Source organism: Gorilla gorilla, chromosome 7 (assembly GCF_029281585.2).
Source record: "Gorilla gorilla gorilla isolate KB3781 chromosome 7, NHGRI_mGorGor1-v2.1_pri, whole genome shotgun sequence".
Classification (NCBI taxonomy): domain Eukaryota; kingdom Metazoa; phylum Chordata; class Mammalia; order Primates; family Hominidae; genus Gorilla; species Gorilla gorilla.
In genome coordinates this window covers 11293970-11365584 of record NC_073231.2, presented here as the reverse complement: position 1 = coordinate 11365584, position 71615 = coordinate 11293970, and the positions used below count along the sequence as shown (strand labels likewise).

General features: G+C 46.4%; 3 protein-coding genes across 3 annotated transcripts; all 3 read left to right on the top strand.

Annotated features, from left to right (window-relative positions):
- The first annotated feature begins 9335 nt into the window (after nt 1-9335).
- Nucleotides 9336-11771, top strand: LOC101151457 (neutrophil defensin 1). Its single transcript, XM_004046592.3, has 3 exons — nt 9336-9415; nt 10774-10960; nt 11541-11771. The coding sequence occupies exons 2-3, from the start codon at nt 10786-10788 to the stop codon at nt 11648-11650; spliced, it is 285 nt and encodes a 94-aa protein (XP_004046640.1). The 5' UTR covers nt 9336-9415; nt 10774-10785; the 3' UTR covers nt 11651-11771.
- Nucleotides 11772-42967: 31196 nt separating this feature from the next.
- Nucleotides 42968-45450, top strand: DEFA4 (defensin alpha 4). Its single transcript, XM_019032022.3, has 3 exons — nt 42968-43048; nt 44363-44546; nt 45130-45450. The coding sequence occupies exons 2-3, from the start codon at nt 44375-44377 to the stop codon at nt 45249-45251; spliced, it is 294 nt and encodes a 97-aa protein (XP_018887567.2). The 5' UTR covers nt 42968-43048; nt 44363-44374; the 3' UTR covers nt 45252-45450.
- A 9303-nt stretch (nt 45451-54753) lies between these two features.
- DEFA6 (defensin alpha 6) lies at nt 54754-56269 on the top strand. The gene is made up of 2 exons (XM_004046590.5): nt 54754-55130; nt 56039-56269. The coding sequence occupies exons 1-2, from the start codon at nt 54938-54940 to the stop codon at nt 56146-56148; spliced, it is 303 nt and encodes a 100-aa protein (XP_004046638.1). The 5' UTR covers nt 54754-54937; the 3' UTR covers nt 56149-56269.
- Nucleotides 56270-71615: the final 15346 nt, after the last annotated feature.

The following is a 71615-nucleotide window of genomic DNA, read 5'->3' as shown; positions in this document are numbered from 1 at the left end:
GTCCAATACAGACAACAACAGCTCCTTAGAACATTCTTTTATTTGGAGAGAAGCCTATCCTGCTCCTTGGCCTGTTTTTCAAACAGGTTACTTGTTATTTGCTTTTGAGTTGTTTGACTTCCTTATGTATTTAGATATTTGCCCCTTCTACCACCTAGGGTTTGCAATTATTGTCTTTCATTTTCTGGGTGGCTTTTTCACTCAGTTGATTATTTGTCTGTTGGTTTGTTTTTTATGTGCAGATGCTTTAGAGGTCAGTGCGGCCCCACCTGTCTATTTTCCCGTTTATTGCCTGTGTCTTTGGTGTCATAGCAAAGATATCGTTGCCAACACCAATGACAAAGCATTATCTTCATATGTTCCTCTCGTCATTTTATGGTTTCAGGTCTATGTTTGGGTCTTCGATCATTGTGAGTTGATTCGTATATATAGTATATGATAAAAAACCACATGTACATGAACATCAAATCCTGAGGTGGTATACAGGAGATATATACCATTTTAAATTCTTATTCATATCTCAATAGAGCCAGAAACAAATTTTTGGCTGTAGACGAACTTTTTACCTTAATATCACTGTGTTCATTTCACCTATCGCCTGATAGGGTCATTGTCCTCTTCACACTGGCCCCTACAGGAGGCTACTCACCCCATGCCTTCATGAGAGTGGTCACGCCCTTGATGCCTGCAACAAATGACTCTTCACTTGACAGGAATTCATGCCTGCTGCCAGAGTGTAGACCTACAGAGAGTAGTGGGGCCATGTGCAGGAAAAGAGACATTTGTATCCTGAACTTATTGAACAAAAGCACTGCTGTTATCCTTTGGTAGAAGAGTAAAAAGTCAATATATAATGAAGTGAGAAACAAGAAAAACATGCCAGGATCCTCATCGTCACCATCCTCTCCAACCCAGCACAAACACTACACGTAGAGACTCAAACTAGAGCGAAAGCTGGGAGAGCAAAGGAAGAAAACAGGGACATTGAGACCAACGGGATCCCACACAATCTCCAACGAAATGCACACCTCCTTTCTCTGAGAGGGTTCCAGGTTTCTTGTCTCTGAGCCTTCTCTCTGCAGACCTATATATCCAGGCTAACTCCTCTCTCCCGACTCGTCTGCTCCTGCTCTCCCTCCTCCAGGTCACCGCAGCCATGAGGACCTTCGCCCTCCTCACTGCCATGCTTCTCCTGGTGGACCTGTAGGCTCAGGCGGAGCCACTTCAGGCAAGAGCTGATGAAGCTGCAGCCCAGGAGCAGCCTGGAGCAGATGATCAGGAAATGGCTCATGCCTTTACATGGGATGAAAGTGCCGCTCTTCCGCTTTCAGGTGAGACAGGCCGGCATGCAGAACTGCAGGGTCTAGAGGGATGGATGGGACACAGAGTGTGGAATCGAGTCTCAATGGTCCATGTCACTTTGGGGGCTTCATTTAGCATCTCTGGGCCTTGGTTTTCTCATCTACAAATTGAATAGAGAGCCAAATAAATCTTTCTGTCTTTAAAGACTTGAGGCTGCTCTGCCTGGAGACTAACCATTCTTTTATTCCTTTACTTCCTTAACAATCCTTTCACTTTAGAAAATCTATAAAATTGAAAAATAAAACTTGACGTCAAGATATGTCTGTGAAATTCAGTAGGTTTTAGATATGAAGAGACAGTCTGACTCGTTCTTTCTGGATTCACACAAGTAGACTTCATTACAAGGAGAATATTTTACTGTATCTGTAGAATAGTTTTTAAAAAGTAGAGCCAAGCCCAAGAGTGTGTTCAGCTGTGTGTGTGATGGGGCAGAAGCACAAAAATGAGCGCAAATGAGAATGAGTCTCAAATCCTGTGTGACCAGCACTGCTCTGTGTATTTATTCCTATTGACTGAGGTTGTTCATGCTACTGGCCCCAATGCAGCCAACATCACTCATTACCTAGCACATGACTTACCCAAGATTCCCTTTACCATCACTGCTGACCTTCTGATCCATTTATGATGATTTCCCTGTGTCCTCAGACTCAGCGAGAGGCTTGAGGTGCATTTGCGGAAGAGGAATTTGCCGTTTGTTATAACGTCGCTTTGGGTCCTGCGCCTTTCGTGGTACACTCCACCGGATCTGCTGCCGCTGAGCTTGCAGAATCAAGAAAAATAAGCTCAGAATTTACTTTGAGACTTAAAAGAAATTCTTGTTACTCCTGTACCTTGTCCTCCATTTCCTTTTCTCATCCAAAATAAATACCTTGTTGCAAGATTTCTGTCTTTACATCTCTTTCACATTTGATGCGTCTTTGTGTCTCAAGACACTTGGGATGCACTTACCAGAATCCTAAGTTTTTAAACAAAAGAAAATCTGAAATTCTAGGAATTTCAAGCAGGAGTTTGAGCTTCAGACTCAAATGGAAATGAAGGCCCAAATCATACCACCAATCTCCCCATCCACTGCTCTGTCTTTTCACTCTGCCTCATTTTCTCTGGATCCACTCTCAAAGGGCTCCCGTGTGCTGGGCAAATAATCAGTGTCAGCTTAAAGTTCACACAGTCACAAAATCATTCCTCCTCAGGAGAAACCAGCATCATCTGTCCCAAAGAACTGGGGTTTTATTGAACGTGTCCAGGTCACACATTTGCCTTTTAAGCCATTGGGTTACAGGAGATTCACTGAAACAGCTTCAAGGGGGAAATGGGTTGTCAGCAAAGGCGGGATGCATGGAACAGAAAGCACAGCGGCCCACACTGGGATGTCCACATTAAAAGCACCCTCCAGCCAGGTCTACTAAGACCTGGATTTCACACCCATAAAGTTGTCTTCACACCCAGAAAACACACAAGCACAAATGCTCCACTACACTTTGCAAGACGCTCTCTCCTCTGTTGCCTTAAAGCCGCTGAGAATCTGATTCTGCCTGGAAAATACAGCTTCAGAGGGGATAAGGGATGAGGCAGGGAAAGCATTTCACCAGGAAAAGGGTAGCCTTCTTGTTGCTGCAGGGTGCTGAGGCAGCTCAGGGGTCCAGGCACCCCACTGAGACACTGCATGGATGGGGAAGCCCATGCAGATCCCAAGGAGGACAGAGTGGGTGCCAACCTCCAGTGCATTTCCCCTAGCTCACCCAGGCTTTCACCTTTCCTGCCTTTGTCTTCAGGGAAGTTGAGGCCAACGGCTCTCCCTATTGCAACGTTCTGACTCCTATTTCACCAGTCTTCAGTAAGCGCTTCCTTCACATTTCTGCGACGTCTTGGTGAATTTTTTCTTGTACAATAAATGAAATAGGTTTCTTTTGCTATTTCTTTTCTGATTTTCTAAACTCGGCTTACAAGCAAAACCAGAAGGAAAGGGATCTGAAAAGTACTCATTCCATTTTACAAATATCTGAATTTTTTCCTTTTTCACTAAGAAACAAACAACTCATGAAGAACCTAAGGGAAAGAGCCCACTCTCACATTTCCTCTCAGTCACCCTCCCAGCCTCTCAGTGCTGGATCCTCCTGGCTGACAGCGACCCCCACTTTTGTTCCAGCCCACCACCCCATGCTCCTGCCACCACCTGGAATTCCTGGATCTCTGAATATCAAGTATGAAGGTCCCTGTTGCTGACTCACCCGCTGTACTTCCAGCCTCTCCGGTAGCCGTCCCTCCTTCCCTGCTGATCAGCATCGATAAGGCTGTTCTCCCACAGAAATGTGCCTGGGAATCACCCGGGAGTCTGTTCCCCAGGCTGCACCAGGAACACCTGTCATCTACCCTCGTTTCCTGTTCTTATGAACTGTACTGTCTTTAACTCAGATTCTCTGAGCTAGGTAATATTTTTATATCATTGTGAGGCATATTAGCTGAGTTTTGCATTCAAATTTAAGAAACCACAACAAGCTGAGTTAACAATTTGACTGCCACACCTGATACTTAAGAAAGAATTCTGGCTTCATAAAATCCCTGATTGAAGGACCCAAAGCATAAGAGTCCTTGTTGTCTTTACCTTTTATCACCCCCATTTTTCTCTTGATAACTTGGGCTCGCTCCCCAAGTGACAGCCATATGAATTGTGCTTATCTCCCCACAGCCTCCGTTGCTGATCTCCGGGAGAAAACCCCTATTGATTTCTCTATTGTTTCAGTCAACTCCCGAGTCCCATGCCCTCCTCTGAGTCTGTCACTCAGTGGAGAGACTGAGACTCCACCTGGATCCCACATTACCCCTCCTCCACACAGGAAAAATTCAAACTAAGAATGGATGAGACAGGGTTCCTCAGTCACTCCATAGAGTCCACAGTTTCATCCCCCACCATGATGGGCTCTTTGTGACACTTTGGGAAGAAGTTGAGAAAATTCCTTCCTATTTTAGCAATATTTCAGAGAAGTTGGGATTTACACACACAAAATATGTACAAATCCAATTCCTCAGCAATACTGTGAAAATGCCCTCTGTTCATCTAGGGCTGTGTGAAAAGACACCACAAAACTTAGGGAATTAAAACAGCACGATCAGGTCGTCATTCACACGTTTGCAATTGGGACATAGCCCCCTCCATGGGCAACAGAGGAGAGGTTCTGCTGGGAGCTGAAAACCTCAGGGCCAAGACGCTTGCGCACAGGTAGCGGGGAGTGCTGGGCTGGCTCAGTGGGAGCTCTGACAGGCTGAGGGATGAGACACTGTGATGCACTGAGGCCAAGTCATGCCAGCTCATGAGAGAAAAGATAGGTGTGACACTTTTTATCCCACTTATAGCTAGGAGGATTTGAACCGGAGAGATTTACAAACACTGCATATCAGAGTTTTGTTTTTCCTAGAAAGCTGGTTGCTCTGGGTTCTCTAGCTCTTCCTTGCAGGTGGGTTCAGTTCCTTTTTTTGCAATGCTTAGACTTCCTCCAAGCATTGTAGCTGGGCTTCAAAGGCACTAGCACTCTTAGTATATGTGGGATGCTGGGGGAAAGAAAATCATACACCAAGTGACTTATAAACAACAAAAATACATTTCTCAGTGTTCTCGAGGCTGAGATGTCCAAATCAAGGTGCCAACAGATTGGGTGTCTGGTGAGGACCAGCCTTTTGGTTCATAGATGGTACCTTGTCACTGCTTCCTCACCTGAGGGAATGAATGAAGCAGCTCTCTGGGGCTTCTTCCTCAGGGGCACTAATGCAACTCATGAGGACTCCATCCTCCTGAACATATCACTTCCCAGAAAGCCCCACCTTTTCATGCTATCACCAGGGGAGGGATTTCAACATAGGAATTTCAGAGGGCCAAAAACATTCAGGCTGCAGCACCATCCAATACACAGGAAGTGAAAGATACCAACTTCTTATGACCTTAGCGCAACAAACGGCATGGTGCTAAGTCAGGTGTGTTCAACTGGTCAAGATGTCACCCAATCTAGATTCAACAGGAGACATTTTCACCTCCATTTTTATGTGAAAAGACTCAGGGATTTAGGGCCATATTTTAAAACAGCTCAAGGAAGTTATTTCCTTATGGTTTATTGTAAAATAATCCTGCTGCAATCCTCAACACCAGACACACAGACAGCTTGTGAGAGGCGGCTGGGAAAGGCAGACAAAGGGCAGGGACTTGGAGCTTCTACCTGTCCCAGCTGGATCTGCAGGCCCGGGAGTGGCTGTGTGGCACAGGCAGCACCAGGACCCTCCCTGCAGGGCAGTGGACAAAGGGCTGAGGGGAGGGACAGGGCAATGCACTCTGAGGAGCTGGGAGGTGGAGGGTCCCCCTCAGAGCTCACCTCTGCGTAGCCCCCGCTGTGCCCCATGGTAACACGCATGCTGTGTTCCATGACTACCCTTTCCTATGGGGTCAAAACCATAACCCCAGGGCCCCGCCCAAGGTCCACACACACTGTGTGTGCTGGGGCCACCAGACACCATAAACGTGTGTGAGAATATATGTGCTGCTCCTGGAAGCTTCTCTCCTCTCACACCTGCAACCCCACCCACAGCTTCTCCAGAATGTTTACCCCAGCCTAATGAAGTCAAGGTTTTATTGAGTCTAGACTCGCTTCAATATTCCCTAAAATTCAAATGTGTGTGTCTGAAAAAAACAGCTTTGGCTGCATCTACATATAGTGTCTACATGTGGACACTGATTGTCTACACTGGCTGCAATCAGTGGAAAAAATCAGGCTGGGGTTGGGGACTATGGATCAACATGGAAGTGAAAGTACTGTAAAAAATTTGTAGACATAACACCTTTTTTGTTTAAACCACGAAATTCTGCCAAGGTTCTAGTGCAGCCCAAAGAGAAAAGTGAAAAGGACCATAAAGAAGAATCTTTCTGTTCTAATTTGAGTTTTGGAGTTTGAGAATCACCTGCGGAAGGATGGCAACAATGCCTAGGTGTGACCTCAGCACACACTGAGACCCTGCTGGGGCTCTGGGCTGCCGAGTCCTGACCGCAGTCTATGGAGGAGGCAAGGATGGGAGCATGGCCATGAGGCAGACACAGAGCAACGTCCCAGCAGATGGTTCCCAGTCCTGCAGCCAAGAATGGGAGGGAAGGAGAGCACAAGACTGGGTTGGGGCAGAGAAGGCCACCCCTCCAGGGACAGGAGCCACACATCACTCTGAGCCAGCTGGAGGGTCTCTGTTCTCCCTGAGCTCCCCAAATCGCTCTGGGTGCTGCATGTAAAGCCACTGACTGGGCCAGGCCACATGGGCAGGGCTGCTGCACCTGCTCTTCCTCTTCCTGGACAGTGGCCAAGTTTCTGCAGGACACACTCATGGCCCCTCCAGCACTGTTGTAAAGATTCTGGGCATCAATTTGTCGTCAGTGGGCTGACAAAGTCCCCTTGCAGTTAAAAACCAAATCCTCACCACTAGTGTCCCAGCCACTTTGCAGCAGGCCCTCCATGTACTGGGACATCATGTCTTTGGAGACAGCTATACCCCACTTGTCCATTCTGCTGAGGCCCACAAATGCCATCACCCAGAAGCCCTTCACATCCATTGGGGCCACAGCAGGATACAGTCTGTTGCTGGTCCAGCAGGTGATCTCTCGAGGCCATGCCCGGGTCCCGGGTTCTGAGTTTCATGGGGAGGCCCTCACTACCACCCATCACAACTCTCAGAGCCTCTGGACAAAGCACACCTCTCCTGGCTATGGGCTGCTGCCCATGTAGTCTTCCAGGGACCGTAGCTCCTTATGCCCTGGGTGGAGCAGGTGTTCTCTTTTCGTGGCCTTTCTTCACTTTCTCCTTTAGAGCCACACCTATCATTGATTCAGATGGAGGCTCCCACCTCAGGACATCACAACACAAGGGTGGGTTAAGGGAGTCTCATTTAGTCCATCGTCCCCAAGCCACCAGCCTCCTCAAGCAGCACGGTGGCCTCCTAAAGTCATGGTTATTAATGTCTCTGGATGTGCTATGGACACCCAAGGCACCAAGGTCCTTCCAAGGGCCGTCACTTTTTTAACTCTCAACCCCATGGCCACCACCGCCTCATCACAATTGGGCTAGACCCACTTTGGTGCCTATCTTGGTGATCACAGAAGAGTTAGCTTCTTTTTTGCCTTACACATAACATCATTTACATGTTCTCCAATAATGAGACCTCCCCATATCATCACAGGACATCCACCATCTCAACATCAAACATATACTGAACAATGGACTGTGGATGGATAGTAAACTACGATCTTCTGCGGATGACACCCCAGGCCCACTGGCACCCAGCAGGACCACGAGGCTTTTGCTAGACCACACCTCTCCATTTCACATGCAGCTTCTGGCAAAAGCTCCCTTTTTTACCGGTTTTAAAGGTTAGCTAATATTTCCCACTTACTCCTCCTGGCAGGAAGTAAGGATTATTGCTCCAGAACCCACCGAGGGTGCAGTCAGAGGCAGTAAATGAGGAGAAGAAGGCTTCAAACTAGAGACACCAACTACATCAGGCAAAGACTATATGGAAGCGCCATCACCAAACGTGGCCACGGGGGAGAAAGGCTCCAAGGAAAAGTGGGTGCCAGCCAACCCCATCATCAGTGTCAATATAGAAGCACTGGGAAGAAAGCCCTGAGTGACAAGATGTCAGTGTTCTCTATCACCGGCCTTGCTTGGTATCTTATGTACAAATGGCTTGTGGGGTAGCTGTTTAACCCAGGCCTGGCAGCCTAGAGGGCTGCTGGAACAGGACAGCCCTAGTCAGAATTTGTACCCCAGACTGGAAAACTGGGGAATTCCCTGTAAGCCCTGTTAGAGGGGCTGCACCCCAAATACAACCTGGCCTGTGTCCAAGATGGGCAACTCAACCCTTCGATATTGAATGGGTCCCATGGCACCAATGCTTAAACCCCAGCAGCCCTCACAATCGCAGATCGTGTTTTAAGGATGAGGAGGTAGTTCTCTGGATGCACAGGCTTCAATCCAAATGGGCTCACGACGCCGCAGCACACACCCAGACTGCAGCCTGAAGAGTTGGAGCGTTGCATTCACAGAAAGCATCCAGACATGATCATGGGCTCAGGGATACACCTGTTCTCTGATGTGTACGAGTTAAGGATGGAAACTCCTATGCCTCCCAGAAAGCACCACTCAAGCTTTTGCTGAATGCTTCTCTGAAGACCCACAAGGCCTGAGAGGCTGTGCAACACCAGCAGTAAAGTGAATGCCCAGACTCCCACCTCCTTTCTTGGGTGGCCATCTGGAAAGGCCACTCCCACCCTGATGGCTAATGCCTCAGACCAGTTCTTGGCCCAGATGATCCTAGACAATTGTTTAACCTTAAACTGTTCATTGGCCAAGCAAACAGGTGATAGTCACCTCTGGGGAACCACATGCCGCATGTACATCCAGTACTCAGGAGAACCCAGAAATGTCTGTTCCACATAGCAACAGAAGCCCAGGTAGCACTCAGTCTCACCTGGGTGTTCTCCAACATCCCAGCTCAGCCAAATGGCTTTGACTGGTTTTTATGGTTAGACCCCAGGTCCTCGGGACACTGCTTTAGAAACACATTCCAAATCCTCGTCTGTGTGCAGGTGGCATTCCTATCCTAGTCTCTTTGCAGGGCGTATACTACGATACGCAGCCAGGCTGTCCCAGAGGCTTTAACTATTCCCTTGGTGCAGGTAGTTCAGCTTAGCCACAGCCAATGCATCACAGGGTCAACTGTGTTAGGAGCCATTGAGAATCCATAGTTGGTTGCTGCCTGGGCCTGGCCAGGGCTGACCAAGGTAGATGAGAGGTTCCTCTGTGGAGTTCTACTTTAACCTCACCTTCCCACCAAATTTCTCAACTGTCCTTGCCACCACAATTATTTAATGGACCCAACAGAAAGTAACCCCGGAAATTAGGACACCTCATCCCAAAAGACCTTTAAATAGGGGAAGTCCACTTGTGCACGGCTGCTCCTTGCTATAGAAGACCTGGGACAGAGGACTGCTGTCTGCCCTCTCTGGTCACCCTGCCTAGCTAGAGGATCTGTAAGTACTACAAAACTTAAACTTTACACTGAGTTTTCATCATTGAAGCTATGCCTCCAATCTGACCTCTGACTGTGGGGCCAACCCAGAGGGACCCAGCAGGTGAATGCCTGCTGGGAACATCTGTCTGGACCTCTGATGGCTGCTGGGGCAATGGCTTCCAGCTAAGTTAATAGAGAAACTCAAGCAGTTTCCTTCTAAACACACATGTCCTAGTTGACATGTCCACTAGAGACAATCACAGGTCTTTGGAACATTCTTTTGAGAGAAACCTATTTAGGTCCTTGGTCTGTTTTTCAATCAGGTTGTTTGATTTTTGCTATCGAGTTGTTTGAATTCCTTATGTATTCAGATATTTGCCCCTTCTGCCACGTAGGTTTTGCAAATATTTTCTCTCATTTTCTGGGTTATCTTTTCACTCGGTTGATTGTTTCCTTTGCTGTGCAGATGCTTTAGCGTTAAATGAAGCCACACTTGTCTATTTCCCCTTTTATTGCCTGTGCCTTTGGTGTCATAGCCAAGAAATCATTACCTACATCAATGTCAAAAGCTTTATCCTTCTATACACTTCTAGCAGTTTATGGTTTCAGTTGTTACATTTAGGTTTTCAATTCATTCTGAGTTGATGTTTCTACACGGTGTGAGATAAAGATTTAAATACATACATATATAAAATCATGAGGTAGTGTACACTATAATTATACAATTGTTAATTGTTACTCAAGTCTAAATAGAGGTGGAAATTATAAACTTTCTTTTTGTTACTTAAACAACTCTATGTCACTGAGCTGATTTCACCTTTAGCCTGATAAAATCATTGTCCTCTCCACCCTGATTCCTACAGGAGACTACTCACCCCATAACCTCAAATACCTCTTCATGAGGATGGTAAGTCACCTGAATCCTGAAGTGAATTACTCTCTATTCCATTGGAACTCATATAGGACACCAGAATCTAGACCTCCAGAGAACAGCAGGACCCATCTTCAGAAAATAAGAAGCATTTGTTCCCTGAGCCTGTTGAATCAAAGTGCAATTTCTATTCTTTTTGGAATGTTAAAAAGTAAATAATAATATTTAAGCAGGTGAACCCACGAGTAACATAGCAGGGTCTTTCTTGTCATTATTAGCTCCAACCTAGCACAGACATTAAAGGTAGAGATGTATACTAGCATGAAACTGGGAGAAGAGGAGCATTCAGGCAACCTTGAGACCAATGGGCCTCTCTTATAAAATGCACGCCTCCTCTTACTGAGATTGAGCAAGGTTTCTTGTCTCTGAGCCTTCTCCCAGTAGAGCTATAAATCCAGGCTGGCTCCTCCCTCCCCACACATCTGCTCCTGCTCTCCCTCCTCCAGGTGACCCCAGCCATGAGGACCCTCGCCATCCTTGCTGCCATTCTCCTGGTGGCCCTGCAGGCCCAGGCTGAGCCACTCCAGGCAAGAGCTGATGAGGTTGCTGCAGCCCCGGAGCAGATTCCAGCGGACAACCCAGAACTGGTTGTTTCCCTTGCATGGGACGAAAGCTTGGCTCCAAAGCATCCAGGTGAGAGAGGCAGGCATGCAGAGCTGCTAAGTCTAGAGGGAAGGACAGGAGATAGGTTCCAGAGTTGGGCCTGAGCAGTCTATGTCACTGAGGTGGCTTCACTTAGAATCTCTGGGCATTGATTTTCTCATCTATAAATTGAACAGAGAGCCAAATAAACCTGAGAAACTTTATTTCTCCAAAGACTTGATTCCAAGAAACGTCTGTGAAATTCACTAAGTTTAAGATATGAAGAGACAGGCTAGTTATTTCTGGATCTAAACAAGTAGACTTAATTGTAAAGAGAACATTTTACTCTATCTACAGAAGAGCTTTTAAAAACTGCAGCCAAGCCTGAGGGTATGTTCAGGTGTGTATGTGATGGGGCAGGAATGCAAAAATGAGAGCAAAGGAGAATGAGTCTCAAATTCTGTGTGACAAGCACTGCTCTGCGTGTTTATTCCTATTGACTGAGGTTGTTCGTGCTACCGGCTGCAATGCAGCCAGCATCACCTGTCAGCTAGCATGTGACTTCCCCAAGATTCTTTTTCTCACCCACTGCTAACCCCATACTCAATTTCTCATGCTCTCCCTGTCCCAGGCTCAAGGAAAAACATGGCCTGCTATTGCAGAATACCAGCGTGCATTGCAGGAGAACGTCGCTATGGAACCTGCATCTACCAGGGAAGACTCTGGGCATTCTGCTGCTGAGCTTGCAGAAAAAGAAAAATGAGCTCAAAATTGGCTTTGAGAGCTATAGGGAATTGCTATTACTCCTGTACCTTCTGCTCAATTTCCTTTCCTCATCCCAAATAAATGCCTTGTTACAAGATGTCTGTGTTTGCACCTCTTTAATGTGTGATATCTGTCCGTGTCAACACACTTGGGATACACGTACCAAAACGCAAAATCAAATTTTTGAACAACATAAAATTCCAAATTCTAGGAATTTCAAGCAGGAGTTTGGGCTTCAGATCCAAATGGAAAAGAAGGCCCAAATGACACCACCGATGTCCCCACCCACTGCTCTGCCTTTTCACCCTGCCTCATTTTCTCTGGATCCACTCTCAAAGAGCTCCCGTGTGCTGGGCAAACAATCGGTGTCAGCTTAAATTTCATGCAGTCACAAAATCATTACTTCTCCGGGAAAAAAAAACCATCCTCTGTGCTAAAGAATTGGAGTTTCATTGAACAATGTCAGATTGTACATTTTCCTTTTAAGACGTAGGGTTACATGAGATCCACGGGAAAAACTTTCATTCAGAGGGAAATGGGTTGTTAGCAAAGGCGGGATACATGGAACAGAAAGCACAGCATCTCACATTGGCACGTCCTCATTAAGAGGACCCTCCAGCCATGTCTACTAAGTCCTGGATTTCACAATCATAAAGTTGTCTTCACACCCAGAAAACACACACACACAAATGCTCCACCGCACTTTGCGACGCGCACTCTCTTGTGTTGCCCTAAAGCTGCTGAGAACCTGATTCTGCCTGGAAAATACAGCTTCAGAGGGGATAAGGGACGAGGGAGGGAAAGCATTTCACCAGGAACACGGTAGTGTTCTTCTTGCTGCAGGGGGCTGAGGCAGCTCAGGGGCCCAGGTACCCACTGAGACACTGCATGGATACGGAAGCCCACCCAGAACCCCGGGAGGACAGAGTGGGTAATGATCCCAGACTTCTTCTTGTTTAGATGATGAAGGACACAAATAGGGAATCACGGTGTGAAGCCCAGGAGCCTTCTTTGGCTTCCTGTGACTGCCACGGACTTGGAATCATGTGGTCCCTGAATTAACTTTCCATAGTATTCTGAACTACGAACTGGATCAAGATGGCTGCATCTTGGGGCATCTGCCAGAGGTCCACCTGACTTTCTCCCAAGCATCTGAGGTCTCAGCTAAAACTTCACTTGGTCACTGAGGTCTTTTCTGATCTCTCAGAAAAGCACTGCTCTGTGTATTTATTCCTATTGACTGAGGTTGTTCATGCTACCGGCCCTAATGCAGACAACATCACTCATCAGCTGGCACGTGACTTCTCCAAGATTCCCTTTACAACCCACTGTTGACCTTGGTGATCCATTTCTGATGCTGTCCCTGTGTCCCCAGGCTCAGGGAGAGGCTTGAGGTGCATTTGCAGATGAGGAATTTGCCATTTCTTTCAACATTCCTTTGGGTCCTGTGCCCTTCCTGGTAGATTATACCGGATCTGCTGCTGCTGAGCTTGCAGAATCAAGAAAAATAAGCTCATTATTTACTTTGAGAGTAAAAGAAATTCTTGTTATTCCTGTACCTTGTCCTTAATTTCATTTTCTCATCCTAAATAAATACCTTATCGCAAGATTTCTGTCTTTACATCTCTTTCACATTTGATGTGTCTTTGTGTCTCAAGACACTTGACATATACCTACCAGAATCCTAGGTTTTTAAACAAAACAAAATTCCAAATTCTAGGAATTTTGAGCAGGAGTTTGGGCTTCAGACTCTAATTGAAAAGAAGGCCCATATGACACCACCAATCTCCCCATCCACTGCTCTGTCTTTTCACTCTGTCTCATTTTCTCTGGATCCACTCAAAGAGCTCCCGTGTACTGGGCAAACAATCGGTGTCAGCTTAAAGTTCATGCAGTCACAAAATCGTTACTTCTCCAGGAAAACCACCATCCTCTGTGCTGAAGAATTGGAGTTTCATTGAACAATGTCAAATTGTACATTTTCCTTTTAAGACATAGCGTTACATGAGATCCACGGAAAAAACTTTCTTTAAGAGGGAAATGTGTTGTTAGCAAAGGTGGGATGCATGGAACAGAAAGCACAGCAGCTTACACTGGCATGTCCTCATTAAGAGCACCCACCAGCCATGTCTACTAAGACCTGGATTTCACACCCATAGACTCTTCTTCACACCCAGAAAACACACAAACACAAATGCTCCACTGCACTTTGCAACAGGCACTCTCTTGTGTTGCCTTAAAGCTTCTGAGAACTGAATCTGCCTGGAAAATACAGCTTCATAGGGGATAAGTGATGAGGGAGGGAAAGCATTTCACCGGGAAAATCGTAGCCTTCTTGCTGTTGCAGGGTGCTGAGGCAGCTCAGAGGTCCAGGCACCCCACTGAGACACTGCATGGATGGGGAAGCCACCTACACCAACCACAAATGCCCAGACCCCAGGAGGAGGGAGGAGGCATTCCCCACGTCCACCTCATGCAGATTCTGAGCAGGTCTCGGCCCCAGACTGAGGCTCTGCCTGTCTGAAGTGGCAGCTCAGGGATCCAGGCACCCCACTGAGATGCTGCATGGCTGGGGAACTCAATACAGATCTTAGGGACTATAGATGAGTCTATGACTGACACATAAATGGTCCCAGCTCTACCTCTTCTTTAGAGAAGGAAGGACACACATTAAGATTGAGAATGCAATGGCCAAACTACATTCCTTGGGTTCCTATAACTGCCACTGACTTGAAGTCACATGGTGCTTGCTTTAACTCTGCATACTGCTCCTAACTCTCCGCTGGGCTGGGCTGACTCCCTCACACGGCTTTTGCACTTTACCCAGAAGTCCACCTTTCTTGCACCCCAGATCCTGGAGTCTCTACTAAAACTTCCCTTTGTCACTGAGGGCTTTGCTGATTTCTCAATTTTAAATTGCAACTAGTTCCCCCTGGAAACCTCAATCCCCTTGTTCTCTTATTTTAAACTGTAGAGTTTCATACCATCTTACATTCTGTACATTTCACCTGCTTTCTGTAATGTTTGCCTCCCTACTCTAGAAGGTGAGCTGCAAGTTTTACTCATTGTTGGGCCACAATACATAGACGACTCCCTAATAAATAGTAGAGGATCAGCAAATTCATTATGATTACATTAATTAGTCATATCTAACATCACATATTATTACAAAATTACATTGTTATTACAAAACTTCATAGAATAAACCTGACACCTATGGGGATAAAGCACCCATGTGCCTAGTCCATGTGACAGCATTGCTTTAAAAATCAATAAAAATCATTTAAAACTAACAGGAGAATATCATGGGTAGAAAATGGCTTTGTGAAGCATCACTACCTTCTAATGAAGAACTAGCCATTTTGGCCTGTAGTGGCAAGACAAGAGTTTATGATATATCTTTAACTGAAACATACAAGATATTAAAAAATTCAATACATTAAAAAGAAGAGGTAGAGCAGTATTCTAGGTAAAGAAAATGGCATTGGGACAAGAAGTATGCAGGGTCAGATAGACCTCCACTGAATTTAGAGGAATTGCTTTTGCAACAGAGAAGAGTAGAGCAGAATTCCGGCCAACGTGCTGAGAAGTATCCATCAATCCAAGGGAAGGGGGCAGATGAGGACGGAGCATCCCATCGTCCTCAACTGGGGGCACCACATGTGGCTTCTGCTACTGCAGTCCAGGGTGGCCAATGAAAGCAGCAAACTCTAGGGATGGAGAATGCAGGGAGAGATGTGAGGGTCTCCAGACAACCAGGGTAATTTTCGCAGCCTCAAATAAGACCCCGAAATGATTATTGAAAACACAAACTCTGTATGTACACTGAAGACCTACTAGGCATTTTAAAGAACCCACTCATGTGATCGAACGATAAAGAATAAGTCAGAGGTGGGCCATGTTTTCACAATGTGATTATCCCAAGACATAGCATCCCTGTCTCATTGTAGGGCTTCCACTGTGAGGCTCTGAATCCCTACAGGGCATGGAAGCACAAAGAAAAGTGTGCTTGGCAGTTTCATTTCCACTCACCCTCTTCTATTCTTAAGCCCTCATCCTTAAGATGTGAAGCTGTGTCTAGAAAATCTCCAGGGATCTTCTCATCCACAATTTCCAGTCTAAACTCACTTGCCATTCCCCATGTTTACAACCTTCCTTCAGTGAGCACAGTCTACACAGCGTCCTACTGAATGTCTTCATACATTTCCTCTACACACTGTTCTCCACACTTGGAACTTAATCTCTCACCTCTCTCCTTGCCCCAGTCCTGTCCTCCTTCAAGAAGGACATGAAGCCTCTACTGGACCACAGTGTCACTTGACTTTAGTTAGGCACTTACTGGGGACACGTTTTTTGGCACCAATGACAGGTGTAAGACAATTTTTCCATGGGTGGGGGGCTGAGGGATTGTTTCTGGATGAAACTATTCTACCTCATATCATCAGGCATTAGTCAGATTCTGATAAGGAGCACACAGCCTAGATCCCTCGAATGCACAGTTCACAATAGGGTCCACATTCCTGTGAGAATCGAATGTCACCGTTAACCTGACAGGAGGTAGAGCTCAGGCGGTAATGTTCACTCACCTCCTGCTGTGTGCCCCGGTTCCTAACAGGCCATGGACCGGTACTGGTCCTCATCACAGGGGTTGGGGACCCATGCCATAAGCAGATGAAGGGATTTGGAAAAAGGGGCCTGGGATTCCAACCTAGCTTTGACAATGCTGGACCTTTACCCTTGGAGGCAACATTTTAATCCTATGGATCAAACTATAGTATTCTGTAAAATGAGAACACTAATGTGTTCTTCCCATTTATGATGGGTTGAAGGCAGCATTGTGTGACATCATAAAAGTGCTATTAATTGGATAACTCCTATAGGCCAGACAGTATTCTCAAAACACCAAAAGATTTAATATACTAATATTAGCTAATATGAATTGATTACTAAGAAATATCCATCCATTATAATAACTAATACTCACATTAATCCTATTAACTCTCAATTACCATTATTTTTTTCAGAAATATACATTAAGGAGAAAATGAACATTAGACAGATTATTTACCTTAATCAAAGTCAAAAATGATCGAGCAACAAGGCTGATGCCAAATTCCGTATACTTCATTCATACCCTATACTCTCTATCCTCTGAATTCTGCAGTGCTGGCTTCTGTAAGCTGCTGGGTTATTTGTGTTCTGAGCCTAGAACCTGACAGCTGCTGATGCTCAAGAGATATTTGCTGACTGAGAGTCTTACATGAGCATCACAGGCTCTCCTCGGCACAAGCCTTTGTAAAGCCCCTCCTTTGGGATTTCATGTGAAGCATCCGGGATCTGATCTTTTGGTCCACATCCTTTAAGTAGCTGAACTCAAGTTTATTACCAGACGCCACCAGTCAGAATTCCCATTAATCACCATTACTGAGTAAAGAGACTTATTGCTCTCAGAAAATGGTGGCTAGGAGTACTGTTGACCTCTCCACAGACTGGAGATAATGATATGGCCAGCAGGATGCATCCATCGGGGTCTATAGGTGCATGAGATTGTAGCAAGAACAGGTCCCCAAGACTGCAATTCATCTTGGGGTCCAGCCCCTCCTGTGCAGAAGCAGGATCTGAATGTCTCTGAGGAGGGAAGAGACATGGGCTTCCTGTGTGTATAAGTCAGTCAGGTGCAAGATCAGAGATAAGGGCCTTCAGAAATGGAATTCTGTGCTTACACTGAAATGTGTGTACTTTGGGGAAGACTGAGGCACAGCACAGTGGGACAGAAGAGGTGAAATAGACCACACAGAGCACCTTTGTTGCTACAATGTCGCTTTGATGTTTCTCTGATCTAGCAGCTTCATCTACAGCCATGTTTCCTACACACTTGTTGGGCCTCTATATGTGCCATTCGTCCAGTTGGTATGGCTCCTCATAGCCCTCCCTGGGACAGCACAGCCTCCTCAGGGAGGGTGGCAGCAGATGGAACGGCAACCCTGACTCATAGCACAGAGCATGAACGAACACATGCAAGACTGAGTTTTACAAGGTTACGTGGGAAAGACACAAAACTCAGAAAGCAACAAATAAATTTTAAATCTACATAAAAATAACTACACATCAAAAGAAACCCTATAGAGAATGACAAACTCTAAAAATATTTCTAATACACATGACAAAGTGTTAATTTCAAACTATATAAACAGATGCTACCAGTCAATAAAAATAAATAGGCCAAGAAGGTTTAAAAAAAAAAAAGCACTTCAGGGAAAATAAATACAAGTGCTTCCTGGGCATTAAATCCTCTTGAGCCTAATTTACATGAAAAATGCAAACCAAGACTCCACTGTGATATCAAATTTTGCTTATCACGTTGGAAAAGATTTAAAAAGCTCTATAATGCAGGTACCAGCTGCTTTCAGCCACAAAGACCAGGAAACCCAAATAAACAGTGGATTTCAAAGTCCAGATCATGTTTCTCCTAAGTCGTCACACAACCAGAGGTGGGCAAACAGGAGTGGGTGCAGTATCTCAACCATGGCCTCAAGAACCAAACAGTCTTGTATCTTTCTGCTCCTCCATCCATATGGAGGAATTGTCTTCTTCATGGTAAAAAGACAGGTGTTTCTACAAGTCCAAGTGCTTCCACGATCCAAGAAGAAAAAAGGAAGACCACATAAAACAATAATGGAAAATTATAACACGAAAACGGAAATTTATTTCATTATTTTAAAGACTACCCCTCTTAGGGATTATCTTTTATTGCTCAGAACAGAGCTGTCACTGAGCTGCAAGAGAGTCTAAGACGTCAAGTATTCCTAGACGAACATACTGCTGCCCTAAACATATGCAGGAAGAAAGGGCAATGACAATTGGTAAAAATTAGGTTGGTGGAAAAGTAATTGCAGTTTTGGACCATGAATTTTAAATCATTATAACTAGGCTCCAACACAGCTTTGTTAATCAAAATAGAAACCATTAAAATCAACACATTTTTGCCAACAAGAAATGTTTGTCTATTCCTGTAGCATAAAAATCCGTGCTTCTGGATTCAATGAACTCTTGGAAAGCATTTTCTGCATCCCGCTGGTTGTGGAAGCATTTTCCTTGCAAAAAAAGTTGTCCAGATGCTGAAAGAAGTGGTAGTCGGTTGGCGAGATGTCAGGTGAATATGGCAGATGAGGTAAAGCTTCGTAGCCCAAATCGTTCAGCTTTTGAAGCATTAGTTGTGTGACATGCTGTCGGGTGTTGCATTCATAAGAATTGGGCCCTTTCTGTTGACCAATGCCGGCTTCAGGCATTGTAGTTTTTGTAGTTTTTGATGCATATCATGGATTTGCTGAGCATATTTCTCAGATGTAATGGTTTCTCGGGGATTCAGAAAGCTGAATCAGTAGCGGATCAGACAGGCAGCAGACCACCAAACAGTGACCATGACCTTTTTATGGCGCAAGTTTGGCTTTGGGAAGTACTTTGGAACTTCTTCTCAGTCCAACCATTGAGCTGGTCTCCGCTGGTTGTCACATAAAATCCACTTTTTGTTGCACATCACAATCTGATCAAGAAATGGTTTGTTGTTGTTTTGTAGAATAAGAGAAGAAGACACTTCAAAGCGACGTTTTTTTTATTTTCTGTCAGCTCGTGAGGCACCCACTTATTTAGCTTTTTCACATTTCCAATTTGCTTCAAATGCTGCACAACTGCAGAATGGTTGATGTCGAATTCTTTGGCAACTTTTTGTGTAGTTGTAAGCAGATCAGCTTCAATGATTGTTCTCAATTGGTTGTCGTCAACTTCCAATGGCCGGCCACTATGCTCCTCATCTTCAAGGATCTCGTCTCCTTTGCAGAACTTCCAGAACCACCACTGCACTGTAAGTTGGTTAGTGCAGTGGGCCAAAATGCAATGTCCTGGGCCAAATGCATTGTTGATGTTGAGAGTTGTCTCCACTGCCTTAACGACCCATTTTGAATTCAACTAAGAAAATTGCTGGAATTTGCTTTTTGTCTAACATCATTTCCATAGTGTAAAATAAATATAAAATAGACAGAAACTAATAAGTCATTAGCAAAAAAAAAATAAAGTGAGCAATGTGCATTAAAATGGTCTATAATATAACCACATTTATTTAAGAACGTATTCCAATATCAAACGGCAAATTTCAACAATGCAAAAACTGGAATTACATTTGCACCAAACAGGGCCTTCTAAAAGAAATTCCACTGGGCACAGCGATGGTTGGAGTGATTTTTGTTTTTAGTGTATTGAACGATCTTTAGTGAGGACAATGCAACAATAAACTCAAAATATTGAAGACATGTTCTTTAACCCAGAATTCTACTTCAAAAGACATATTCAAAAGATATTGTCACTTATGGACAAACTGATGTCTATAAAACGATATTCATTGCTGTTTAAAATTGTCATGGCAAAGCTTAGAAATATACAAATTATGACAATTTGACAATATTTTCCCAGTATAAAAATAGTAAAGTGATGGCATGTGCAAACGCTGGAAAAGTATAGGGTATAATTGTAATGTTGAAGCTCAATGTGTTTTGATATACAAAGTGTACAAGACACAGCATTAGAGGGAAAAAGCAAGTGTGGAAGAATGTGTAAAATTGGGAAGTGGTGGTTTCCAAGAGCAGAGCTGCAGGGCTGGGGGAACAGATGGGAACCTATTACCCTTTCTACCTGTTGTTCCGTCTGCATGATTTAAGATTTTATAATTAAAACAATAACAAAGATTCTAGAAGAGGGCTATAGGCATGTCAATTGTTTTGATATTTCTTAAAGTACAGATATGTTAATGGTACAAATTTTACTTGATCTGTCCAAATGACATTTGTTTCTTAAAATTAACCCACCATTTGGCTTTAGTTTTACTTATTCTTGACCTAGTATCCTAATGAGCTCATTTCACCTGTAGCCTGATTAAGTCGTTTTGTCCTCTTCACACTGGCCCCAGGAGGAGGCTACACACCCTATAACCTCTTCATGAGGGTGGAAATGTCCCTGAGTTCTCCAATGCTTTAATTTTCTATGCCATTGGGTTCAGATCTGGGGCTCCACAGAGTGGCAGGGCCCATCTTCAGAAAATAAGAGGCATTTGTTCCCCAACTTAATGAATGAAATCACGGTTTCTTTACATTTTTCAATATCAAAAAGAAAATATTCAAGTAGATTGTAAACAGAAAAATAAATAAGGGTACTCAGCCTCCCTATCAGCTTGGATCCAGTCCAGACACTAAACATAAAGCCTCAAGCTATGATGAAAGCTGGGAAAACACCAGAACACAAAAGGGACCTGGAGGGCAAGGGTAGCCCTGCCACAACCAATCACAAGCTCCACCTCCTGTCACTGCAGCATCTGTCTCAGGCCTTCTCCCAGTAGAGCTATAAATCCAGGCTTGCTCCTCACTCCCCACACATCCCCTCCTGCTATCCCTCCTCCAGATGACCCCAGCCATGAGGACCCTCACCCTCCTCACTGCCATTCTCCTGGTGCCCCTCCAGGCCCTGTCGGAGCCACTCCAGGCAAGAGCTGACTAGTCTGCAGCCCAGGAACAGCTTGGGGCAGATGACCAGGACTTGGCCATCTCCTTCACTGGGGACACAAGCTCAGGTTTTAGAGCTTCAGGTGAGAGCCACCAGCATTGCAGAGCTAGGAGTCTAGAGAGGAAAACCAGGCACCTCTAGAATCAGACCCAACAGCTGGCTCTTTCTCTTAGGTGATCACCTCCCTAGGCCTCAATTTCCTCATGTGTAGACTAAAAGGAAAGAGCCAGATGATACTCCGGGGATGACTTTTCTCCAAAGATTTTTGATTCTATGACAATTCTGAGAAGCACACTTATTTTCTGCAGAAACATACTGGGCCATCTTCCCTGCATCATTGATGAGAGCCCACTCTTGAAGAAACATGTTTCACTTTGTCTATTAGAAGAGTTTTAGAAACTAGCAACAGGCCTATGAGTGTGATCAGATGCCTCGGTGATGGAGCAGGACTACAAAAAGGTGAGCAAATGAGAATGCGTCTCTAATCCTGCCTGTGAGCAGCACTGCTGTGTACATTGATTCCTACTGATTCGGCTGATCTTGCTGCTGCTCTGATGTGGCCACCGTGATGAACGCAATCAGCCCAGCAGGTAACTGCACGGGGATTCTGTCTACCACCCACATCTGACCCCAGTCCTAATGCCTGATGCTCTCTGTATCCCCAGGCCCAAGGACCCTCTTGAGATGCTCTTGCAGAATAAGAGATTATCATCTTCAAGAACACAGCTATGGAACCTGCACCTCCAGTGAGATTCACTACAAATTCTGCTTCCTCTGAGCTTGTGGAACAGAAGAAAGTAAGTTCATAACTAGCTTTCAGACCTAGAAGATAACTTTCATTACTACTGTACTTGGTCCCCAGCTTCCTTTCCTCATCTCTCGTAAAGTCCTTATAGCAAGTTTTCTCTTTGCACCTCTTTAATGTTTGATATGTGTCTTAGTCAAGACCGTGGGATGCAAGTACCAGAACACTAAATTCTACATGTTAAACAAAAGCCAGTTCCAATTCTAGGAATATTGGAGATGAACAAAGGCTTCAGACACACATTGTTAGGAAAGCTCAAATGATGCTGCTCATCTCCCCATCTACTGCTCTGCCTTTTCACTCTGCCTCATTTTGATTGCATTCATGCAAAGATAATGCTTACGTGTTCCATAAACCATCATTGTCAGCTTCAAGCTTATACAGCCATAACATTGCTACTCCTCAGGAAAAGCCAGCGCTTTCTTTTCAGAAGTGTTTGAGTTTCCCTGAGCAGTTCTGGATCGTACATCTGCTTTTTAGACCTGACGTGGTATCAGCTCCATGGGGAAAAAACAATTCAATTAAAGTGGAACTGGCTGTTACAAAGACGTGATGAGTAGAACAGAAAGCACAGAGGCACCCCTCTGGGATGTCCTCATTAAGAGTATTTTCCAGCCATATCCACCAAAATCTAGATGTCATACACACAAAGGTGCCTGCACACATAGAAAATGCGCACACACAATTAATTGCTCCACTGCACTGGGTGACAGGCACTCTCTTGGGTTACTTTAAAGCTGCAGAAAATCTGGTTCTGCCTGGAAAATACTGCTTCTAAGGCATCGGGAAAAATGAAGAGAGGGACGAAAGTTCTCCAAGTAACCTGAGTCCCTGCTGGTGCTGCAGGGCGCTGAGGTTCTAATTCCCAAAACATCCTGCACTTCAGTGAGTGAGCAAGAAACCAGGTCTGGGGAAAAGGGAATGAACCAGGAGCGCTCTCTGATGCTCAGAGCATTTGCCAGGCAGGCCACAGCGCCCCCTGCTGTCCTGCCTCCAGCTGCAGCCTCCCCACCAGGCACAGCACACGTGGGGTCTACCTTCCTGAGCCTGTCTTCCTCCTTCCTCCAAGAGGACAGGGTCACTGCCTAACCCTGGTGTACCTGAGGCCAGGCTGACATCTTGCTGGGATGAGATGTGACCCTTCCTCCTGTCTGTTCTCTCTTTCACTCCCCTGATTCCCACAGACCCTTGAACCCTTGTCCAATATGTCCTGCAAATGTCCTTTCAGGACATGACCCCCCAGCCCAGAAGGGGAGTCCAGTGTGAGCCCCTCATATTTACTCTGGATCGTGTAGTTGCAGTCAGTGATTTCAAAACACATGTTTGGAAAAAAAAAAAAACTATATTCAAACCATGCCTACTCTTAGCAGGTGGTCACTGTTAAAACGTCCTAAGGAGTTTGACTGGGATAGAAAAATTACAGGCTTCAAAGAAAGGAAGGCATCTCAAGTGGGTTATTCACCATTTCTGACTAAATCGTCTCATGGCCCAGACACTGCCGTGACCACCAACACTAACGACAAATGCCCAGAGCCCAGGAGAAGAATGCAGGTGTTTTCACGCCCACCCCATGCAGATTCTGAGCAGACCGTGGCTCCATACTGAGGCTCTGCCTATCTGAAGAGGCAGCTCAGGAGTCCAGGCACCCCTCTGAGACACCGCATGGATGGGGAACTCAATACAGGTCCCAGGGAAGACACAGTAAGTCTGTGTGTGACAGAGAAATGGTCTGAGCTCTTCCTCTTGTTGAGACAGTGACGGAAACATATTGGGATTCACCGTTTGAAGAGCAGGAGCCTTCCTTAGTTTCTAATAACTGCCACTGATTCAAAATCATGCGATCATAAGTTACTTTCCATATTGTTCCAAACTGTCACGGGGGCCGAGCTGACTCCATCTCGGGGCATCCGCACTGCACCCCGAAGGGCAACAGCTGGTTGCCCAGACCTGGAGTCTCAGCTAAAATTTCACCTTGTCACTGAGGTCTTTCTCCATTTCTCAATTTTAAATTGCAATAAGTTCCCCTAGTGGCCTCCATCCCTCTTGTTCTCTTTATTGCTAACTGTGGAATTGTAACCATCTCACCTTCTGTACATTTCACTTACCATCTGTAACATTTCTCTCCCTACAATAGAAGGTGAGCAGCATGTTTTGCTCATCGTTATACCACAGTGCGTAGATAACTGCCTAATACATAGTAGGGGATCAACAAATTCATTATGGATAAATTAATTATAACCAATATCATGTAATTATATAGAATTCTATTATCATCACTAAACTATATAGGAAAAAACTGAAACCGACTGAGGTAAGGCAGTCCATGTGTCTAGTGCCTGTGATAGCAAACCTTTAAGAAACAAATCAAAAACACTGAAGTCTGAAATGTAGAACAATATCCTGGGTAAAATGTGGCTTCATGAAGCGTTAGGACTTCAGGAGAAAGACAGAGATCATTTTGTCTTAGAGTGGCAATAAAGGATTTCATGGTGAAACATGAGATATTGAAAATGTGAATAGATTAGAAGAAGGGGTAGAGCAGCATCTGCAGTAGAGAGAATGGCATCCTGGCCCTCAAACCAAAGTGGCGCCCCCCAACTTTAGACGCTGGAGGCTGTGGCCACTTTAGAGGGTACCCTAGGCCACTGGTGCCTCTCACCAGATCTCTAGCCAAGCAAGGGAAGCTCAACTGCAGATGCCGTGCCCTGGTTAACACAGGCTGTGGCCGGTACTCCCTTGTTCCTGGGCCATCACCCTTTCAGCACATTGACTTCACTGGGCCCCTTCCACGCAGCCAGCACCTTTGCTGTGCAGAAGCAGACACATAACCCCGCACTTCCATCAACTCTTCCAACCCAACACCCTTGGTGTAGCAGGTGCTCTCTTGCTGTGACATTTGCTCGGTGACATTTCCCTCTTGGAAACTACCTCTGTGACATTTCCCTCTCAGAAACCACCCAATATCATTGATCAAGATCTAGGCTCCCACTTCAAGGCAGCAGTGGTGACATACGAATGTGCATCACAGCATGAGGATTTAGGGGACTCTTACTCGGCCCATTGCCCCCAAGCCACCAGCCTCCCCAAGCAGCACAGTGGCCTCCTAAAGTCATTCTTATTGAAGTTGTGGCATGAAACCCCAAGGGGACCAAGCCCCTTCTGAGACTCCTAACTTTCTTAACGCTCTATCCTGTGGCCGCCAGTGCCTCATTACAATTAGGCCAGGCCCACCATGGTGAACACTTTGGTAATCACAGAAGCGTCAGGTTCATTTTCCCTTAGAGATAACATCATTCGCATTTGCTCCAATAATGATAATTCCTCATACTGTGATAAGAGGTCCATTGTCTCAACATCATACATTCACTGGAAAACAGATTGTGGATGGAGAGTAAGCTGGCGGCCCAGGCCCACTGGCACCCAGCAGGGCCACAATGCTTCTGCTACACCACACCTCCCATCTTGACGTGCAGCTTCCAGCAGAAGCTCCAGTTCTTACTACTTTGAAATGTAGCTAATGTCTCCCACTCACCCCTCCCTGGAGGCAGTAGGGATTATTGCTCCAAGACCCAAAAAGGGCACAGACTGAGTCACTAAACAAAGAGAAGCCTTCAGACTAGTGGACATAGACTACATTAGCTGATGATCACATGGAAGTATCATTCCCAAATGTAGCCTGTGTCAGTGGTGGAGAAAGACTCTGAAGAAACGTTGGTGAAAGCTCACACCATAATCGATGTCAATATCAAAGCCCTGAGTGATAAAATGTCAGTGCTCTTTATGGTTGGTCTTGCTTGGTATCTTATGTTCCCATGGCTTGTGGAGCTACTCTCAGACTCAGGATCCAAAGCCCAAAAGCTGCTAGAACAGGACTGCCCTGGTCAGAACTTGCATCCCACGCTGGAAAGCTGGGAAGTGCTGGAATCCCATGCTAGGGGGGCTGTGCCTCAAATGCCACCTGACCTCCGTCCAAGGCAGGCAACTCAATCCTTAGATATTGAATGGGTCCATTGGCATCGAGCTTAAACACCAGCAGCCTTCACAATCACAAATAACATTTTAAAGACCGGCAGGTGGCTCATGCCTGTATTCCCAGCACTTTGGGAGGCCAAGGTTGGCGGATCACCTGAGGTCAGGAGTTCAAGACCAGCCTGACCAACATGGAGAAACCCAATCTCTACTAAAAATACAAAATTAGCTGGGCATGGTGGTGTAATCTCAGCTACTCAGGATGCTGAAGCAGCAGAATCGCTTGAACCCGGGAGGCAGAGATTGCGGCGACCCAAGATCTCGCCATTGCACTCCAGCCTGGGCAACAAGAGTGAAACTGCATCTAAAAAAAAAAAAAACAAAACCAGCAGGTGGCCCACCCAATACCAGGTATGAATTCAAACCAGCTAACAACGCCACAGCACAAACCCAGACTGCAGCTTGCACATTGGAACCTCACGTGCAAAGACGGCTTCCAAAATGATCACAGGCTCAAGGATATGCATGTGCTCTGATGTATAAGAGTTGTGGATGGAATCGTCCTACACCACTAAGGAAAACACGGCTCAAGCTTTCGCGGAATGCTTCCCTGAAAACCCACAGGGCTAACAGCCTGTGCAACAGCAGCAGTAAAGCGAATGCCCAGACCCCCACTTCCCTTCGTGGGTGGCCACCTGGGAAGGCCATCCCCATGGGAATGGCCATGGCTTCACACAACATCGCCCCTGCCCAAGGGGTCGTCAAGGGAGGCAATGGCCTTGCTGGAATTGGAGACACCAAGGAAACTTGCCTTGACTGTGGGGTCACCAGCAAAGCAGCCTCTCCTTACTAGTATAGGAAACTCCTTACTCTTTACTGCTGCACTCCCTACCCCAGCACATGACGCTGGTTTATGGCACATACCCCGACCCTTGCCATACCGCTTCCTTAGCTCAGGCTTTGTTGAGTACTCTGCAGATGACCCAATGCGATGGTGTTTTGTGAGATCACCATTTGCCTTCAGAGTAACCCCAAGAGCTATATCTCCAACAGCAAAGAAACCAAAGGAACTAGGTCAGATCGTAGAGCTGCCCTACAAGTTAGGCAAAAAATATGGGCTTCTGAGACCTGTGTGTAACAACTCCACACCCAAATCTAACCAGCTCTCCCAATAACAGTTCTCTCATGAGTTACTGAGAAAATGCCTATGGATTGGAGTGTTCTGTGTGCAAGAGGCTGGTCCAGGTTTGACTTCTGCAGGTCACTGGATGTTCCCACAACCACTGGACCTTCCCCACATACACGCCCACCCCTGCAGATTTTCTGTCTATACCCACATCCACTGGGCCCTCACAGGGCACCTACTAATGCCCTAGAACCTAAAACCATCTCCTGGTCCCAGTTCCTCAAAGAGCTCTAATTTGTTCCTCTGCTGGGATGAAACCATGGCCAGTTCCTCAAATGGTGAAATTCCTGGGCCTGCTAGAGATCAGGAACTCACTGCTTCCTCAGAGTGACAGCAACCCCACTGCTCTAGAACAGCAATCACACCTAGAGACCTGAGATGCCTCATCCCACCTTAAGATTACTGAAAACACTTTAACTCTTACTCCTAGACAATTCTTTAGCCTTAAGGCATCTAATTGCCAAGGAAGGAGATAACTGTCTCCTCTAGGGCACCACGTGCTGCGTGTACTTGCTTAACTCAGGAGAGTCCAACAAAACCTGAGCTGCTTAGCAAGACAAGTCGAAGTGGTATTCAGTCTCACCCAGGTGTTCACCAACATCTACGGGCTTGGCTGAATGGCTTTGATGTGTTTTTACGGTTAGACCCCACGGCCTGCAGAGGCTGATTGAGAACAAAATCCCAAACCCTCCTCAGTGTGTAGGTTGGTGCTTTTTTCCTAGTCTCCTTACAGAGTGTATAATACACTATGCAAGCTGGCCTTTCCTGGTGGCTTTAAATATTCCCTCGGTCCAGGTAGTTCAGCCTCAGCCACCAGCATAGGCACTGTGGGCTCAAATGTCTTAGGAGTCATGGAGAATCCATAGGTGGTTGCTGTCTGGGTCTGGCCAGGGCTGACCAAGGTAGATGAGGGGTCCCTCTGTCGATGCCTGTTTGAACCCAAGCTTCACACCAAGTTTTTCAACTGTCCTTGTCACCAGAGTTATTTAATGTACCCAACAGAAAATAACCCTGGAAATTAGGACACCTGATTCCCCAAAGACCTTTAAATAGGGGAAGTCCTCTCTGGGATGTGCACAGCTGCTCTTGCTACATAAGACCTGGAATACAGGACTGCTGTCTGCCCTCTCTGCTCACCCTGCCTAGCTTGAGGATTTGTAAGTAACACAAAATTTAAACTTTCACAGTGAGGTTTCAACATTGAGGCTGTGCCCCCAATCTGAACTGTGACTCCCAGGCCACCCCAGAGGGGCCCAGCAGGTGAATCCCCTGCTGTGAACATCTATCTGAACCTCTGGTGGCTGCTGGGGGCATTGGCTACCAGCTAAGTTAACAGAGAAACTCAAGCAATTTCCTTCTAAACACACATGTCCTAATGGACATGTCCAGTAGAGATGATCATAGCTCTTTAGAATATTCTTTTGAGAGAAGTCTATTCAGGTCATTGGTCTGTTTTCCAATCAGATTATTTGTTTTTGCTATTGAGTTGTTTGATTTCCTTATGTCTTCAGATATTTACCCTTTCTATCATGTAGGGTTTGCAAATATTTTCTCTCATTTTCTGGGTTGCCTTTTCACTCAGTTGATTGTTTGGTTGTTTTCTGATGTGCAGATGCTTTAGCTTTCAGTGCATCTCCACTTGTCTCTTTTCCCATTTATTGCCTGTGTCTTTGGTGTCATAGCCAAGAAATCATTACCCACATCAACGTCAAAGCTTTATCTTCATCTGTTCCTCTCATCATTTTATGGTTTCAGGTCTATGTTTAGGTCTTCTAATCATTTGGACTTGATTTTTCTACATGGTATAAGATAAAGGTCCAAATATATACATATATCAACTCATAAGGTAGTATACGTTACACATATATAATTTTTGTCACTCACACCTAAATAGAGATGGAAATAATACACATTTTTAGCCTTAGACAACTCTTTATGTCACTGAGCTTGTTTTACCTGTAGCCTGATGAGGTCATTGTCCTCTCCACCCTGGCCCCTACAGCAGATTCCTCACCGCGTAACCTCAAAAACCCCTTCATGAGGGTGGTAATGCCTTCAAAGCCTGCAATGAATTAATTCTCTACTCCACTGGGTCCAGGTCTAGACTTCCAGAGAACAGTAGAGCCCATCTCCAGAAAGTAAGAGGCCTTTATTCCCTGAATTCATTGAATGAAAGCACATCATCATGGCAGGGTCCTCATCATCACCATCAGCTCCAACCCAGCTAAGACACTCAACATAGAGATGCATGCTAGAATGAAAGCTGGGAGAGCGGAGAAGGAAAGGAAGAACATTGAAGCCAATGGATATCCACACCCTCTCCAACGAATGTCCACCTCCTCTCACTGAGAAAGTTCAAGAAGGTTTGTCTCTGAGCCTTCTCCCAGCTATAAATCTAGGCAGACTCCTCCCTCCCCACACATCCGCTCCTGCTCTCTCCCCTCCAGGTGACCCCAGCCATAAGGAGCCTTGCCCTCGTTGCTGCCATTCTCCTGGTGGCCCTGCAGGCTCGGGCGGAGCCACTCCAGGTAATTGCTGATGAGGCTACAGCCCAGGAGCAGCCTGGAGGAGATGATCAGGAAGTGGTTGATTCCTTTGCATGGGATGAAAGAGCTGCTCTTCAGGTTTCAGGTAAGAGAAGCTGGCATGCAGAGCTGCAGTGTCTAGAGGGACAGACAGGAGACAGAGTCTGGAATCAAGTCTCAATGGTCCATGTCACTTAGGTGGCTCCACTTAGCATCTCTGAGCCTTGATTTTCTCATCTATAAATTGAGTAGAGAGCCGAAGAAATCTAAGAGATTTTCTTCTCCCAAAACTTCATTCCAAGATATGTCTGTGAAATTCACTATGTTTAAAATACAGAGAGACATACTAACTAGTTCGTTCTGGATCTAAACAGTAGACTTAATTATTAGGAGAATATTTTTCTCTGTCTATAGAGAATCTCTTTTAAAGACTCGGGATGGGCCTAACAGTGTGTTCAGGTGTGTATGTGATGGGGCCGGAGCACAAAAATGAAAGCAAATGAGAGTGAGTCTCAAATCCTGTGAGACCAGCACTCCTCTGTGTATTTATTCCTATTGACTGAGGTTGTTTGTGCCACCGGCCCTAATACAGCCAATGTCGCCTATCACTCAGCATGTGACTTCTCCAAGATTCCATTTACCACCCACTGCTGACCTTGGTGCTCAATTTTGGATGCTGTCTCTGTGTCTGTAGGCTCAAGGAGGGGCTTGACCCGCACCTGCAGATGAGATTCCTGCAGTCCTGGAGAACACCGTAGAGGGACTTGCAGTGCTCCTGGAGTACGCTACCCGTACTGCTTCAGCTGAGCTTCTGGAAGAGAGAAAAAGGAGCTCATAATTTGTCTTCAGAGCTACAGAGAATTGCTGTTACTCCTATACCTTGTCCTCAGTTTCCTTTCCTCATCCCAAATAAATGTCTTCTAACAAGACTTTTGTGTTTACACCTCTTTAACGTGTGGTATGTGTCTGTGTCAACACATTTGGGATACATGTACGTGAAACCTAAATCAAATTTTTGAACAAACTATAATTCAAAATTCTAGGAATTTCAAGCAGGAATTTGAGCTTCAAACCTAAGTTGAAATGAAGATCCAGTGTCACCACCGATCTCACCATTCACTGTTCTGCCTTTTCACTCTGCCTCATTTTCTCCGGATCCATTGTGTGCTGGGCAAACACTCGGTGTCAGCTTAAAGTTTATGCAGTCACAAAATTGTTACTTCTCCAGGAAAATCAGTATCCTCTGTGCTAAAGAATTGGAGTTTCATTGAAAGTGTTCAGGTCACACATTTGCCTTTTAAGACATAGGGTTACAGGAGATCCACTGAAACAACTTTAAGAGAGAAATGGGTTGTTAGCAAAGGCAGGATGCATGGAACAGAAAGCACAGCAGCCCACACCGAGATGTCCTTATTAAGAGCACCCTACAGCCACGTCTACTAAGACCTGGATTTCACACCCATAAAGTCGTCTTCACACCCAGAAAACACACACACACACAAATGTTCCACTGCACTTTGCAACGCACACTCTCTTGGCTGGCCTTAAAGCCACTGAGAACCTGATTCTGCTTGGAAAATACAGCTTCGGAGGGGAAAAGAGAAGAGAGGAAATAAATTTCATCAGGAACTTGGCAGCCCTGTTGTTGTTGCAGGGCACTGAGGCTCTGATACCCAAAACATCCTGCACATCAGTGAGTGAGCAAGAAACCAGGTCTGGGGAAAGGGAATGAACCAGGAGCGCCCTCAGAGATGCTCAGAGCATTTGTCGGGAAGGCCACAGCGCCCCCTGCTGTCCTGCCTCCAACTGCAGCCTCCCCACCAGTTACAGCACACGCGGGGTCTGCGCTTTTCTGATCCTGTCTTCCTCCTCCCCTCCAAGAGGACAGGGTCACTGCCTAACCCCGGTGTCCCTGAGGGCCAGACTGACATCTTGCTGGGGAGTGACATGACCTTTCCTCCTGTCTGTCCTCCCTTTCCCTCCCCTGATTCCCACTGACCCTTGAATCCTAGTCCAATATGTCCTACAAATGGCCTTTCAGGACGTGACCATTTTCAGGAGTCCAGCATGAGCCCCTCGTATTTACTCTGGATCTGGTAGTTGCAGTTGGCCAATTTAAAACACGTTTGAAAAAGAAACTATATTCAAGCCATGGCTACTCATAGCGGGTGGTCACTGGTAAGATGATGCAAGGAGTTTGAGTGGGACAGAGATTACAGGCTTCAAAGAAAGGAAGGTGTCTCTAGTGGGTTATTCACCATTCCAGGCTAAGACCTCTCATGGCCCAGACACTGCTGTGACCACCAACACGAACCACAAATGCCCAGAGCCCAGGAGAAGGGAGCAGGTGTTCCCCACATCCACCCCATGCAGATTCTAAGCAGGTGTCAGCCCCAGACTGAGGCTCTGCCTGTCTGAAGAGGCAGTTCAGGGGTCCCCACACCCCACTGAAATGCTGCACAGCTGGGGAACCCAATACAGATCCCAGGGAGGACACAGTGGGTCTGATAGACACAACGGTCCCAGCTCTCCCCGTTGTTTAGACAGCGACGGTGATGGACCCAGTAGGATTCAGGGTGTGAAGGCTGTGCACCCTTCTTTGGTTTCTGGTTCACTACCACTGATTCAAAGTCCTCTGGTCATGAACTAACTCTGTATATGCTCCTAAACTGTCATGTGGGCCAGGCTGACTCCGTCTCAGGGCATCTGCACTTCACCAAAAATTCTGCCTGGCTTGCTCCCCAGCTCTGGGGTCTTAGCTAAAATTTCAGTTTGTCACTGTGTTCTTCCTCAATTTCTCAATTTTAAATTGCAACAAGTTCCCCCTGGTGACCTCCATCCCACTGGTTCTCTTTATTGCTCCCTCTAGAATTATAACCATCTCACCTTCTGTACACTTCACTGACTCTCTGTAACATTTGCCTTCTTATGCTAGAAGGGAAAATGCATGTTTGGCTCATCGTACCACAGTGCATAGATGATTGCCTACCACATCATAGGGGATCAATACATTCATTATGAATAAACTAATTAATAATCTCTAACATCACGTATCATTACAAAATCACATCGTTAGTACAAAACTGTCGAATAAACCTGAAAACTACAGAGTTAAGACTGTCCTTGTTTCTAGTTCCTGTAATAGCATACCTTTAAGAATCAAATTCAAAACATTAAAGGCAGAAATACAGAAAAATATATTGGGCAATATGTGGCTTCATGAAGCATTAGGACTTTAGAAGAAAAAAGAGATTATTTTGGCTTGCAGTGGCAGTAAAATATTGTATGGTTAAGCATAAAGATATTTAAAACCTGGAGACACTTAACAAAGGAGTAGAGCAGCATGTTCAATGGAGACAATAGCATCAGGGCAAGAGATATGCAAGAGGAGGTCAATCTCCACTGAAATGAGAGAAATTACTGTTGCAGCAGAGAAGGATGGAGTAGAATTCGGGCCTATTTGCTTAGAAGCATCCATCAATCCAAGGGAAAGGGGCAGATGAGGACGGAGCCTCCCTGCTCCTCTGTGTGGATAAAGGCACACTGGGAGCACCACATGTGGCTTCTGCTACTGCAGTCTACGGTGAGCAATGACAGCTGCAAACTCTAGGGACAGAGAATGCAGGGAGAGGTGTGAGGGTCTCCAAACAACCTGAGCAACTCGCTCAGCCTTGGATGAGATCCAGAACTGTTCCCTGGGATGCAGATAGAGTCTAGGTTCACTGATGATGTATAAGAGATTTTTCTACCTTGAGCCACTGGTATGGTAGGACAACAAAAGAGTAAGTCAGATGCCTCATCCCTATAAATGTAATTATGCAAGGGTATAGCAGCCATGTCTCTGTAGGAGGATAAAAGCCTAACTCCAATAAGCACAAATTAGCCAACACAGATGGCCCAATCACACTGGTCAACTTCCCTCCTAACGACCTCCAGAACTATCCCACTAACTCTGAGCAGGGCTTACATTCTTCTGCCTTTGGCTTTAGGAGAGTGTAGGACAACCGTTTTCCCTATTGCAACATTTTGACTTTTTTGCAACAGTCTTCAATAAATGCTTCCTTGCATTTCTGAAACATACGGGTGAAATTGTATTTTACAATAAAAGACATAGGCTATTTTTTCTGTTTCTCTGTTTGATTTTTCTGAACTCTGCTTACAAGAAAAAGCAGAATGTAACGGCTGGGAAAATGATTTGTTCCCCTTTCTGAATATGTGTATTTTTTTTCTTTGCTGCTGAAAGCCAAATAACTCATTAAGAATCCTGGAAAAAGAGTTCACTCTGCTATTACCTGGCAGGTCACCCTCCCAGTCTCTCACTATTTTTACCTTTGAATGACAGTGACCCTCAACAATCTTTTTTCCAACAATCTTTGTTTCACCCACTCGACACCCACTAATTCCTGCCAGCACCTGGAATTCCTCTAGCTCTGAACATCAACCAAGAAGCTCCCCAACCCTGATCTCATCAACTGTCCTTCCAGCCTCTCATGTAGCTGTCCCTCCCTCACTGCTGATAAGCATCAATAAGGCTGTTCTCAGCTGGGCACAATGGCGCCTGCCTGTAATCCCAGCACTTTGGGAGGCCAAGGCGGGTGGATCACCTGAGGTCAGGAGTTCAAGACAAGACTGGCCAACAGGGTGAAACCTCATCTCTACTAAATATACATATATATATATATATATGTATGTATATATATATATACGTGTATATATATACATATATATATATACACATATATATATATATACACACACAAAAATTAGCCAGGCATGGTGGCAGGAGCCTGTAATCCCAGCTACTTGGGAGGTTGAGGTACAAGAATGGCTTGAACCCAGGAGACAGAGGTTGCAGTGAGCCGAGATCACACCATTGCACTTTAGCCTGGGTGACAGAGCAAGACTCAGTCAAAAAAAAAAAAAAAAAAAAAAGGCTGTTCTCCCACGGGGATGTGCATCACATAATTTACCTGGGAGCCTGATGCCTAGGCTGCACCCGGCACACCTGTCCTCTGCTCTCATCTCCTGTCCTTGTGCACTGCACCGTGTTTGCATCAGGTTCTCTGAGTTTGGTAGTTGTGATGTTTTTCAGTCATCTTAGCTGGGTCTTGAATTCAAGTGTCAGAAAGCATGATGAGCTAAGTTAAATTTTGACTACTATATCTTGGAATATTCCCCAGATTACCTCAAGGCCTCTAGTCAACAGTGCAGCCATTGTGGAGAGGACACCAGCCCATGAGCCAGGTGGACAGAGACCCAAGGTAGCCACCGAAACAAGACACAAAGACCTCACGCCCAGCTTAACCCCTGCATGCCTCCCATTTGAAGTCCCCCTTTTTAAACTCTTGTCTTCTCCCCAAAAACTTGAAGTGGTTGCTTTGAAGTGAATCCAGCCATTTCCCTGTCAGTAGTTTTGGTTAATAAAGTCGCTCTCTTTCTACCCCACCTCCGTCCAGTTATCACCGCTGCACGTGGCGAGCAGCAGGACCTGTGTTCAGTGACATGTCCTCACATGGTGGAAGGAATGACGTAGTGCTCTGGGGTCGCCTCTACAAGGGCACAAATCCCATTCATGAGGACCGTGCCCTCCTGATCTCATCACTGGGTAAAAGCCCATACCGCTTGATACTATCACCTTGGGGTTTAAGATGTAAACATATGGATTTCACAGAGACAAAAATATTCAGGCCACAGCACCATCCCATACTGAAGAAGTGAAAGATACCAGTTAATTAGTATCTGATCCCAGAAGAGAACATAGCACTAAGTCAGGATTATTTTACTTGTCAAAATATCACCTAGACTAGATTCAAGAGGAGAGGAGATAAATCTTCCTTTCTTTGGGAAGAGCCACCGATGCAGGATGTAGGGCCCATATTTTTAAAGCTGTTCAACGGACTTATTCTCACATAGTATATTGTAAAATGCAACAACACCAGACACATAGACAGCCTGAGAGGTGCTGGGAAAGACGGACAAAGGGCAGGGACTCAGAGCTCCTGCCTGTCCCAGCTGGATCTACAGGTGCAGGAGTTGCTGTGTGGCACAGGCAGCACCAGGACCCTCCCTGCAGGACAGTGGAAAAAGGGCTGAGGGGAGGGACAGGGTGATGCACTCTGAAGAGCTGGGAGGTGGCCGGTCCTCAGAGCTCACCCCCACACAGCCCCCACCCTGCCCCATGCTAACGTGCACACTGGGTTCCACGACTGCCCTTACCTACCAGGTCAAAATCATGTACCAGAACCCCGCCCAAGGTCCACACACCCTGTGTCTGCTGGGGCCCCTGGACACCCTCAGCATGTGTGGGAACATCCTTGCTGCTCCTGGAGGTCTCTCTCCTCCCACACCCACACGTGCACCCCCACCCACAGCTTCACCAGAACATGGTGTCAAGGTTCTGATGGTGTCCAGGTTGATGGTGTCAAGGCTCTTATTAAGTGTCCAGACTCGCTTCAATATTCCCTGGAAATTCAAGAGCATGTGGATGAGAGAAGAGTTTCAGCCACGTCTACTGTGCCTGGGAGTCGATATTGGTGAAAAGTATGGGAAACTCAGGCTGGGGAGATCATGGATGGACACGGAAGCAAAAGTGTTGCAAAGATTTTTAGACAAAACAGTTTTTTTTTTTGTTTTTTGCTTAAACCTTAGAGTTCTGCCAAGGTTCTGGTGCAGCCCAGAAAGAAAAGTGAAAGAGACCACAAGAGATGAATCCCTCTCTTCTAATTTGGGTTGGAGTTTGAGAGTCACGTGGGCAAGAAGGAGGTAAAGCACAGGTGCAACCTCAGCACAGACCAAGAACCTGATGGGCCCTGGGCTGCTGAGTCCGCCCCTGCCACAGAGTAGCGCCCCCCAGCCTACAGTTACCACCTCTCCAGCCATGCATGGGAGGGAATGACCTCAGGACACTGGGTTGGGGATGGAAAAGACAGAACTAGCAGCCACCATTGACTCGAGCAACCTGCAGGGCATGTGTTCTCTTTGACCTCCTGAAACCACTCTGGGTGCTGCTGGTGAGGCCGCCACATGGGCCAGGCCACATTCCTGCTGCAGGGCTGCTACACCTGCTCTCCCTTTTCCTGGACCCATCCAGGTTTCTGCAGGACTCACCCAGCCCCTCCTGGCCTCTGCTCTGATGTTCTCTCCACAATGAGGCTGCCATGGTGACGCTACTGAGCAGCACCCTGCCCCCAACACCATGTCACCTGGGCACTCCAGGTCACCTCAATGTTATCCTTGTATTCTGTATAATAACCACTGGCTGCATAGTGTATCATACCCATCATAGCTTTGCCTATTGTTTGTCTCCTCCACTAAAATATAAGACGGAAACAGTGCCACTCTCTGGTGCTGGAATCCAAGTAGAGCAGCCACCAGATTGTCCTCCAGGACCATTAAGGCCCTGATCCCAGATACAGTCAAGTTAACAGAGGGCATACAAAGGCCCAGGGCACAACATTTCACAGCAGGAGACTTGGCCAATGCATTCTGCTCATTCCCATCACAGACGGGTCGCAGTCTGTGTTTGCTTTGACTTTGGAAGGGACCCAGGGCACATTTACCAAATTGCACTCAGGCTGTCTCAGTAAGCCAGCTACTGCTCGTAACTCGTGCCCCGGGGACTTCCTGTGATTCAGTGTGAACCCCTGTACCTTGTGGCATTACATTGATAGCATTTTCCTCAGAAGCCCCTAGAAGAAGGAAGTGAAAACCATGCTGGTCATTTTAGTGGCTTCCTCCAAGACCATGGCTGGGCCACAACCCACACAAAGTTCAGGCCCCGCACTGCTGTAAAGATTCTAGAGATAACCTGGTCCTCAGTGGGCCACCAAATTCACCTTGCAGTTAAAACCAAAGTCTTCACCATTAGGGTGCCAGCCACTTTGTGGCAGGCCCTGCGCATACTGGGACATTCCGCCTACACCTACACCTCACTTGTCCATTCTGCAGAGGCCCACAGATGCCGTCACCCAGAAGCCCTCCGTGTCTTAACTGGGGCCACAGCAGGATACAGCATGCAGCTGGCTCAGCAGGTGGTCTCTCAGGCCATGCCCAGGTCCCGGGTTCTGAGTTTCATATAGAGGCCCTCAGTACCACCAATCATGACTCCCAGAGCCTCTGGAGAAAGCATGTCCATCCTGGCTATGGGCTTCTGCAGGCATAAACTTCCTGGCAGCTGCAGCTCATTATCCCCCATTAGAAAGGTGGCTACCACTACACACAATGCCCGTATAGACATAGGCACTACAGGACAGGTTCTGGTGCTGCTGTTTCCCCAGACTCCAGCCATGCCCCATGACTGATTCCTCCTGACAGAGGCTCAGCCATTCATGTCTCCCTGGGAAAATGGTAACAACACTTGCAGGACAAGCCAAACCTGGCACTTAAGTCCTTTCAAGTGACAGGAAGCTGAGGCCATGGTTTCCCTGTTATTCAGCTCCTGCCTACAAGCAGAGAGAAATAGCAGCAGCGACCCTATTGCCCGAACAATTGGTGACCTGATGAGGTCATGGGAAGAGTTGGACATGGGGAGTCCACATACCTCAGGGAAGGCAGCACTGCCCTGCAGGCCGGGAGCCCACTGGCCAGCAACCACCTCCCACATTTATCACAGCAGGGCCTGCATAGGAGGGGAGGGTATGCTGAGCCCAGCCATACAGCTGGTGGTGCCAGTTGCAGGGGAGGTTGCTGTGGCCATAACGCCCACTCAGGGTCATGTTTTTACAGATTCCTGGGCTGTGCCCAATATATTGTGAGTGCCCTGCAGCCAATGCTTCTGGAATGGCCTCTGTGGCGTGGACCTGTTTGGGTCAAATTAGGGGACAATCCAGTCCTCCTACAGGTGATTCACACCTCATGCATTCAGAACAAACATGCCCAGGCTACTTTCCACCACTCGAAGGGTGAGGCATCCACAGTGAGACGACTGCCATCTTTGGCCTCCAGACTGAGCCTGCTGACAGCCCCTGATGTCCTGTCCCCAGGAGGTTAGCGGTCAGACACACCTCCCAGGGCTTGGGTGAGATCCTCTTATTTTTACAGACTCCAGACTCAAGTTCTGTATTCCTCAGGTGCTGACAGAGTGGAGTCCTCCAGCCTCAGATCATGAGAGCTACAGCCACATGAGAGGGCACCCCACACCACAGCTGTCTCCCACCACAGCTTCAGGCAAGCAAAACTGTGACCAGCAATCCCTTGTTCCTGGGCCATCACCCTTTCAGCTGGTGGCAAATGGACTTCACTGGGCCTCTCCCATCACAGCCAGCACCTTCTGCTGTGCAGGAGCAGACACACATCCACCGCACTTCCATCGACTCTTCCAACCCAAGGCTCTTGGTAGAGAAAGGTGCTCTCTTTCTGTGACATTTACTCTATTACCTCTTGTGAACCACCGGATATCACTGATGCAGATCAGGGCTCCCACTTCAGGGTGGTGGTGGGCAACTCAGCATGGGGGTTAGGGGACCCTCACTTAGCCACTGGCCTCCTCAAGCAACACAGTGGCCTCCTAAAGTCATGCTTATTAAAGTTGTGAAATGAGCACTGACTGAGTCAAATTAGGAAAGGCTCCAGTCCCCCTACAAGTGGTTCATCAAGGGAACCAAGCTCCTTTGAGAGCCTTAACTATCTTAATTCTCAACACCATGGCCACCAGCTCTTCTACAATTGGACCAGACCAACCATGGCACCCACCCTGGTGATCACAGAAGAGTTGAGCTCTTTTTCCCTTATGGATACCATCACTCACATTTTCTGCAATAATCAGACCCCCCGGTACCATCACAAGATGTCCACTGTCTCAGCATCAAACATTTACTAAAGACTCGATTGAGGATGGACAGTGATATGGTTTGGCTGTGTTCCCACCCAAATCTCATCTTGAATTCCCATGTGTTGGAGGGACCTGGTGGGAGGTAATTGAATCATGGAGGCAGGTCTTTCCCATGCTGTTCTCATGGTAGTGAATAAGTTTCACAAGATCTGATGGTTTTATGTAGGGAGTTTCCCTGCAGAAGCTCTCTCTTTGCCTGCTGCCACCCACGTAAGACTTGACTTGCTCCTCTTTGTCTTCTACCATGATTGTGAGGCCTCCCCAGCCATGTGGAACTCTGAGTCCATTAAATCTCGTTCCTGCATAAATCACCCAGTCTCGGGTAGGTCTTTACGAGCAGCATGAGAATGGACTAATACAGATAGTGAGCTGTGATCCTCTGGGGACTGACGGTCCAGGCAGCTGCCACAGAACAGGCCTAGGATGCTTCTGCTACACCAGACCTCACCTCTTGACATACAGCCTCCAGCAGAAGCTCCAGTTCTTCCTGCTTTGAAAGGTAGCTAGTATCTCCCACTCACTCCTCCCTGAAGGAAGTGGAGATTGTTTCTCTGCAGCCCAAAGAGGGCACAGTCTCGGTCACTAAATGAGGAGAAAAAGCCATCAAACTAGAGGACGTCAACTACATCAGACAAAGACCACATGGAACTACCATCACCATGTCCTGTGTCGATGGCAGAGAAATGCTCTGAAGAAATGTTGGTGAAAGCCCACCCCATAATCAATATCGACGTAAAAGTACCTTGAGGAAATCCCTGAGTTATAAGCTGTCAGTGCTCTCTATCATTGGCCTTGCTGGGTATCTTATGTATGTAAATGTTGCACAGCTGATCTTAGGCCTGGGGCCTGACATCCCAGAGAGCTGCTGGAACAGGACAGCCACTGTGAGAAATTGAACCCCAGGCTGGAAAACTGGGGCATGTTGAGGCACTGTGCTAGAGGGGCAAAACCCCAAATGCCACCTGACCTGGATCCAAGCCAGGAAACCCGATCCTTAGATACTGAATGGGACCCATGGCACTAAAGCTTAAACACCAGCAACCCCCACAATCAGAGGCAGGTGGCCCTCCCCATAACCAGGCATGAATACAAACCAGCTAATGATGCCTCAGCACAAACTCAGTCTGTGGCCGGAAAGGTTGGAGCCTCACATGCAGAGAAAGCATTCAAACACGTTCATGGGCTTAGGGATACTTCTGTGCTCCAAAGTATATGAGTTGTAGATGGAAATGTCCTATCCCCCCACCAACGAAAGCACCACTCAAGCTTTCACTAAACGCTTCCATGGAGTCCCACAGAGGCCAGCGGCCTGTGCAACACCAGCCCATACCCTCTCTCTTCTTGAGTGACCAGCTGAGAAGGCCACCCCTACCCGAAAGGCCATCACCTCAGAAGACAGTGCTCTGATCCAAGGGTTTGTCGTGGGAAACAGTGGCCTCACCAGAACCAGAGACACCAAGGAATCTCATCTTGACTGTGGGGTCATCCCCAAACCAGACTCACCTTACTCTCCTTCCCGCCGCAAGGTATGGATCTCACCACCCCCAGGACATGGCGTTGGCTCACGTCCAGTACCTGGACCCGTGCTTTCTTAGCTCATGCTTTCCTGAGGACCCTGCAGATGACCCCTTAGAATGGTATTTTGCTGGGATCCCCATTTGTCTTTAGTGTAACCCATTAGTTAAACCGCCTACTGCAAGGAAACCACAAGGCTTGGATCAGATCATGAGGCTGCCCTACAAGTTATGCCAAAAAATATGGACTTGGAAGACCTGTCTGTTACAATATCACACGCAAATCTAACCAGCTCTGCCAATAACAGCTCTCTCCTATGTTACTAGGAAAATGCCTGTGGATTGGAGTGTGTTCTGTGTGCAGGAGGCTGGTCCAGGTTTCACTTCTGCAGGACAATGGACATCCCCACAACCACCAGACCTTCCCCACGTGCACACACACCCCTTCTCATTTTGCCTCTACATCCATATCCACTGGGCCCTTCAGGCACCTGCTAATGCCCTAGAACCTAAAACCATCATCTGGGGCCCAGTTCCCCAAATAGCCCTAATTTCTTCCTCTGCTGGAATGAGTCCAGTGCCCACTTCCTCCAAAGGTGAAATCGCTGGGCCTGCAACAGATCAGGAACTCACTGCTTCCTCAGAGGGGCAGCCGACTTCACTGCTCTGGAACAGCGACCACCCCTAGAGAGTCTTGAGATGCCTCCTCCCTCCTTAAGACTGAGAGCGCCGCTGCCCCCAGTCCTCCACAGCCCAGTGCCTGCTGCCTTCATGCAGAGCTGCAGGGGAGGCCCTGAGCTCCCAGCCTGCTGGAACAGCGCTGTGCACGACCCTCCCATGGCGGCAGGGGCTGCCTGGCCTGCATACTGGGTTCAGCAACCTCACTATAGGTATTCATTCCCTCAGGAACAACTGCATTCTTTTCTCATTTCCAGAAACCTCATCCCGTTTACCTCACTACAAGGAGGAGGATGGTGGAGAGTGTTACATTTTAAAATGTGCACTAGCCTCCCTGGGACTCCCCTTCAAATAACCCAGGAGGGACCACACAAGGGAAAGCTTATACATCCCACCCACCCAGTGACCATCTTCCTAACTCTGGGTGTAGGGAGACTTGTAAGCCTACGGGATTGGTTTGGGAACAGGGTATTTGAGCTCACAACACAAGTTGATGCAAGCTAACACCAATCTCGCTGCAGCTTTGGCCACCATCCTGAGGGACTTCTGAAAGACATTAGGTCTCACGCAATCATTTGATGAGTCCTTGGCCTGGATGACCTAGACAGTCATTTGGCCTTGAACTATCTAAGGCCAAGCAAAAAGGTGACTGTCCCCTCTAGGGAACCACATGCTATATGCACATCCTTTACTCGGGAGCCTGCAACCTGCCCTATCCAGCAACACAAGCCCAGGCGGTATTCAGTCTCACCCAGGTATTCTCCAGACTTACTTGTCTGAATGGCTTGGATTTGTTTTTATGGTTAGACCTCAGGGCCTGCAGAGGTCAGTTCAGACCACATTCCAAATCCTCATCTGTGTGTGGGTGGCATTTTGATCCTAGTCTTCTCACAAGGTGTATACAACAATATGCAGGCCAGGCTCTCCTGGTGGCTTTAAATATTCCCTCGGTCCAGGTAGTTCGGCCTCAGCCACCAGCATAGGTATCATGGGGTCAATTGTCTTAGGAGTCATGAGGAATCCACAGTTGATTGCTTCCTGGGCCTGGCCAGGGCTGACCAAAGTAGACGAGGGGTCGGTCCCTCCGTGGACTCCTGCTTGAACTCCAGCTTTCTGCCAAATTTCTCAACTGCGCTTGTTAACAGTTATTTAAAGTACCCAATAGAAAGTAACCCTGAAAAATTAGGACACCTGATACCAAAAGACCCTTAAATAGGGAAGTCCTCTCCTCTGTGTGCATGGCTGCTCTTGCTACATAAGACCTGGAACACAGGACTGCTGTCTGCCCTCTCTGCTCACCCTGCCTAGCTTGAGGATCTGTAAGTAACACAAAACTTAAACTTTCACACTGAGGTTTCAATATTGAAGCTGTGTCCCCAGTCTGACCTCTGACTGTGGGGCCACCCCAGAGGGACCCAGCGGGTGAAGCCCCTGCTGTGAACTTCTATCTGGGCGTCTGGTGGCTGCTGGGGGTAATGGCTACCAGCTAAGTCAATAGAGAAACTCAAAAAGTTTCCTTCCAAACACACGTGTCCTACTTGACATGTCCAATAAAGACGATCACAGCTCCTTAAAACATTATTTTACTGTGAGAGAAGCCTCTGCAGGTCCTAGGTCTGTTTTTCAATCAGGTTGTTTGCGTTTTGCTATTGAGTTGTTTGACTTCCTTATGTATTCAGATATTTACCCCTTCTACCACGTAGGCTTTGCAAACATTTTCTCTCATTTTCTGGGTTGCCGTTTCCCTCAGTTGATTATTTCCTCTGCTATGAAGATGCTTTAGCGTTCAATGCAGCCCCGCTTGTCTATTTTCCCATTTGTTTATTGCCTGTGCCTTTGGTGTCATAGCCAAGAAATCATTACTCACATCAATGTCAAAAGCTTTATCTTTGTATGTGCTTCTGGTAGTTGTATGGTTTCAGGTCTTTTCAAGTCTATGTTGAGTCTTCAATCCATGTTGAGCTGATTTTTTACATGCTGTGAGAGAAAGGACCACGTGTATGCACATAGCAACTCATGAACCTTACACAAGTCTTTACCTGTCTCACTGAGCTCATTTCACCTGTAGCCTGATAAGGTCATTGTCCTTTTCACTCTGGCCCCTACAGGAGACTACTCACCCCATAACCTCAGTCACCCCTTCTTGAGGGTATAATGACCTAGAAGCCTGCAATGAGTTACTCTCTACTCCACTGGAATTCAGGTCTGGCACCAGTGTTTAGACCTGAAGAGAAGAGTAGGGCCCATTATCAGGAAATAAGAGGCATTTGCTCTCTTAAATTATTGAATGAAAGCACTGTTTCCATTCTTTTTAGAATATTAAAGATTTAACCAGGAAATATTAGGTATTTCCTGAAAACAGGAAAAAATGCCAGGGTCCTCATCATCACCATCAACTTCAACCTAGCACAGACACTCAACATAGAGCTTCCTGTGAAGAAAGCTGGAAGAGCAGAGGAGCATTCCAGGGACGCCAAGGCCAATAGGAGCCGGCATCCTCACTAACAAAATGCACACCTCCTCTCACTCAGAAGGTCAAAGGTTTCTTGTCTCTGAGCCTTCTCCCAGCAAAGCTATAAATCCAAGCTGGCTTCTCCCTCCCCACACAGCTGCTCCTGCTCTCCCTCCTCCAGGTCAATCCAGCCATGAGGATTATCGCCCTCCTCGCTGCCATTCTCTTGGTAGCCCTCCAGGTCCAGGCAGGCCCACTCCAGGCAAGAGGTGATGAGGCTCCAGGCCAGGAGCTGCATGGGCCAGACGACCAGGACATATCTATTTCCTTTGCATGGGATAAAAGCTCTGCTCTTCAGGTTTCAGGTGAGAGAGGCCAGCACAAAAAAAGCTACAGAGTCTAGAGAGACAGATGGGAGATGGGCTCTAGAATCACATCTCAATGGTGGATGTCACTTAGGTGGCTTTACTTAGCATCTCTGGGCCTTGATTTTCTTATCTCCAAACTGAATAGAGAGACAAATGTAAGTAGTCTTCTTTCTCCAAAGACTTGATTCCAAGGTATGTCTATAAAATTCGCTAGGGTTAAGATATGGAGAGACAGATTGACCAGTTCTTTCTGGATCTAAACAAGCAGATATTATAGGGAAAATATTTTATTCTGCCTATAAAGGAACTTTTAAAAACTGGAGATGGGCTTAAGAGTATGTTCAGGTGTGTGTCTGATGGGGCAGAAGCACAGAAATGACAGCAAATGAGAATGAGTCTCAAATCCTGTGTGAGCAGCACTGCTCTGTGTATTTATTCCTATTTACTAAGGTTGTTTGTGCTACCGGCACTAATGCAGCCAGCATCACCTGTCAGCCAGCATGTGACTTCTCCAAGATTCCCTTTACCACCCACTGCTGACCTTGGTGCTCAATTTCTCATGCTTTCTCTGTGTTCCCAGGCTCAACAAGGGGCATGGTCTGCTCTTGCAGATTAGTATTCTGCCGGCGAACAGAACTTCGTGTTGGGAACTGCCTCATTGGTGGTGTGAGTTTCACATACTGCTGCACGCGTGTAGATTAACGTTCTGCTGTCCAAGACAATGTCATGCTGGGAATGCCATCATCGGTGGTGTCAGCTTCACATGCTTCTGCCGCTGAGCTTGCAGAATAGAGAAAAATGAGCTCATAATTTGCTTTGAGAGCTACAGGAAATGGTTGTTTCTCCTATACTTTGTCCTTAACATCTTTCTTGATCCTAAATATATATCTCGTAACAAGATTTCTTTGTTTACACCTCTTTAAAATTTGATATGTGTCTGTGTCAAGACACTAGAAAGCAACTGCCAGAATCCTACATGAATATTCTGGAACAAATTAAAGTTTCAAAATCTAGAATTTTTAAGGAGGAGCCATGGCTTCAGACACAAATTGAAATGAAGGCACAAATGATGCCACTGATCTCACCATCCACTGCTCTGTCTTTTCATTCTGCCTCATTTTGAATGGATTCACTCTCAAAGACAACTCTCATATACTAGGCAAAAGAATCAATGTCAACTTCCAGTTTAGCTACTCACAACCGCACTACTTCTCGGGAAAAACCACCATCCTCTGCGTCAAAATATTGGAGTTTTATTGAACGTGTCCAGATCACACATTTGCCTTTTAAGACATAGGGTTATAGGAGATCCACTGAAACAACTTTAATTAAGAGGGAAATGGGTTGTTAGCAAAGGCGGGGTGCATGGAACACAAAACACAGCAGCCCACAATGGGATGTCCTCATGAAGAGCACCCTCCAGCCACGTCTACTAAGACCTGGATTTCACACCCATAAAGTCGTCTTCACACCCAGAAAACGCACACACACAAATGCTCCACTGCACTTTGCAACGCGCACTCTCTTGGGTTGCCTTAAAGCTGCTGAGAACCTGATTCTGCTGGGAAAATACAGCTTCACCAGAAACCTTACATTCCTGTTGTTGCTGGAGGCTGTGGCTCTGATAACCACAACATCCTGCACTTCAGTGAGTGAGCAAGAAACCAGGTCTAGGGAAAGGGAATGAACCAGGAGCGCTCTCTGAGATGCTCAGAGCATTTCCCGGGAAGGCCACACCATCCCCTGCTGTCCTACCTTCAACTGCAGCCTCCCCATCAGGCACAGCACACGTGGGGTCTGTACCTTCCTGAGCTTGTCTTCCTCCTCCCCTCCAAGAGAACAGGGTCACTGCCTAACCCTGGTGTCCCTGAGGGCCAGGCTGACATCTTGCTGGGGTGTGATGTGACCTCTCTTCCTGTCTCACCTCTCTGTCCCTACCCTAGAAACCTACTGTACCTTTAACAATAGTTGAGGATGTCTTGTCAATGGCCTATGAGGACATGACCACAAAGCTCCAGGGACAAGTCCAGCTTGGTCCACAGATTTCTTATATTTTGGATCTAGCAGTTCCAGTTTATGAATCCACTACACACGCTGGGAAAAATACCTTCTCTGTTCAAGCCATGGCTCCTCTTATCTGGAGGGTCATTCATAGAATGCCCCCACAACTTCCAAGAGTGACAGAGAAACTACAGTTTGCAAATAAAGGGACAGTGATTCTAGTAGGATTATTCCCCATTCTTGACCAAAACAATCTGATGGGCCAAGACACAGCTGTGACCACCACCAACAACCACCCACAATGCCCAGAGCCCAGGAGAAGGAAGCAGGAGTTCTCCACATCTACCCCATGCAGATTCTGAGCAGGTCTCAGCCCCAGACTGAGGCTCTGCCTGTCTGAAGAGGCAGCTCAGGGGTCCAGGCACCCCAGTGAGACACTTCACAGCTGGGGAACCCAATACACGTCCCAGGGAAGACACAGTGGGTCTGTGATTGACAAAGAAATGGTCCAAGGTCTTCCCCTTGTATCGAAGGTGAAGGTGACATTTTGGGTTTCAGGATGTGAAAGGTGGACAGTCTTCCTTGGGTTCCTGCAACCGCCACTGACTTGAAGTCACGCAGTTCTTGCTGTAACTCTGCATATTGCTCCTAACCGTCCACTGAGTCGGGCTGACTCCATCACGCGGTTTCTGCACTTCCCAGAAGTCCACCTGGCTTGCGCCCTAGATCCTGGGGTCTCTGCTAGAACTTCCCTTTGTCACTGAGGACTTTGCTGATTTCTTAATTTCAAATTACAACTAGTTCCCCCTGGTGACCTCTATCCCCCTCTTCTCTTTATTTTTAACTGTAGAACTGTAAGCTATCTCACATCTGTGCATTTCATTTACTCTCTGGAACATTTGTCTCCCAACACTGGGAGGGAAACTGCATGTTTTCCTCATCATCTTACCACAGTACATAGATGACCACCCAATACACTGCACATGATCAATAAATTAATTTCAACTAAATTAATTAATTGTACTCAAAATTTATATTGATACAAAATTGCACTGTTTTTCCTAAGCAGCTTACAAAAAAAATACTGAAGCCTACAGAGGTAAAGCAGCCCGTGTGTCTAGTCCATGTGACAGCATTCCTTAAAAAAGACTAATTAAAACTAATTAAAAAGACTAAAATATAGGAGACTATGATGGGTAAAATGTGGTTTAATGAAGCATTAGGACTTTTGGAAGTAGGAAAAGACCATTCTGTCATGGAATGCCAAGGATAGATTTCATGGTGAATCTTAAACTGAAACATAAAGATGTTTAAACTTTCAATAGATTAAAAGAATGATTAAAGCAGAAAACTAGGTAGAGAATGTAGAATCAGGGCAAGAGCTATGCAGGAGGAGGTCAACTTCCATTGAATTAAGAGGAATTGCTGTTGCAACACAGGAGGATGGAGTAGAATGCAGGTTGATGTGCTGAGAAGCATCCATCAATCCAAGGGAAAGGGCCAGATGAGGACGGAGCCTCCCTGCTCCTCTGTGTGGATAAAGACACACTGGGAGCACCACATGTGGCTTCTGCTACTGCAGTCTAGGGTGGGCGATGACAGCTGCAAACTCTAGGGACGGAGAATGCAGGGAGAGGTGTGAGGGTCTCCAAACAACCAGGGCAACTTGCTCGGCCTCAAGTGAGACCCAGAAACGTTCATTTGGATGCACTCTGTGTTTACTGATGACATACAAGACATTTTCTACCTTGAATCACTGGAGTGGTAGAACAATAAAGAGTAAGTCAGATGCCTCATCCCTATAAATGTAATTACTCAAGGGGATAGCAGCCTTGTCTCTGTGGGAAGATAGGAGCCTATCTCCTAATAAATTAGCAAACAAAGATTGCGCAATCACACTGCTCAACTTCCCCACCAACAACCACCAGAACTTTTCCACTAGCTTAACCCAGGGTCTACATATTCCTGCCTTGGGCTTCAGGACAGTTGAGTTCAACGGCTCACCCTATTGCAGCATTTTGACTCTTATTTCAACAGTGTTCAATAAATACTTCCTTGACATTTCTTAAAAGCCTTCTGAATTTTTTTTAATACAAGACAGGCATTTTTTCCTTTTCTGTTTCTCTGTTTGAGAACTTGAACTCTTCTTACAAGCAGGACCAGAATGGAAGACATCAGACAACTACTTATTCTCTTTCCTCAACCTGTGTATTTTTTCCTTTTGCTGCTCAAAGCCACTCAACTCACTAAGAAACTTAAGATTATGGGAAACGGTCTTTCACTGTAATGTTACCTGGCCGGTCACCCTCCCGGCCTCTCAGTGCTTTTTCCTCCTGGATGACAGTGACCCCACCCCCTCTTTGTCCCAGCCCTCCACCCCATGGCCACCCACTAGCTCCTGCCACCACCTGGAATTCCTCAATTTCTGAACATCAACTATGAAGCTCCCCATCCCTGACTCACGCGCTGTCCTTCCAGCCTCTAATGTACCCGTCCCTCCTTCACTGCTGATCAGCATCAATAAGGCTGTTCTCCCCAGGGCTGTGCATGGGAATCACCAGGGAGCCTGATACCTAAGCTGCTCTTGGGACACCTGTCATCTGCTCTCAAGCTGCACTGGGACACTTGTCATCTGCTCTCATCTCCTGTCCTTGTGCACGGCACCGTCTTTGCCTCAGGCTCTCCGAGTTTGGTATTTTTGATCTTTTTCAGGCATCTTAGTGGAGTCTTGGAGTAAAACGTTAGAAATCAGGTCAAGCTGAGTCACCATTTTGTTTTAAGAGGCAGGGGTCTTGCTATGTTGCCCAAGCTGGTCTCAAACTCCTGGCCTTAAGCAATTCTTCCTCCTCAGCCTCCCAAAGTGCTAGGATTACAAGCTGAGCTACCTTGTCCAGCCCTGAGTCAACATTTTCACTCCCATACCTAGGAATTCTGGCTTTAGGAAATGCTTGGTCCAAGGACTCAAAGCATGAGTTACTTTGCTGTCTTTACCTTTTTTCCCCTTTGTTTCTCTTGATCTTACTTTGGGATCTCTCCCCAGGTGACAGCCATGTCATTCATGGTCATCTCTCTGTGCCCTTCGCAGCTAATCTCCTAGAGAAAATCCCCACTTCTTTCCCTGTTGTTTCAGCCAACTCCTGAGTCCTATGGCCTCCTCTGAGTCTGTTACTGAGGGCAGAGGTTGAGACTCCACCTGGCTCCCACACCACCCCTGCTCCCAGCGGGAAGAATTTAAACTAAGAATGGGTGAGAGGGTTCTTCGGTCACTCCAAACAGTCCACAATCTCATGCTCCCACCACCATGGGCTCTTTGTGACACTTTGGGAATAAGGTAAGAGGATTCAGTCCTACTTCGCCAATATTTTAGAGAAGCAGAAGTTTACACACGCAGAAATGCACAAGTCCAACTTCTCGCCAAGACTGTGACAATGCCCTCTGTTCATCTACTGCTGTATGAAAAGATGTCCCAAACATAGTGGATTGAAACAGCACCATCAGGTCTTCACTCATACCTTGGCAATTTGGGCCTGGCTCAGAGGAGAGGTTCTGCTGGGATCTGAGGAGCTCAGGGCTGAGACACTCGCGCACAGGTGGCAGGCAGTGCTGGCTCAGCTGGGAGCTCTCACAGGGCTGAGGGATGGGACCTTGTGATGCGCTGGGGCCAGATCATGCCGGCTCATGAGAAAGGTGGTTTGTGTGACATTTTTTAAACTGTCCAGAGCTGGGAGGATTCTAACCACAGAAACTTAGAAACACTGTAAATCAGAGTTTTGGTTTTTGCCAGAAAGCTGGCTGTTCTGTGTTCTCTAGCTCACCCTCGCAGGTGCCCTCAGTTCATCTTCCTGTGCGAGGCTGAGGCTTCCTCACAACACGGTGTCTGGGCCCCCAAGTGACCAGCCCTCTTAGTCCGTTTGAGCCACTATTTTAAAAAAAAAATACCATAAACTGAGTTGCTTATGAACAACAGATATATTTTTCAGTGTTCTAGAGGTTGAGAAGTCCAAATCAAGGTGGCAGCAGATTTGGTGTCTGCTGAGAACCAGCTTTTTTGTTCATAGATGGCACCTCCTCACTGTGTCCTCACCTGATGGAAGGAATGAAGGAGCTCCTTGGGGTCTCTTCTATAAGGGCACTAATCCTATTCATGAGATGCCCTCCGGACCTACTCACCTCCCCAGAGGCACCACCTGTTAATGCTATCACCTGGTGGTTTAATATTTCAATATATGAATTTCAGAGGGACAAAAATATTCCAACTGCAGCGCCATCCAAGACGGTGAAAGTGAAAAATACCAGTGTCTTAGCACCTGGGCCCAGCAAACGGCATGGTGCTAAGTCATGTGCATTCTATTGGTGAAGATGTCACCCGACCTAGATGCAACAGGAAAGAAGTAAACCTCCCTTTCTGTGGGAGAAGAGTCCAAGAATTGGGACCACATTTTAAAACAGCCCAAGAGAGTTATTCTTTCATAGTCATTTGTAAAAATTGCTGCAGGCAACAACACCAGACACATAGACAGCATGTGAGAGGTGGCTGGGAAAGGCGGACAAAGGGCAGGGGACTTGGAGCTCCTGCCTGTCCCAGCTGGATCTGCAGGCCCGGGAGTTGCTGTGTGGCACAGGCAGCACCAGGACCCTCCCTGCAGGGAGGTGGACAAAAGGCTGAGGGGAGGGACAGGGCGGTGCACTCTCAGGGGCTGGGAGATGGACAGTTCTCAGAGCTCACCCCCATGCAGCCCCCGCCCTACCCCACGCTAACACACACACTCTGTTCCAAAACTGCCCTTCCACACTGGGTCAAAACCATGTCCCAGGGCCCTGCCCAAGGTCCACACTCACTGTGTCTGCTGGGGTCACCAGACAGCCTCAGGGAGTGTGGGAATATCCTCGCTGCTGCTGAAGGCCTTTCTCCTCTCACACCCACACCTGCACCCCCGCCCATAGCTTCCCCAGGATATTTACCCCAGCTTGAGGGTGTCAAGGCTCTTGTTGAGTGTCTGAAAGCTTAACTGCATGTGTATGAAGGAACAGTTTCAGTTGTGTCTACACTCAGAGTTGACACTGGTGGCAAGTCCAGGACACTGTGCTGGGGGCAGGGTCGGTGGGGGTGGAAGTGAAAGTGTTGCAAAGACTTTTACATGTAGCAACATTTTTTGCTTAAACCACTGATTTCTGCCAAGGTTCTGGTGCAGCCCAGAAAGAAAGGTGAAAGGGACCACGAGATACAGACTCACTCTGTTCTAATTGGGGTTTGGGAGCCACCTGGGGGAGACAGAGGCAAGGCCCAGGTGAGACCTCAGCACAGACTGAGAACCTGACCTGCCCTGGCTGTCGAGTCCCCACCACAGACTGGGAAGGAGGCAGGGACAGGAGCATTGCCACCCAGGAGAAAGAGCAGAGGCCCCCAGACTCAGGTCCTCAGCCCCGCAGCCAGCACGAGGGGGAACGACATCATGACACTAGGTTAGAGACGGGGCAGGCCAGCCTTCCAGGGCCAGCAGCTACCGCTGACACGGAACCAGCAGCAGTGTATTCTGTGCCCCCTGAACTAATGTTGTAATATGTACACTTTGGGGTGCAGAAGAAAGCAATGTGTTTGCTGAACAGCACTTTACAGCGCTCCCATTTGAAGTCTCTCTTGGGTAAACTCCTGTTTAAGGGCAGGAGTGCCACCTGCTGTCCTTAAGGTGCTACTGCAGTGCTGCGCGCCCAGTTCTCTGTAAGGGCGGGTTCTTCTTTATTGGAAGATAGTATGGGCTCTGCTAGGTCAGCGTCTGATGTGTGACAACATCTCAGGGTGCAGGTATGCTGGAGCCACTGAGGACAACAGAGACAGCCCTTGGCCTAAGTCAACTTCATCTCGGTGGCATCTCCAAGATGCTTGGTTCTTATTAGGGCTTCCATGTGGGAGTGGGGTGGGGTTAACTCAAGAAAGGCAGTTAACAGAGATGAGGTCCTCGTGACTGCGGGTCACGGTAGGGAGGTTACTTCTCTTGCAGGAGCCTGATGGCTAAACAAGGGGGAGATATACCTGCCTCGATTTTGTGCATGATCATTGAAAGCTGGATCCTAGAGTAAATGGGCTCTTCAAAATAGAGCTTGTGCTTCAGTATTTGCATGTATGTGACTCTAGGGGCAGGAAGGTAAGCAGAGAGAGGGAAAGGAACTACTTGAAGTTCCCTTGTCCCTGACACCCTTTGATGTTCTACTGTTCTAGAAGTTCTGTTTACTTCCAGGCGTTCCGTCTGTTGGCGTGGTGATTGTGGTGACTTTACAAGCTGCGATATGGATCCTGATAAGCCTTCCTGCACCCCATCTGTCTAAACATTTACCAATGCCCATGGGGATTGGTCTGCATTATCTTCTATTTCAATTAAAATAGGCTGGGAACACTTCTTAGTTTCCAAAGATAGAGCATACAATTCCAAAATGCTCCTTTAAGTCAAGACAAATTAGATCACTTATTTACAGAAGTATCTTGTCCTGTTAGCTAGATCAGGGTATCTGAGTAACAGCTCCGGGGTAGGATTTCCAGGTGATAGAGTAATTATTGCCTGTCCCATGAACTACTGGGGAAAGAGGCATAGACAGCTATAACTCACAATGGACAATTACAGTTTGGGTTGGAGAGGGAAAGTTTAATTCGAAATTTAGATGTTAGTTAAATGGTCATCTCCTGCTGGGTAAATGTAGGCAAAATTCAAATAAATACAGAACAAATGCATTTTTAAATGCCCATAGATTCCCTAACAAAACTGAAACAAAAATCAAGAAAACAATTCCATTTACAATAGCATCAAAAAATAAAACACCTAGGAAGAAACAAGGAGGTGAAGGATCTACATGCTGAAAATGAAAAAAAAATAGTGAAAGAAATTAAAGAATGTAAAAATAAATGGAAAAATATCCTGGGCTGAAAATTGGAAGAATTAAGATTGTTAAAATGTCTACCCCAAACAAAACAATATACAGATTCAGCACGATTCCTATCAAAATCCCCATGGCATTCTTCACAGAAATAAAAAAAAAAACCTAAAATTTGTATGAGATGGTGAAAGAACCCAAATAGACAAAACAATTCTGAGAAAAAAAAACAAAGTTGAAGACATCACAATTCCTGGTTTTAAATTATATTACAAAGCTACGGTAATCAAAAAAACAATATGGTATTGGCATAAAACCAGACACATACCAGTGAAATAAAATTGAGAGTCCAGAAATAAATCCAAACACATATGGTCAAGTAACTTTTGACAATGGCATCAAGAAGACACAATAGGGACAGGAGAGTCTCTTCAATAAATGGTGGTGGGAATACTATTTCCACATGCAAAACAATAAAACTGGACCCTTCTCTTTTGGCATATACAAAACTTAACTCAAAATGGATAAAATACCTGAATAGAAGACCAGAAACAAGAGACTAAGAAAATAATGGTAGAGTTCTATATGTTTTGAGCTACAACATATTCAAATTACAGCATTAGGGAGAAAAAACAAAGTGCAAACCAATGTTTAATTTTTAAGTGGAGATTTCCTGGAGCAGAGCTGCAGGGCTGGGGCAAGGATGGAGGCTCATTACTCCTTTTACCCTTTGAATGGTCCTTGTGGGCAGTTCAACATTTTCTAAAATTAAAAATAAAATAAAATTTCAGAGGGGGATTGTGGGCATGTCAATTGTTTCGATATTTCTCAAAGTGGAGAGAAATACCTAGTACATATTTTACTTGATACATTCAGATCACATGGGTTTCCTGAAATAAATCTTTTGGCTTTAGTTTTACTAACTCTTTACCTAGTATCCCACTGAGTTCTTTTCCCTTATAGGCTGATAAGGTCATTATCTTCTCCACACTGTGCCCCACAAGAGCCTATTCACCCCATAATCTCAAAGCCTCCTTCATGAGGGCAGAAATGCCCCCTGAATCCTGCAATGAATTAACTCTCTACTCTAGCGGGATCCAGCTCTGGCCTCAAGGTCTAGACCTCCAGAGAGTGGCCAGCCCCACCTTCAGAAAATAAGAGGCATTTGATTCCTGAAATTATTCAATGAAAGCACTGTTGTTTCCTTTTTTTGCATATTAAGAAGTAAATATTCCAGCAGATGGAAAACAGAACAATGTAACACTGTTCTTATCATCACTATCAGCTGGGACCAGAACAGACACTCAATAAACAGCCTCACACTACAATGAAGCTTGGAGAACAAAGGAGCATCAAAGGGACATGGAGGGCAAGGGTAGTTCTTCTGCTCCCCAATCACATGCACACCCCGTCTCACCGCAACATCTGTCCCTGAGCCTTCTCCCAGCAGACCTATAAATCCAGGCTGGCTCCTCACTCCCCACACATCTGCTCCTGCTCTCTCTCCTCCAGCGACCCTAGCCATGAGAACCCTCACCATCCTCACTGCTGTTCTCCTCGTGGCCCTCCAGGCCAAGGCTGAGCCACTCCAAGCCGAGGATGAGCCACTCCAGGCAAAAGCTTATGAGGCTGACGCCCAGGAGCAGCGTGGGGCAAATGACCAGGACTTTGCTGTCTCCTTTGCAGAGGATGCAAGCTCAAGTCTTAGAGCTTTGGGTAAGAGACACCAGCATTGCAGAGTTAGGAGTGTAGAGAGGAAAACCAAGCACTTCTAGAATTAGATCCAACAGCTGGTTCTTTCTCTTAGGTGATCACCTCCCCAAGCCTCAATTACTTTATATTTGTACTGAAAAGGAAGAATCAGTGATATTCAAGGCATGACTTTTCTCTAAAGATTTTTTAATTCTATGATAAGTCTATGAAATTTTCTAATTTTTTGCCATGTAGAAATGTATTGAGGAGTCTCTACTTCAAGGAAGAGAGCCTAATTTTAAAGGAATGTTTTGTTTCGCTTTGTTTTGTTTTGTTTGATGGAGTCTCGCTCTGTCACCCAGGCTGGAGTGCAGTGGCACTATCTCAGATCACTGCAACCTCCGCCTCCTGGGTTCAAGCAATTCTCTGCCTCAGCCTCCCAAGTCACTAGGATTACAGGCACCAGCCACCAAGCCTGGCTAAATTTTGTATTTTTTTTTTTTTAGTACAGACGGGGTTTCACCATCTTGGCCAGGCTAGTCTTGAACTCCTGACCTTGTGATAAACCCATCTTGGCCTCCCAAAGTGCTGGGATTACAGGCGTAAGCCACCACATCCAGCTGCTAAAGAAATGTTTTTAATCTGACTTTTATAGGAACCGTTGGAAACTGGAGACAGTCATATGGGTGCATTCAGATATGTGTGTGACAGGGCAGGAGCAGATAAGTGCAGCATATCAGAATGGGTCTCTAATCCTGTGTGTGACCAACACTGCTCTGCGTATTTATTCCTATTGATGGTGCGATCATGCTATTGGCTGTAATGCAGCCAGCATTACATGTCAGCAAGCATGCAACTTCCTGAAGATTCTCTTTACTGCCCGCTGCTGACCCTGGTGCTCAATTTCTAATGCTCTCTCTCTGTGTCCCCAGGCTCAGCAAGGGCTTTCACTTGCCATTGCAGAAGGTCCTGTTATTCAACAGAATATTCCTATGGGACCTGCACTGTCATGGGTATTAACCACAGATTCTGCTGCCTCTGAGGGACGAGAACAGAGAGAAATATATTCATACTTTGCTTTATGACCTAGAAGGAAACTGTTGTGTGTCCTATACTTTGCCATCAACTTTGTTTCCTCATCTCATATAAAGTCCTTTCAGCAAGTTCTTTTGTGTTTGTGCATTTCTGGTGTTTGATAATTCAGGATTCTTCAGATGCAAAAACAAAAACCCAAGTCGTATCTCAAAACACTAGCTCTTCAAACGAGTTTTCTATGTAGACCAGAGAAGTGGTAGAGAGGATGTTGAGAGAAGAGAGGATTTGGGTTTTTTGTTTTTTGCTTTCTGTGATGGAGTCTCGCTCTACTGCCCAGGCTGCAGTGCAGGGGCACAATCTTGGCTCACTGAAACTTCTACCTCCTGGGTTCAAGTGATTCTCCTGCCTCAACCTCCCAGGTAGCTGGGATTACAGGTATGCACCACCACGCCAAGTAATTTTTGTATTTTTAGTAGAGACACGGTTTCACTATGTTGAGCAGGCTGGTCTCGAACTCCTGACCTCAAGTGATCCGCCCACCTCGGCCTCCCAAAGTGCTGGGATTACAGGCATGAGCCACCGCACCTGGCCTTAAGCACTCTGTTTTAATGTTAATGCTGGCCAGCTGTGCCTGAATTCCAATGGGAAGAGGATATAATGAGGCATTCCTGATCCCCATGTCCCATGACGGCCTGAACTAGTGTTTGAGGTTGACATTGGAATGCCTTGGGCTGAGAGGAGGGGTCCATTCAGTTGGTTGGAGGGCTTAGAATTTAAATTTTGGTTTGAATGGGATACAAACACAGGAGGAAGGAACATGGGGTCTTGGCTCTTCCGACTCTGGCCAGAACCTTGCCAACCCTATGTCCCACTAGGGTGAGCCCACAGCCATAGCCAGTCATCCCACAACACCCACTCTGTTTCCTCATGCACACCACATGTCCACAAGAACACAGGCCCTCTCTCTTTGCCTTGTGCCTTGTCACTATGTCCAGAGACAAGAGGGTGACAACAGATAGTCCTGGGTATAACAACAACCCTGACATTCATCCAGAGGTCTGGACAGACTCCCAGTTCTTCTGCCCTTCTGCTGGGTCTTCTTACGTCTTTGTAGGAGAGACCATGTTAAAGTGGCCTATTTTCCAGTTCTCTAAAACACAGACATGGAGGGAATGGTTCTCCAAGGCAGGTCTGAACGAGGAGAAACATGGAGTCACAAAACCCATTTCTAAGCCTGACTTTGCCACTTTCTACCTGAACGGACTTGACAAACCCAGCACGAAAGTGGAGGCTTCATTTCCTCCTCCATAACCTTGTGGCAGCTGTCTCAAAACCTGACTATGGGACCTAACAGGATTCTTGATAACGGTGGTCAGAGACTTAGACATCAAAGGTGGGGAATAAATAACACAGTCAGATAGGAAGGGTGGGGGAGTGACCTAGCAAGTGGGGGTAACTTACTAAGTTGGGGGTAACCTAGCAAGTGGGGGGGTGACCTAGCAAGCGGGGGGGTGACTTGACCTACTAAGGGGGGTGGCCTAGCAAGTGAGGGGGTGACCTAGCAAGTGGGGGGAAGGCCTAGTAAGTGGGGGTGACCTAGCAGGATTCTTTGCTAAGATGGGGCTGGACAGACCAAAGACAGACAGGACCTAGTTGAAAAGACGGCTCAGAGGAGCCTGGCTAAAGTTTGGTCAAGGGCAGAGTCTTGGTTAGCGTTCCTGACCTGAGACCCAGATGATGAAAGGGCTCAACTCATGCAGATCTCAGGGGCAGAATTCCAGAAAGGGAGGCAGGGGAGCAAATGCAAAGGCCCTGAGGTGCTAAGATGGGGTTTGTGCTCGGAGCCAAGAAGAAGGCCAGGGATTCGGGGCTGCGGGACCAGTCAGAGCTGTAGGAGGGCCCAGAGCACAGCGGCCCGCAAGGGCCAGGAGGGGCTTCTCAGTGCAATGAAGTCACTGGAGGATGTTCCTTAGATGAAAGGCATGATTCTCGCTCTGTCTGCTGTGTAGGGAATGCAGTGCAGCAGATCGGGAGAGGAGGCAGGGAAGGGGAAGATGTAGTCTGGGGCTGGATGGGAATGCTCCATGTCACAATGGGGACCGGCGTCACACAAGTGAACACATTCGCCAAAACATACCTGGCTGAACTCCCAAGATTGGTGCTTTTCACGCTGCAAATTATCCTTCAATACAAATTGTAAAATATAAAACGTAAGCTTTATGAAAAAGTCCATGAGATCTAGGAAGTGAAAATTAACAAGTCAGAGGGAGGAGGGAGTCAAGGGTCATCCAATTCCCCTCAGAATTAAATAGCATTCTAGTGTGCACTGTGCATGTGAAGTGTGTTCTTCCTTTTGTTCCACCTGGCAGGACACACCTGCAGCAGCGGAGCAGTTCAAGTCCACAGGACGGGCTGCGGTGTGGCTTGAGAAGAAGGATCCCAGCTGGTGCCACTTCCTTGCTCACCGGGAGTGTGAAGATGGCCGCCAGTCACTAATGGAGCAGGTGCCTGGGGGAGGACCTGGTATAGTTCCCTAGGTACACTCAGGAAACAGGAGTGAAGGAGAAAGTGGTGTCCTGTCTAGACTTGTCTGCCCAGACACACAGCTAAAGGTGACCACCTGGAGTTTGCCGCAGGACAGCCTGGATGGTGAAGGAGAGGTAGAGGTCACATCAAAGAGACAGGCGCAGGAGCCCCAGGCTGCAGACATCACAGCCTGCTGAGCACACCTGAGAAAGCACAGCCGTGCTCTCTCTGTCCTTGCTTCTGGGGGAGCCGCTGTGCCTTCTAACCAGAGCCCCCAACTGCTTCTTTCCCCAGGACCAGACCCTGGCAATAAGCAAATAGAGAAAACACTCTCTGAAAAAGGATGGGATCATTGTAATCCACAACGTAAGCACAATGATTCCCCATGTGAAAAGTCCTACCTGGCTCAACATCATTTCCTTCCCCAAGCAAACCCTTAAGACAGGGCTAAACATTCCTGCTTTATGCGAGGCTGGTGAGGGTGCCGCAGTCACCGAGTGTGAACCAGCCTGATGTCCATGCTCAGCATCGGGGCCCCCGGGACACAGAGTACCAGGGCATGACTGGCGCTTCCAAGGACCCTCAAATACCTCAAATCTGTCTCAAAGCTGCCAACGGCCAGAAACCCATCCTTGAGGACAAGGAGAATGTGGCTTTGGGGGTCAGACGCCAGAGAACACGCAAACCTGACAAACGCCTTTTGATGGTTGATGTTATGCCTGGGCCGTGGTTCCTGGACGGTTGGACAAACAGTACTCTGGATGTTTCTGTAAGGTTGTTTTCAGATGAGATAAATATTTAAGTTGGTGGACTATGAGATAAATATTTAAATTGGTAAAGCAGATGGTCTTCCATAATGAGGAGGGGACATGAATGGAAGAAAGACTGACCTAACCAGAGCAAGAAGGAGTTCTGGCAGCAGGTGGCCTCGGGACTGGCCTGCAGCTCCTCCCCGGGTCTCCAGCCTGCTGGCCTGTGGCTCACCACACCCCACACAGTGAAGGAATTGGTTCTGCTTCTCTGGAGAACCCTGACTAACACATACCCTGAGCAAATGATGGGGAGGAGACCTCCCAGGTAGCTCTTGATGGCCCCCTGGGGTGGGCTGTGGCTGTCCGGGCTTTGCAGGGACTACCTTTATCCCGGCTCCTAAACCTTGTAGACAGTCCTCCATGCAAGACAGCCCTGAAAGTTCTCCAGGCCTCATACCCAGCCCCTTCCCCTAGAGACATGGTACAGGCTCTAGCTGAGGATGGCTCAAACACCACGGACCACGTGGCCCAGAAACCCCGCCGTAACTGACAAAGCCACACACACACACACAAAGACAGCCAGATGGGAGAGGTGGACAGAAGCTGAGAAACATGCAGCAAGGTCCAAGTGTCAGGTAGACAGGGCCCCAGCAGATGGAGAGGAGGGTTGGCCAAGGAAGCAGAGAGATGTGAGGGGAGCTCCCCACTTGTGGAATTGCAGCAACTCAGGGGAGCCCCAACACTGTCTCTGTGGAGACCACAGGACAAGGCATAGATATCAGGATGTCCCTGAAGCCCAGATGGCCAGCCCTGAATGGTAGCCTGGATGTCCCTCCCCACGATCCCTCCTAGGGAGTCCCATCCCGGAGCTCACCTGGGCAGAGTGAACACACCTGTCTTTCCTCAGTGCTCACCTCCCTGCACAGGCCAACAGGTAGAATAAGGGCATGGCACAGGTAACCTGCCCAGAACCCAGGTCGACCATGCTCAGGACTAGATTCTCTCTATTCTCACCATTTTTACCCTGCTAAAGGCAAGGCAGGCTAAGGAGAAATTGAAAGAGAGGTGAGCAAGGGGAGGACAGAGCAGGGGAGGAAGTGAAAGGAGCAGGTGCAGTGGAAACCATTTCACTGGAACCCAGGTCACTCCCCTTAGTAGACATAAAATTCAAAATAAAGAGAGCTTGAAGTTACTGGGATCTTCAGCATGCATCAAAGCAATGCTTACCAACCAGGATTGTGTGTGCCCCTCTGAGGGAACACTGGGGTGAGGGTAACTATTGAATAGACATACGCATATTCAGGGTTACAGTATTATCTGTATTTGACAAGTGAAAGAGACAAAAAGAAATTTTGCTTTTTGTATTACAAGCCTCAACAACGATTACACCAAATCTCAGCTGTCAAAATTGTGCAACAAATTCAGTGATTCTCAAACAGACACCGCTAACAATCTCTGGGTCAGGGAAGGGGGGGTTAAGTGTAGGGTTTTCATGTTATCCAAAAAAGATGTGAGGTTTTGTTGTTGTTGTTTGTTTGTTTGTTTTTTGAGACAGCATCTCACTCCATTGCCAAGGCTGGAGTACAGTGGCGTGATCTCAGTTCACTACAATCTCCGTCTCCCAGGTTCAAGCAATTCTCCTGCCTCAGCCTCTGGAGTAGCTGGGATTACAGGCACCTGCCACCACGCCTGGCTAATTTTTCTGTTTTTAATAGAGATGGAGTTTCACCATATTGGTCAGGCTGGTCTCAAACTCCTGACCTCAAGTGATCCAACCGCCTCGGCCTCCCAAAGTGCTGAGATTACAGACCTGAGCCACCATGAGCGCAGGGCTAGGATGTGACTTTTTGAGGCTGGAAAACAATGACGGAGAGGAGACCCCCTGGTGGTGGAGTGCGTCTCTATTCTACCACTAGAGGGTGGCACCGTGTCCCATGGTGTCCCCAAGCCCCTGGACAGCCAGGTTTCCACGAACACCTAGGGGTTCCGCTCATGCTACCAAAGTCCCTGCTAAAGAGAAAGCACTTTCAGAGAAAACAAAGTGGCCCAAGGCCCAAGGGAAACAAGCTGGCAAAAAGGTTCCGCCACACATCCACCTGGCAGCACCCACTCCGTCTTCCCTCCCAAATATTCTCTAGTGAAAGACCTTTTTCTCTTTCTTTCCATTTTTTCTTGTGCCAACCTGTAAATTTTTTAAGGCATATATATAACTAGTTCTATTTTTATTATTTGTTCCCATAAACACAAAATTACATGCCAATAAATATAACCAGAACAAAACATGGTACAGAGAAAAAAAATCTCTGTGCCTGTTGTTTAATGCTAGTGTGCTGGGAGGCATGAAACAGAGAGAATCACCGTCCTCTTTGTAACTTACTGTTCTTTCTCAATTATAATTAAGCAAAAGTTATACGTGAAATAGTGGTTATCCATATTAAATGCCTATAAATATTTTGAATGAAGACTGCCTATTTCATATTTAAAGTTTGCTTTTGCTTGGTGATGTGTCTCAGTCAGATTGATGACAAAGCTACTGGCAGGAAATACTATGTATGTGAATAATTTCTATGCTTTGTTTCAACAACACATCGAAACAAAATAATCTCAGAGGTACCTGCAGAAATAAAAGAAGAAGTAAAAACCTGCAGCAAACTCAGAATATTCTTTAACTTTTATACAAAATAAAATGACACTGTATTTTTAGATTTCATCTTTAACCCCTCATCAGCAGCCAGTTTCAACAAGTAGTGGTTTCATTTCAATTATGTTTCAATAAAAGTAATAGATTCTGGTTCCTGGATTTCCTGTGCATCAATCTTATTCGATGAAACAAAATTTCAATGTGCTACCTATGTCATAGGCTGTTCAGTGATACAAAGATAGAGAGAGTGAGAGAGAGAGACAGGGATTTTAGATACAGATCTCATAGAGATACAGATAGAGATAGAGATAGAGATACAGATACAGATACAGATATCCTCCTCCTGTTTGCTCACTATGCCAGGGTATTCTCAAAGCATTTGTTGAACTTAACAGAGCCACAGCATAGAAGAAACCTGGGTCTTGAACGACTGCATGGAGCAAAGGCTGCCCCCACATGAGTGCCCCAATGCCCCCCATCCTGCAGCCTATTCCATGAGTGATAAATAAACCTTCATTGTATTGAATCACTATGAGTTGGGGGTTATTTGCTCTTATATTTGCAATATTTGGAAATAATTGTACTAATAAAAATTGTAATTTCTCCGAAAGTCAGATTGAACTGAGTATCTCTTTATATTCTCTGCCAACACTAAATTTAGTTAACACAAGCAAAAGAGAATAGGACACCTGCAGCCATCTGTTTTTAATGCACTTTTTGATTTTTGTTATTTCTGCCCTAGTTGCTTTCATTATACAGTGAGAAGAAACAATCTTCAGACTATCTCACATTAATAACATCAAGAGTTGTTTTATAACAAAAAATACTATCAAAGTCAAAATAAATAAGGTGATTACTAATACACTGATCTCTCTGGAGGGAAGGGCTATAACAGATAGGTGGCTTTTTCTTGAATTCTTCAGCCCGAGCGGACGCAGCAGGGTCCAGAATACAGGGTATTGGGGCACCTATGCAAAAGCAGACTCTGCTCCATGTAGTCATTCAAGACCCAAGTTTCTTCTATGCTGTGGCTCTGTCGAGTTAACAAATGCTTCAAGGATACCCTGGCATAGCGAGCAGATAGGTGGAAGATATCTCTATCTCTAGCTCTATGTCTATCTATCTATATTCGTAATCTATCTGTCCATCTATTTATCTATCTTTCTTTGTATCACTGAACAGCCTATGATATAGGTAGCACATTCAAATTTTGTTCCATCAAATAAGATCAGTGCACAGGAACTGCGGGAGCCAGAACCTATTTCTTTCACAGAAAGATAATTCAAATAAAATTATTTTTTTTGAGAGGGAGTCTCGCTGTCTTGCCCAGGCTGGGGTACAATGGCACGACCTCAGCTCACTGCAACCTCCGCCTCCCAGGTTCAAGCAATTCTCCTGCTCCAGCCTTCTGAGTAGCTAGGGCTACAGGCATGTGCCACCATGCCCGGCTAATTTTTTGTAATTTTAGTAGAGACGAGGTTTCACCATGTTGGCCAGTTTGGTCTCGAACTCCTGACCTCAAGCAATCCGCCCGCCTCGGCCTCCCAAAGTGCCGAATTACAGGCGTGAGTCACCGCACCCAGCCAAAATGAAACTATTACATGTTGAAACTAGCTACTGATGAGGGGCGGAGCCCTGCTGCCTTGCGTTTCTTGTCTCCTCTCTACCACTTTCTAGGCAGCTGATCTTGGTCAAGTTAACAGGAAAAAAAGTGGCCTTATCTCCAAGCCTCAGCCTTTTATCTCATCTTCGAGCTCCATCTGTAAAATGGGTAAAAACATTCTCTACTCTGCCTATATCACTGCTTATTGGAGGAATTAGATGACAAAATGGACTTGAAAGCTCATCAAAATTTTAAAGCACTGTAGGAATGTAAGTAATATCTGCATCTTCAGTGGAAAAAGCATAAATTCTCCTGAAGGCGAGAGGGACTGTATTTCCTTTCAGATAGGAGCAGTCAACAGAGGTTTCTGCCACTTCAGGGAGGACATGGTTACCTCTCAAAGAATGAAAGGGGAAAACTATAACGCTCTCCCATTAAGAAAAAAATAGTTTAATTAACTTAAGAAAAATGAAATGATTAACTCTGGAAAGTGATGCCAAGTTGACTTTTTTCTCTGACTGGTCTGCTATGAGGACTCACATGGACAAACACACACAGGACTGCAGAGTGGGAGCAGATTGTGTCTCTCTCGTCCCTGGATATTGTCAGGCCCCTTGAGTGTCTTTTTTCCTTTTGTATCAAAAAAACTTTGTTATTTTCTTTTTGTTTCTTTTTTTAATTTTTTTCTTTTTGTTTTAACTACGTTTTTCTCTCTCTTTTTGTCTTCTACTTTGAACCCCAAGAAGCTAGAGAGAACATATTGTTATTTTCTTTTTGTTTCTTTTTTAAATTTTTTTCTTTCTGTTTTAAATACTTTTTTTCTCTTTCTTTTTTTCCCTGTACTTTGAACCCTAAGAAACTAGAACATTTTGAACGATAATCATCATTTTCTTTTTCCATCTTCTTGCATGAAATCCACCAGAAACTTTTTTTTTGGCTAAGTAAAGATTTGTACATCATTTTAATGCTTTATTTGCATAGAAAGATGTCTAGCAAGTTGACCACTGTCTCTTAGGTATATCGAATGCATGACCTCATTGGATTTATTTTTTTGGGGATGCAAAAAAGCATCGGAACAGGATTTGTGTTCTAAAAATGCTTGAGTTTGTTTTAATTAGTCATGGTAAACTCACACACGCAGGAAGTGATATTATGAAGGAAGAAGCTGATGCTCACAGATTCCCAGAAGCAGGAGGTGTGGTCGCCACACCAGGCCATGAGGGAATCACCACGATGCGTCAGGAGGCAGCAGGAGGAAGAGGGGAGAGCATGGCCCAGAGCCTTCCTTGGGTTCTCACAGCAAGGAATGGATGAGGCAGGGCAGGTCTCCTAGGTCACCACGCTTAGAATTGGATACTTGGGATAATTTTGACAGGCTCTGAGCTGTAGGGGTGACCCCTGATTTTGTGGTACGTGGCTCTAGGGTGACTTAGGGCAGGCCGGGGAAATATTACTTGGTGTGCGCAAGTTTGATAGAGAAGGTAGTTAGGGTATGGGCTCTGGTTCGGTGAGTGTGCTCACAGGGAGCTGCTTGCTAGCTCTAGCGGAATGACGGGGACGATACAGTGAAGGACAGGACATGTGTCCTCATCTTGGTGTCCCTCTATGTAGATGGGAATGTTTTCTGTTCAGGGGCAGGGCTTGAGTTGAAGCCTGTATTTCCCTATTCTCTCAACTGCAATTCAAAACACTGTCTTTTTTTTCCTCACTGATCCTGATGGGCAGTCCCTACAGTATCACGGTGCCAAACACCACAGCATCAAGAATATAGAAAATGCAGTAGAAAATGCAGTCAATGCTGTTTGAGTAATGTCATTTCCTCTCCTCAAATGCTTCCTGCAGGAGCCGTTGAAGAAACTTTTTGACCTTTTCATCCTGTGTCATTTTATTGACTTCAGGGCATCAAAAGTTGACTCCAGGCTTTGCTAGTCACTCATCCACTCTCCTCATCATTTATCAGGTGTTCCCCAAGCCCCTGTGATGTGCAGGGACAATGCAAGGGACCCTGGGATGGAGAAGCCCACCCCTGCCTTCCAGGGTTGGGGTGACAGAGAAATCTACAGTTACCAAATTGCCAGGTAGGGATATGAACAAGTTGATCAGGGTGGGCCGTAGAAGTGACACTGAGCTACATTCTGAGGGATGTGGGGCCGAGGGAGGGGTGAGGTTTGGAAACAGAATGAGGGACTAATGCACTGAAGGGTGTGGTATGTGTTCCCATCTTGGTGTCCATATATGTAGTACATGGGATTTTCTCTGTCCAGGGATGAGGTCTGGGTTGAAGCTTTTATTTCCCTATTCTCTCCATTGCAATTCAAAACGCTGCCTTTTTTTTCTCATTGATTGAAAAAAAACAAACATTTTTTTGAGGCCTATCATGTATCAGCAATTGCCTTAGCCATGTGGAATTCAGGAATGGACAAGAAAGTCAGGGCCCCTGCCCTCAGGGAGCTTACATTTTGGTGAGAGAGAGCAGCAACCAACCGACAAAGGAGTCTCTGCCTTTATGGGTGAAGAGTGAACAATTAAACAAGTGTCTACTATAAGCAATTAAACACAGCATCCAATGTTAGGTAGCCACCCATGCTGCCAAGAACAACAAAGCTGGCCAAGGAAACAAAGAGGGAGGAGGATGAGGACTCCAGAAAGTAAAGTAGCATGGGGGCGATGCGTTCATCCCAGATGATCAGGAAAGGTGTTGATGAGGTCTGAGTGGCAAGGAGGAGCCGGGCGCAGGGAGCTGCGGGCAACAACCAGCTGCAGAGGAGAAGTCGAGTGCAAGGGAGAGGACGTGCTCCTTGTCTGTGTACCACGAAATGTCACAAGGGAGTAATGAGCAAGGAAATGGTGTAATCTCTGATTTACATCTCAGAAAACTCACCTTGATAGAAATAGTAGACACTGGGGGCTCTGAAGAGCAGGGGAGATTGGGAAGCGAGGGAGTGAGGGTTGAAAATGTATCTATCGGGTACAATGTGCACCTTTTGGATAATGGGAACAGTAGAAGCCCAATCCCCACCAGCACACAATATTCCCATGTAACAAACATGCACGTGTTCCCTCTGAATCCAAACTAAAATAATTTTTTAAAGAAAAATCACTTTGGTTGCTGAGTGGCGAAAGGGTTAAAGAGGAGAAAGGACAGAAGTGGGGTGACCAATTGGGGGGCACCACAGTGAGCAGGGAAGGAGGATGCACGCGTACAGAACATCCTGGGGAAAGGAAGGCAGCGTCCCAAGAGTAGGGAAATCACAACAAGCTCACATCTGCAAGCAGCATGGCCCAGTGTGCAGATCCCCACTCCACGGCCCCTATTACACCATCTCTTCCAAGGCTCCTTTCTCTGGCCTTTGCCTCAGGGCCAGTAGGCTTGGGCAAGTGACCCACATTCAGTGGCTGATGTTCAGTGGCCCATGCGCAGATCCACACTCAGCTACTTAGTGCAGAGAAAGTCACTTAAAACTTTCTCAGTCTCATTATCTTTATCTGCAAAATTTAAGGTAGTTCTTATCTCTGGGTGTTGTTACAAGGAAGAATTGAGATACTATCTCAATTCTTTGAAATCGAATCCTATAAACATAAGAGATGGTTTGAAAAACCAGATCTGCTCTGTAGTCCAGCCTCTGGTTGAGGCAAAGCCCATATCATTAACTTGAGGCCCATTTGATTCCTTGGAGGAATGCTTCCTGTCTAGACCCCAGGTCTTGAGATTATTGCACCCTAGGACGAGCTAGGTTGCTACTCCTAAAGGAAGGCTGGTGGCCAGGCTTCCATCCCATGCAAACGTGCTCCAAGTCATTTTATCCCATTCACCTTGGCTGTGGAGAAATCAGGAAACCAGTCATGCTGGGATTGATTAAGGATGTCGGCTACACACAAGGATAGAAGATGCTCCAGAGCAAAAGTCTGCCCTCCCTCCAAGCATTCACAGGGCAAGTTGGCACATGACCCCAAAAGAAAATAGTTGCCTTTCCTACTTATGTTTTGCTGAGAACCTCACATGGACATTTCATTCCTATAACTTTCATGTTGGCCTGCTCCAAAGAAATTAACTATTCAGTTAGAACAATAGTGTCCCCTACAACTGGGGTTTGGTTTAGCTCCTTCCTGAATGGAAACTTCCTTCATTTTCTCTAAGCCCAGTTGTTCAATGTGTAATGCTGCGTACGATGTCCTCACAAATGTCCACACAGCGAGTTTCGCAGTCTGGTTGTCATCATGTCACTCAATGTAGACTCACAGTTCAGTTCATTAAAAACATATACATATATCAAAGAAGAAAACTCATGTTGTCAGCACATGTGTTGGCTCATGCCTGTAATCCCAGCACTCTGGGAGGCCAAGGCGGGCAGATTGCTTGAGCTCAGGAGTTCAAGACCAGCCCAGGCAGCATGGTGAAAACCGTCTCTCCAAAAAAAAAAAAAAAAAAAACAAAAATTAGCTAAGTGTGGTAACACACACCTGTACTCTCACTACACAGGAGGCTGAGGTAGAAGAATGGCTTGAGCCCAGGAGACTGAGGTTACAGTGAGCCATGATCGTGCCACTGCAGTCCAGCCTGGCTGACACAGCAAGACCCTGTCTCAACAAAAAAAAACAAAACAAAACAAAGCAAAACAAAACAAAAAACTAATGTCTTAATGTCTCCCTGTAGGTTCCCCTGTCAATCTCGCTTAATCGGGGGATTTTAAAAAAATATTTAAAGAGGTTTATTCTGAGCCAGATATGAGTGGCCCAGGCCCCCGACACAGCCCCAGGAGATCCTTAGAACATGTGCCAGAAGTGGTTGGGTTACATCTTTATCTTACACATTTTAAGGGAACAGAAGTTACAGGCAGACATTCATCAATACATGTAAGATGTATATTGGTTTGGAACAGAAAGGGGGGACAGCTCGAAGTGGGGGCTTCCAGGTCACAGGCTGATTGAAAGATTTTCTGAGTGGCAATTGGTTGAAAGAGTTATTATCTAAACACCTGGAATCAAAGAAAAGAGTGTCTGGATTAAGATAATGGGCTGTAGAAACCAAGGTTCTAATTGTACAGATGAAGCCTCCAGGGAGGCTTCAGGGAGATTGGACGGTAAACGTCTCTAATCAGACCTAAGAAGGTGTCAGACCCTCGGTTAGTCTCTCCTGGTGGTTCCATCATGTAAAGGTGGGCACCCTGGGCTCTGAACCCAGGCGTAATTTTTAAAGCACCAAAAGAACGAAGCATCCTCTACACAGAACGTGTCTCCTGCTGCAACTGTGGTAAGTGCTGGGGGGAGGGCATTGACAGGAACATCCCAGCAGATGCCTGGGATGCAGACGCTCTATGTTCTCATTGAAATGCCGCCTGGTTTCTTTTTACCACAGTTCAGCTGGAAATGATGTGCTTTTGTGAAAGGCTGTCATCCTCTGGAGAAAGTTGAGGCATCTTAGGAGGCCACATCCCTCCACAGAAGGCCAGCACACTACCATTTGGAGGAGCGATAAGAATGCATTTATGGACAAGGTCACAAGTCTCCCCAGAAAGAAATGGTGGAGCCACTTTAACACACAAAGGGCTGTGTAGTGTTTGTGTAGCTTTGCTTCTCTCAGCCTCAGTTCCTTTCCTCGGGACGCTGTGACTGGAGAGGTCTGTGATTCTAAGGCATGGCCTCTCCGTCAAAGAACTTACAATCTCATACCAAATTCATACCAAACCGAACAAAGGCAAAATAAGGCAAAACCATAAACCATCCAGGGCCGAGTTACATGTCAACAACAGATAAAAAGCCATTTTAGGGGAAAATAAAACAGCTGGTAATGGTGATATTTTTACTAAACCCCATAAGATAGGAAGAATTTGGTAAGGCAGAGGTAAAGAGAAAAGTGATTAGAGCAGCACTCTCTACCTTCTCACCTGACAGGGGATTGCTGCGTAAGTGAATCTGCATCCATTCATTCATTCATTCATTTCTTCAACAAATATGTCTTGAGCATCTCTGCTGTGCTAGGCCTGTTTCTCCAAGCTGGGGACACAGCAGGAAAACAAAGGCGTTAAGCCCCCTGAATGCACTGGGCTTACATTTTCCTGGACTGATAAACGTATAAGAAAGTAAAAGATGCATCTGCCCAGGCAGCAAGGCCGGCTCCCTGCTAAGAGGCTCTTCCCTTTTACTTCTGATGCAGGTTTTACCCCAGGAGCTGCCTCCTGCCTCTGACCCTACTTCAGTGACTCACCTTTTTTATTTGGGAGCTTATACTTCCCCTGCCTAGGGCTTTAGTACAGATCCCATCAGGGAGGCATTCAGACTGGCGACCCCATGTAAAAAAGAACAATCTAAGTAGCGGCTGACACTCTGTGTTCAGAACCTGCCTGCAAATCCAACACCGGCCCAGCATGGTTGGCCCAAGCGTGTGGTCTTCACATTCTCTTAACCGAGCATGGGTTCTTTGGCCGCGGAGCAACTCAAGCTCTCTGCCACCTACGCAGACTCCACGACACATGTAAGTCTGCAGGGAGACCACAGCTTATGCTGTCACTCTGGGTCCCCTGTCATATGCAGTCACCTCAAGCAGAAAAGGCTTACCGTAAAGACATTCCCATCCCGATCCCTTAATTTCTCATGCAGATATACCAAGCACCAGCTTTCAGACGGCAGCCCTTCCACTGCCAGATTTCATGACTCTCTCATGGAGTTTGCTCCTGGATTTTCTTCCAACGCGGCTATGGCTCAGTTCCCACTCCTCCTGGCTTGTGATCAGCAGACATACCAGGCTAAGCCATCAGCACAGGGCAATAGGCCTCTCAGGTGTGTCGCCTGTCCCCAGACCAGGGCGTCCGCCAGGAAACATCTGGCTCCAGCAGGCCTTACTCTTTCCATTTTCCACTTTAATTGTAGTAGAAGTAATGACCCCTGACATCCAGCAAGTGCTTATTGCTTCCATGTTTTAATTAATGCACTACACATATTATCTCACTTATTTTTCAGAACAATTCTATGATATAGGCACCAGGATTATTTCATTTTATAGATGGAAAAAGCTGAGTCATGGATATTAAATAGGTTAATTGCCCATGATCGCATGTCTTGAGAATGGTTGAGCTGGTGTTCAAAACTGGGCCTGTCTGTTTCTAAGGCCTTGTTTGCCATGAGACACAACCTTGTTTGAGTATAACCTGCTGGAAATCTGTTGACTTTAAGGATTCCCAGAGCTGAACAAAGGAAGAAGTTCCCTTGCCAAATACACTTCCTTTCTCCAAAACAGAAAACAAACACATGAAGTCATCCTTCCAGGTAACACATTTATATCAACCAGTAGATCTTGATGAGCTGGTTGGGAAGAATTTGAGATGACTCCGTCTTCACCTTTCAGCCTTGTGGTACCTGGGTTTTCATTTTTCTCTGTCAGTTGGCCCTAAAGCCTGGAAAAGGGCCCCCCCCCTCTCCAGAGTCATTGGAAAAATTAATGCTAAGAGGAGATTTGATCAGCAATTCTATGTGTCAGTAAAAGGGACCCACATTCCACTGACCCTCAAACCAGCAACTGAATTTTGTTGATTAACTATTATTGGGTGTCTATTTGGAACCAAGCACTCTTCTAGGTTCTGGGAATAAAACAGTGAACAAAATACATTTTTTAAAATCTCCAGCAACCTAGATCATTACAACAGCCACTCAGTTTGTCTCATTGGATCTTCCTTGCCCTCGTTCCAATCTACTTCCTCCACATCTTTTTAAAATGAAAAGGAATTAGACCAGGTGCAGTGTCTCATGCCTATAATCCCAGCACTTTGGGAGGCTAAGGTGGGAGGATCACTTGAGTTCAAGAGTTCAAGACCAGCCTGCGCAACAGAGTGAGACCTCATCTCAACAAAAAAATAAATAAACAGCTGGATATAGTCCCAGCTACTCTAGGGGCTGAGGTGGGAGGTCAAGACTGGAGTGTGCTGTGATTGCACCACTGCACTGCAGCCTGGGTGACA

Excerpts from the sequence above, each read along its gene's own strand:
- LOC101151457 (XM_004046592.3), top strand. The coding sequence starts at position 10,786 with ATGAGGACCCTCGCCATCCTTGCTGCCATTCTCCTGGTGGCCCTGCAG. Across the intron at positions 10,961-11,540 it reads CTTGGCTCCAAAGCATCCAG|GCTCAAGGAAAAACATGGCC; the intron begins GTGAGAGAGGCA and ends TCCCTGTCCCAG.
- DEFA4 (XM_019032022.3), top strand. The coding sequence starts at position 44,375 with ATGAGGATTATCGCCCTCCTCGCTGCCATTCTCTTGGTAGCCCTCCAG. Across the intron at positions 44,547-45,129 it reads CTCTGCTCTTCAGGTTTCAG|GCTCAACAAGGGGCATGGTC; the intron begins GTGAGAGAGGCC and ends CTGTGTTCCCAG.
- DEFA6 (XM_004046590.5), top strand. The coding sequence starts at position 54,938 with ATGAGAACCCTCACCATCCTCACTGCTGTTCTCCTCGTGGCCCTCCAG. Across the intron at positions 55,131-56,038 it reads CTCAAGTCTTAGAGCTTTGG|GCTCAGCAAGGGCTTTCACT; the intron begins GTAAGAGACACC and ends CTGTGTCCCCAG.